Source organism: Diadema antillarum, unplaced genomic scaffold (genome assembly GCF_040938485.1).
Source record: "Diadema antillarum isolate AM-2024a unplaced genomic scaffold, OU_Dant_1.0 scf00000010, whole genome shotgun sequence".
Lineage (NCBI taxonomy): Eukaryota > Metazoa > Echinodermata > Echinoidea > Diadematoida > Diadematidae > Diadema > Diadema antillarum.
Genome location: NW_027270899.1, coordinates 2,759,460 through 2,827,402, shown reverse-complemented (window position 1 = coordinate 2,827,402; position 67,943 = coordinate 2,759,460). Strand labels below are relative to the sequence as shown.

The following is a 67,943-nucleotide window of genomic DNA, read 5'->3' as shown; positions in this document are numbered from 1 at the left end:
TGCCAAGAATTAACTTAATAAATGTAAGATCAGCTGACATTTCCACAAAAATGTTCACGCAGCTCGACCACCGAACTCTACGTGTGTACGGAGTTCTGTGAGCTCGCCGACAGCTGAGGCAAATTTAGTCTGATATTCAGACGTTGAATTTAACTTGACTGTAATTAGAAATGAGCTCGTCAAAAGTCGTCAATAAAAATATGCACAAGAGAATCCACTACATAGGCTATCATTAGTCAAGGGTAGTGTCAGTGGTAAGGTCAAGAGTCAATGAAATCCTACCCCTGGCCACCCAACTGGGCTCAGGGCACAGAACTCTACAGAGCTTACATAGTCTAGTTGAGTTCTGAGGGCTCAGGGCTACCGGTAAGGGGGTATCTCACTGAGCGGCGAACGTATGCGAACGTAGCGAATTTGGGAATTCGCCAGGGTTCGTAAACGGTTGCAAAAGGTTCGTTAACATTCGCAAGAAAGTTCGCAAACGGTTTTTATTGTCGCAAACAGTTTTTCTTGTCGCAAAGAAATTTTCTTGTCGCAAAGAAATTTTGAACATGTTCAAAATTTCTTTGCGAACCTTTGCGAATTTATATTTTCGCTAACAGTTGCAAACATTCGCAAACATTCGCAAAACACTCGTAAGAATTCGCAAACGGTCGTAATACGGTGTCGCTAACATTTTTATATGATTCGCCACTGCTAGCGAACAAGTAACCACATGGTTCCTATATAAAAGCTTCTGAAACAGACAAGGTTCCACTCTAAGAAAGTTCTTGAAGCTCTTGACATATCCATCATGATTGTAATTGCTTCAAAAGCTTTTCATATAGACTAAAGTCTGTCCTCTGCAACAAGCACTCTCTGACTCTCTTTCTTTTCTTCTTCCTTTCTTGTTTTTCTTTATTTTATTTATCTTATGCTGCACAACTCTCTAAAAAAGAAAGAGTGAAAATGTTCACTCTTGAAGGAGTGAATTACAGAAAAGAGTGAGTTTTGAGTGAAATTGGAGTGAATTTTGAGTGAAAATATCTATTTTCACTCATTTTGGAGTGACTTCAGGGATCACTCGAAAATCTTGGAGCGATCCCTGAGGTCACTCAAAAATGAGTGAAAATGAACATTTTCACTCCAAAATCACTCTAATTTCACTTGAAACTCACTCTTTTCTGTTATTCACTTCTTCAAGAGTGAACATTTTCACTCTTTCTTTTTTAGAGAGAATAGCTGTAGCAGCAGCCTGACAAAGCAGCTCTTCAAGGATAGCAACACCTTGAGCCTCTTCGTGGCAGAAATTTATTTCCATATCCTGGAAATCCATCTTGAACGGTTGTCACAAGAGATCTGAATTCAGTGGAAGGTTTTATGTCGTTTTATAGGTCTTACTATACAAAATCGCCTGGTACTTTTCTAGGTCCAAGAACATTCGCAAAATTGTCGCAAAGGATTTGCAAACAGTTGCTAATATTTGCAAAACTGTCGCTAACATTTGCAAAATTGTCGCTAACATTTTGCAAAATTGTCGCTAAGATTTGCTAACATTCGCTAATAGTCGCCACCTGTGTTCGCAAACACTTTCGCAAACATTCGCTAAAGTGTTGCTAATTGTCGCTAAACATCGCTAAAAGTCGCTAACTGTCGCTAATGGCAGAAGCGAACTTTGATTTTTCGCAAACATTCGTCAGAAAGTTGGCGAATCTCAAATTCGCTACGTTCGCAAATGTTCGCCGCTCAGTGAGATAGCTGTATCAAGGGCTCCTATTTTTTATATTGTGATCCGTCTCTTTTTTTTTTCTTCTATTTTGTATGTTGTTTGTTTGCTTGTGTGCACGTGTGTGTGTGTGTGTGTGTGTGTGCGTGCGTGTGTGTGTGTATGTGTGTGTGTGTGTGTGTGTGTGTGTGTATGTGTGTATGTGCGCGCGCGTGTGCGTGTGTTACAATTTGCAACTTGAGTGGAGCAAGTAAGGGTTGATTGGTATCGAACTAGTCTGGCTTCCAGACCCTCTGCCCATACTATTTCGCTATCCATGATATTGACGCCCTCAACGTCGAAAACTAGTATAGTTTAAGTTGATTTTTCGGCAAAGGCGGCGACTTCGTCGGGGGGCGGCGACTTCGTCACCGTGGAGTCCAGTTGGCAAAGGGTCTGGAAACCAGACTAGTATCGAACATCAGCAGTATCAACAGCAATGGAAAGCGATGCTGAAAAATCAATGAAAAGAGGATACTCAAAGAACTCACCGAAGGGGAGAGTGGGATGAACTGGGATGCGGGAGAAGTGGGACATCTCTAGTGGACACGTCTCATGTCTCTTACAGTTTTGAACCAATCAGCTTTCAAGTCTTATCCCCTATTAGGCATTTGGCATCAGAGTACAAGCATATGGTAACTGCTTTGCAACAACTCTGCTGGAAAATTTAATTTTGAATAATTGTTTTCGGACACTTTTTTTTTTAGGCATTCAGTGTGAAGGGCTTTCTGAATTTAGCACGCTGTATTATGTGACCCTGCATCACAAAACCAACAAAAAGTCGCCAGGCATGGCAGATTCTGAAAGAGCATACATATTATATACTCTAAGCTTTGAAATGATGTATAATTCGATTCAAATGGACTCCTAGGCTATCCAAATATTGGGAAAATGCACGCACTCTATAGAAAAGCGTGAACTGAGATAAGAGGCCCAGGGGGGTGTTTCATCAACGTTTGTCAGCGCTGACAACTTGAATCACCATAGTAACAGTCAGTGACCAGAGCATCTCAGCCAATCAAAACCAAGGATTTTGCTGAAATTGTCAGCGCTTACAAACGTTGATGAAACGGGTGCACGTCACGAGACCGACACCCACGAGTCATACAGCCCACAAGTTATACAGCTCACAAGTCATACAGCCCACGAGTCACACAGCTCACAAGTCATACAGCCCACCAGTTATACAGCCCAAGAGTTCAACAATGAGTAAATAAAGCCCACGAGTTCGACATCAAGTAAAAAAAAAGCCCAGGAGTTATACGGCTCACGAGACCGACACTACGCACAAAAGGCTCATGAGACCGACAGTAAGCAAACAAAGCCCACGAGACCGACACTACACTCAGAAGATCCACGAGACCGACGCTACGCATACTAGGCTCACGAGACCGACAGGATGAACAGCGCCACCTATCGACCAATAAATTGTATAGGGTGTCCTGATTTTATAGCATAGGAAGATATGAGAGATGGAAAAGAAGAGTTGCCATCTTCTACGGCAGGGTGTTACCCCATCAGTTGCCCCCCCCCCCCCCCCCCGAAATGATCAGAATATTTAATTGTGTTTGCTTGGGTGTGTGTAAAAAAATGAACAAAGTGCAGTAAAAGTGTGTAATCAAACATAACAATTTGATTATCGATGATGCTACATCCATTTCAAATATTTTTAATCAGTATTTTTCACAAATTGGCAATAATCATGCTCACAATGTTCCAGATAGTCAAAAGAATTTTTTGGATTTTTTACAAACTCGTAATCCTAACTCACTGTTTTTTGTTCCTTTAGAGAGAAATGAATTGTTAGATATTGTTCAGAATTTGAAAAACAAGAAAAGTGCCGGGCATGACAGTATTGATAATGTTCTTTTGAAAAATACTATCAATTTTATTGTTGATCCATTAGTACACGTCTTTAATTTGTCTTTGTGTAACGGAGTTGTCCCTGAGGATATGAAAATTTCTAAAGTAATTCCTATTTATAAAAAAGGGGGATAGGGAAGATGTTTGCAATTATCGACCTATATCTTTGTTGACTTCTATTTCGAAATTACTTGAAAAAGTTGTTCATTTTAGATTATTGAAGTTTTTGGATATTCATAAAATAATTTCTGATTATCAGTTTGGTTTCCGGCAAAACCACAACACCTCTCACGCAATACTTACCTTTTTAGATAAAGTTTCAAAAGCTATTGATCAATTTCATCATACAATCGGCGTTTTCCTGGACTACTCCAAGGCCTTTGATACCATTGACCACAATATACTTTTTTATAAATTATCATATTATGGTATCCGAGGAAAGGCCTTGGAGTGGTTTAGAAGTTACCTTTCTAACCGTAAGCAATTTGTTTATGTTAATGGGCATACATCTGTTATGCAAAATGTTAATTGTGGAGTGCCTCAAGGAAGTTTGCTTGGACCTCTTTTATTCATCCTTTACATTAACGATATGCCGAATTCATCAAGTATTCTTTCCTTTCTATTATTTGCTGATGATTCTAATGTTTTTTGTCACATTCTGATCCTGATATGTTAATTGATGTTTTAAATGTTGAATTGGATAAATTACTTCAATGGATAAGAGCAAATAAATTGTCCATAAATATTAAAAAAACTAAATGTATGATTTTTAGTAACTCTTTAGAAAATGTACCTAGAAAGAGTATATCTAAATGATACAGTTATTGAAGAAGTTTCTTCAATCAAATTCCTAGGTTTGATTATTGACCGTAAACTTACTTGGAATTTCACATATTGATTCCATAAGCCGTATCATCTCAAGAAATATAGGTGTTATAAACAAAGTTAAATTTTGTTTACCTAAAAATGTTCTTTTAATGTTATATTCATCTCTGATTTTACCTTATTTGAATTATGGTATACTCGCCTGGGGAAACACACATTCTTCTCATTTGGAAAGACTACTTTTGTTACAGAAAAAAGCTCTTCGCATTATTTGCAATGAATCGTGGAGAAGTTATACTGATGTGTTATTCCATGAAAGCAAAATCTTAAAAGTTAAGGACTTGTATTTGTTACACCTAGGACAATTCATGTACAAACTTACCAATGATTCTCTCCCATTTGTGTTTGAGTCCATGTTCACTAAAAATAGATCTGTTCATTTTTATCCTACCCGGCAATCCAACTCATTTCATTTTCCATTAACTAGGACTATGTTTGCTAAATCCATGTTTTCTTTTACTGGCCCCAAATTTTGGAACAGTCTCGATAATAGTATGAAGCAAGTTCTAAGTTTAAACACATTCACATTTAAACTGAAGAAGTTGTTCATAAATTCTTATATAGTTGAATGAGTTATATTTTAATTAGCCTTAATTCTGAGCTCTCTTTTATATTCGTTATATTCACTCTTTTCTTTTATCTATTCCTTTCCTACATTATGTACATATACCTCGGTGATCCACCGCATCATGTGCCTCGCGTGTGCTGGTATAGACCCTTCATCTCTTCTCCTTTCTCGCCTTTCCCTGTCCTCTTGTCTCTTTCTGTTTCTTCTTTCAAAATAATTTCCTCTTTTCCTCTTTTTCCTTTACTGTGTTTTGTTTTTTTCTCTCTATCTTTCTCTTTACAAGAGAGGTTGCTTGTGTTTGCTTGTCCGTCTGTTTGTTTGTTTGTTTGTTTATATGTATAGGTCTGTTGTGTTGTACACCGATATATTATGTCTAGCTAATTGCTTTTTGATGCTATTTAGTCTTTTTGTCCACGAGGAGACTGCAAAATACAAGCTTAGCTTTTTAGCATGTCTCCTCCATTTCCTGCAACTTTAGTTTCAATTCAATTTTCATTGTTTACTTTGCTTTTGTGATGCGTAGTATTGTCAACTTCACGTATTTTTCTTTGTTACTACTCTCTAAAAAAGAAAGAGTGAATTTTCACTCGATTTTCACTCCCCTTGGTAGTGACGTCAAGGATCACTAGAAGTGGAGTGAATTTCGAGTGAACAGAAATTTCACTCCAAAAGAGAGTGAAAAAAGACGGAAATGTTTTTGGTGGGATGTTCACTCTTTTCTCACTCTAAATTCACTCCTGACGTATTTCACTCTTTTGTCAGTCGTTTTTCACTCCTTTCTCACTCTCAATTCACTCCTATTTATTTCACTCTTCTTTAACTCCAGAGGTTTTTCACTCCTTTTTCAATCTTTTTTCAATCTTTTTTCAATCCTTTTTCAATCTTTTTTCAATCCCAAACGGAATTACACTCTACATGAGCACACATCTCTATCACAGCACTCAGTGCACTAGTTATTCAACCCTGGAAGAAAAAGTGACAATGGTGATGAATTTGGGAATAATCGAGGTGGTCTGGAGCCATTTCTGGAATAATGAATACCAATCAAACTACTAGTAATACAAACAAAAACAGCAAGCAACGTTCATAATATAGATATTTGTTAATATTAATGCATGTATTTTGAAGCCAACGATCCACCACTGGTAGCCCAGAGCATTGTCAACTTTGTGTTCCAGTTTTGAAAGTCATTCCTACCCGAGCTGGATCAATACATGAAACTGAATAAATATAAGCTAGTAATCCAATTGGCTGTTGTTTCATTCTTTCTTATTAATTTATTCTTTCTTTAAGTAGCATTGAGGGGGATATAAGAAGATAATGTACTAAATGCTATGCATGATATGTTTTTTTTTTTTTATGAGCTGATTCTCTATATTAAATAAATGTGTGATGTCGACTGGATCACCTGAAATAAAAAAAAGAATATACCTCTTTATATCATTTTATATCATTTAAGAACAACTGTCACCATAATGATCACAATGTCCTTGTAAATATGCTATTCTAGCTGTCATTCCCAAAGCTCTACAAATTAAGAGTTTGTTTGCAAAAACTGATAAGTCCATATGTGCCAAATGGAGATATTTGCAATTAAAGGTCAAGAAAAATACAGAGAATAATAAGAAAATGTTTGCTTCTTTTGATCATAACTTCAAAAATGTACCTTTATATGAAGTGACCAATATATAATTCAAAAGGTATTATTTTGTACTTTATGACAGAGACCGTACTTCAAAATCTTCAAAAATGGACATATCGGTTTTTGCGAACAAACTCTTCAAATATTAGCATCACACATTTCCCCGAAAATATGCCAAATGCATAAAATTTGTACAAAAGTGAAAAATTTTACAAGTACCCTTCCTGAACATGTTTAATTTTCGACTACAAGTGAATATAATTATTGCATGTTCAATGATAAGCTACAAAAGACTTGCAAAGTATAGTCATCATTATCTATATTATAATACAAAAACAATCACACATGTACCAGGAATTGTGATTGCTTTGAAAAATTGACAAAAATACAGAAATTTAAATACTGCATGGTTAATCAAGTTTGGATCCTCTGTCATGTAACACAGTGATGTTCTACAAGTACATTGCACAATTACCTAAACATACTCGATCAGAGAAGCATGGTCTTGACTTTAAGTAGGCTTTAGGTGGGGTATTTATGTAGATGATAGAGCCAGAGGGGGGCCTCCCTGAAACCCCCCAGACCTCGGCCATCAACCGTGCGATCATTACAAAATCCACACACAAATTGCCTGTGACATAATCTATAAACGGTAATGTTGATTTTCAACAACAAAAAAAGTCACTTGGCTAAATTATGCTAATTTGAGCATGAAATCAGACCATTTGCCATAACTAAAGTTCCAAAAAGGCACATTTTTTGTTTTTTGTGTAATTATTCTTTCTAGCATCCATAGCAAATGAAAGAGAAAAAAACTGTGCCATCAAACAATTCTGAAGTATCTATTTTTTTCTATTTACTCATGTATTTCTTTGTTTCTTACTTTTTGTTTTTCATTGCCTTTTCAATGAAATTTGTCAGCGACACGTCCAGCATGAGAATATTTATGTTATTGATTACAATCAATAACCCCCCAAAATAATCATGCCTTCATGAAATTTGGCATGGAATGTCAAAGGGGAGGAGGGCTCGTAGCCCCTCCCCCCCCCCCCCCCCCTCAACCGGGCCTACTATTTATGGAAAAAGAATTGCAATCAATACAGTTGACACAACATGTATCATATCATTGATCTTCTTCACCTAAATAAGGCATCATTGTACAATATTGAACACTTGTAATCCTTCCGAGTTTTGCCAGATGTAGCAACAACTAATGCATGCAAACTGAATTTCCTATGGAGTGATTTCATGTGACGTCATGTTGGCCACCATAATGGTGGCTTCCATAGCAAAGGCGATCAATATTCATTCATGCATGCCTCTCTAACAAAGGTGTTCTTTTGCCTTAGGTTTCCCTGAAGTAAACATTGCTGCAACTTTTGTATGCAGTCTTGATTTCTAGTCAGTTTAGGCAATTGACTTCATTAGGCTGTGTTCACATAGAAGTATACGGTATACGGTATTCTGTATTCGCTATTCGCTATTCGGGCACCCAGTACACCATCACCCTTACCGTCAACTTGCCATCCCATGCAGTGAGGATTTCTTCCTCCTACATCCCAGCAAATCTTATTAACAATTTCTAAACTGCATCAGAATGTCAGTCTACATGCTTATTTTTGCTAAAGGGCAAATCCAGACCAAAATTGTCATTATTTCATAAACGTGAGACGGTATACGCTGCAGGAAAATCGAACAAGCTCAATTCCCACTTTGCTACACTATTCTATGCTATTCGGTACATTCAAATAGTGCCCTCTTATGTGAACCGGTGTTAGGAAAGCCTATCGTTCGATTCAAGCTATTCGCGTGCCCTCGAAAACGAGCCCCGAATACCCAAATAGTATACTTCTATGTGAACGCGGCCTTATGGTGGGCAATTGTGACATCACTGCTAACACTCTATAACAACATATGATTGTCAGTTGCAGGTTATCTTAATAATTTGTTATGAGGTCAAGGGAAGAATTATCCGTAAGTTTGACTTGGCACATTCGTGAACTAATCTATTTGGCTCCATCTACTCTAATGCCGTGGATTTATCAATGATGGGCTGCAGATGTTTCGTGGAAAAAGAAGTTGAACCAATTCAGCTTCTACCCATAAGTTTTTCAAAGTACAGTACATCAATTACATAAAGGTGAAAATGTACAAAATAACTCTGGGTCCCGTAACCCTAGGGATCAATGATTCCCATCAATTTGTTTTATTTTTTTTTAAAGATTTTTCCCCCTACTCCAAAGAAGATGGATGCAATAAATTTGAGCACATGCATATTGTACTGCTTCACTGTTAATCAAAGGGGTGACAAATGTATGTGGTAACTTAATCACAACATAGAGACATGATCTTCATCCCAAGAGCATGGATGAACATTGGAAGATTCTACTATTTAGCTGCTATTTGTAGCATTCCCCCCCCCCCAAAAAAAAAATAAAATAAAAAATAAAAAAAATAAAAAAAAAATGAGGGAAAGAAAAAAAAATACATACGAGTGTCTGTCAACAGTTTTCTCTCTTGAATATTAGACCATAAAAAGGTTTTATTAAAGCAAGTCAGAATTGCCTGTAGAGAAGGGGGTGCTTAATCATGAGCGCAGCCAGATTCGTATCATGCGGAATGCCAAGCTGTGTGTGGCCAAACATTCTTTCATATGCTTGGAACACCTTACAGATGAATGTATTGATTAACATGTGGCCATGAAGAGGAGATTTTTTTCTTGACTATATAAGTCAAAACTATTTTCAGTTACTAGTATATACAACAATCAACAATTTAAAGCATTAACAATCACACATTCTATGCAACAAACTCTTTTCATCGGCGAGCCCTGTTCTACTTTTAATGTTGAAGTGCTGCAGTACATCCTGGTAACAGCTTCATGTTAAACTACCGCTGAACCTGATGAGGCTGACTCTTCAACAAGAATGTAAGTTCCAACGTCAGAGGAGCATAATAATATTTATACTGTATCTCAAAAGAGGAAAAAGCAAGGGTATTTAGACCTATACACCGATGGTAGCTGTCTCTTCTCATTGGGCTTCTAATCTAACGATGGAATGGTGCTCGGTCAGGGGCTTGGTGGGAGCTGCAACTACTCTCTCTCTCTCTGCCTGAGGTGATAAGTGGTGTCATAGCTCCTCAAGGTCTTCAAACGATACTCAATGAATCCATGATCCTTGCCATACAGGTATGCTCCTGAAATATAAGAATGCATTGTAAGTCAAAGCTTTTTCTTGAGTCTCAACAAATTTGACTTTGGCACAGAGTTGACTATAACTGATGAAGATCTGATAGCAGTAGAAGTACATGTAGTGGCATTCTTATGGAAGAAAACGAGAATAGGTTTATTATGAATGAACGGTGCAACTGGCATGTTGGAACTTAGTTACATTACGTTACGTTGAAGTAAACGTTTATCGAACCTAAGTCATGGAATCAGGCCAATCTGCACACAACTTTATTAGACATCTATGAAAAGGTACATCAAAGATTATAAAAAGTCCCCACATTGCCTGTATATTTGCACAATGAGTTAATTAAGAAATAAATGCAATTTCCCTGTAAAGGCCATTTTTTTTTTTTTTTTTTTTTTTGGGGGGGGGGGGGGGGGGGTCATGCCCATAACCTGAAAAACTTTGGGTCCTTGCCCCCTAACTAAACAAGGACGATCAACTCCTCGTTTGGTTGCTTAATTCTGTCCACTAGCTCTTGAGAAAAGTTGAAAATGTTGAAGTTTTTGCAAGCTAGATGAATAAGATACCATGTTTCAAGGTATGTCACTTAAGCTTTCTGCTAAAGAGGGCTAAAAAAAGTTGTAGATCACATAAACTTACGAGTATAAACTTACATATCCTTTTGCACCTTGTGTGGTGTCTCACAAAGTGGGGTACTGCATCGCAACAGCCTTGGCTACAACATCCTTTGCTCACTACTTGGTATCTGAATTTAAAAAGAAAGCAAGAAGAATGTTAATCATATTCTAGGACGCAAATATATAACATCAAAAATTTGGCCCTCATTTTAATCTTTTAAGGGGCTGAACTATTTTTATGGGTTCCCTTTTGCACCTTGTGTGGTGTCTCACAAAGTGGGGTACTGCATCGCAACAGCCTTGGCTACAACATCCTTTGCTCACTACTTGGTATCTGAATTTAAAAAGAAAGCAAGAAGAATGTTAATCATATTCTAGGACGCAAATATATAACATCAAAAATTTGGCCCTCATTTTAATCTTTTAAGGGGCTGAACTATTTTTATGGGTTTTTTTTTCTTGGCATTAATTTCTATTGCTATTCAGTACCACTGTTTCAAGTACATTTATTGCTACTTGAGCCAGATATCAGTTAATACATATGAAAATTTCATGCAGATAGGTTAAGTGTGAATGTGCACAGTTAGTAGAAAAATTTATACAAGATGTGATTATCCATTGAACTTCATGGCACATCAACTCCCACTTTTTTATTGATCATTGTGATGATTAAATCATAAGTATTGGGACTATTATCAAATCAATATACATGTGGCCCGATGGGGCTACCAAGAAAATAAGTCAGCGTGGAGTCTTGTGTGTACACTCTGTTTACATGTCTCATACAAGTATACCAGTCTTTATTTTTAAATCTATAACCATCACTTCATTAACAATGTTATACTTACCGGTCCCTTCTACTTTCTTTCTTTTCTTTTTTTTTCTTTTTTTTTTTGGGGGGGGGGGGGGGGGCAAATTTTAGTCTGCTTTTCTCTATACTTGAGAAGACCAAAAAAAAAAAATGAACAGGCAAATTACATGGTTATATATTGGATGGAAATGTAGTACAAGACATGACAATGGGAAACTGGTATTCCAGACCAATTTTCAATAATTATGATAATACAATATATGAATAATAATAATATTTTAAATAATCAAACTTACGCTGTACAGTTTTCTGCTTCCATTTTCAACAACCAATATGCTGCAATGATCTGGGTGTGCAGATGTCTCCTCGGAACAGTCAGAACTCCTTCCCTCAGCTTTTGAAGTATCTCTTCCCCCTTGAAGTGATGTGTGTGTTGAATTCCTGGGCAAATAAGTAAAATTTAATGGTTTTATGAATAATACAAATGGCATGAGGATAGTAGGTTCCTTCAGTTTACATTATGAACTTAACACATTACATATTTGACATAAATCAAAGCAACAGCTCTACTTACACAACTCAAGACTGACCATAACATGGTTTTCACTTCTGTCGGTACGGCAAGTACACGGTACACATTTTTCTTAAATACAAGTACTAACCTGTCAAGACATTCATTTTCAGAGGGAAGGACAGCTCCAAAACTGCATGCTCCATGAAATATCTTGAAAATCATTTCTTCAAACAAAATAAAACCACCCAAGCATTCAGTCTCTTAATGTAGCCTCTTATGTAATTACTAAGACTCCAGAATGTAAAATAAATATAAATCAATTTCAAACTAGTCTCCCTTCATTAATCATTATGGAAAACAACAGAATAGCTTACAGCAGGGTTAATGCAATGGAAGTCCATATCTCAGAGGCTCCTTCGCTGATGTTGGCCCGGTGTTTCCAGCATTCGTCAACCCTGAATTCAATGGCTAGTCGTTGACCACATCTGGTACTTTGCAATCTGGTGATCTGCACCCTCTTGTGTGACAGAGACTGTACAGCTATCAATATCTGTCTTTGTTCCCCAAATGATGACCCCTACACCGAGTTCCTTTAAATCACCATCACTCCCAAAGAGCTGTCATGTCTACGTCTTTATCTGGAGGAAAGTATGAAAACACAAGGTTCAGAAATGGATTTAGAACTCATTTCCACAAGACAATAATTATGCAGTTGTTTTGTCCACACAAATACTAAGTAAGCACCAATACAAAAGCTAGTAGGCCTAATTACTTTTTTAGCTACATCAGCATGTCTAATGTTAGAATTAAAGACCAAAAGATGATTTCTGCCAAATTTCAAAGGTCACCTGTAACTTTCATAAAAAAACAACGTTGAAAATAGTACCGGTACCAGTCATCGTCTGCAACAAGGGGGATCGATCTCCATGATGTGTGAGCACGCTGATCTTCAGCTAGAAGTGTGATGTCACAGTGGACCAACACTAGCACTTAACACGAACAGTACACGCATCATACTTCTTACGTACCTAGTACAGTAGTACATGTAGATGATCACGACACATGACGTGGGAGCTAGTGTACGTGGTATTCTCCCAGCTGTTTGGATGCTCGAATGTAGCGGCAAATAAAAGTCCTTTTTACTACATACAGTGTATATAATGAACAATAATCATGATAAATCACCAAATTTCACCATTCTTTATTACCGTACTGATCGAGATCACCATCTCATCTGGCAACACAGACCAGTGTCAGTGATTCGGCTGTCAACTCAACAATAGCAATGTAGAGTACGTGTCTGGCGCTAGGCGCTTCTAATCTATAATTAATTAGCACAGCTTAGCTATAACAGTTAAAGTTCGATCTCTACACTCGACCACAGTAATCTCTGTGTGATGATTAACTAGGCCTATACACAACCCAGTCGCTGTACATTAAGACGCAAATGTACCTACGTACAGCGACTGGGCTGTGTATAGTTATGTGATGATATTATGCTTACGAATGTCAATTCAATGGCTAACGACCAACGTTTCATTCATCATTCATTTTTTTTTTTGAATAGTTCAAGCCCTAGATCCCAACGTGTACAATTAAACAAAAGTCTAAAGACTCAACGTATTATTAGATCCCAACACCTAGTGTGTACCAGTTGAGTTTCGGCCTCGGATTCTAGCTGTTCGTAAGGTGTTCTTATGTTATGACCAGCCCCATGGTACACTGTAGCTAGGTGGTGCCACGGGCGGCCCGGGGTTATTCGTGTAGAACCCTAAAGGTAACTTACTTATGGTCGTTTACGGAGAGCTGACGTTAGACTAGCCCGTAATGCTGAAAAAAACTCAACAAGTTATAATTAGATCGATCTATGGTTTGCTTACCTTCAAAAATGTGAATAATATCTCCGCCCCACTCAATTTGAAGACAGACATTTTCTCACGTCCATGACGACATCCAGGCTCAGATTCTCACGATTGCACTTACACGCACGTAAATTTGTGATCCTATGCATAATACACGCACAGCTAGCACACAGCACGCAATTGCACACAGTCCACGCACAGGCGACGCGTCGCTGTTCCTGCTCGCGCCCAAGCCAGGAGAAATTGCGGCTGGTGATTGGCTTAGAGTAAACACATGACAGGGGAATTCTCAATTTCTATTGGCCTAGCCAAATGCGTTTAATTATGTATTCACTCAGAATTCACTCGGCTTAATTTTCACTCGGAATTCACTCGGCGAATGGGTTTCACACAAATTTCACTCGTTACAAGAGTGAAATTCACTCGACAACGAGTGAAAGTCACTCTTAATTGAGTGAAATTTTATTCACTCCTTCCTAGGAGTGAATTATTCACTCGAAATTTTTTAGAGAGTACATTGCATTGATGTTGTGTTATTTTGTGTATAAAAATGTTGTTGGAAATGAAATAAATGAAATGAATGATTGAATGAATGAATACCGTGATGTCCTTTTTGTGTCAGGCATCCCTTTTCATCGTGTTTTCAATGTACTTTATGATTATTATATTTGTTCATACATGTATGTATATATGTTAACATCATGTTGGTTGTATTTTACTGTTACAAAGACACTGTAAATTTCTCATACTCCGAAAGGGGTCGCTGGAAATTGTTCAAATAAACTTCAAACTTCAAACTTCAATCTGAAATATATGCAAAGTCATAATTCACACAGATTATACAATACAGACGGTTAAAACAAGTATAGGCCTATCTGGTTTTAATTTCGCGTTACAAAGGAGGGAAACTCAAATCTTACATTAATTTTCCGTTTTGAGTGAAGAGATATTGATATTTTGTGAGTTTTCATAGAATAAAGAATATTTGTATACATTATCAATCAAAATGTGACTTGAAAAATCCCCTTGAATCCACCAAGATATCAACGTAGTAACTTTCTCCAAGACACTATTCAATCTTGAGTATGTAAAGGTTCATATACGAAAAAATTGGCCTTCTCGAGTAATTAACCTGATTTATGGATTTTTTCAAACTTTTAAAAGCGATTATCTCAAAATGAACATTGTGTGGGTTAGCACTATATTGCACCGATCCCTTCATATATGTAAGACTCGTAATTCCAAGGTCACTACGCTGTACATTATGAGATAAAAGTTGTCTGCCCGGAACCAAGACTACATTGGTCTTAGTCTGATTTTTTTTAAAACGCCATTAAAATAAAACAACAACAACAACAATAACTTCCCAGACCCACTGCTCGTACTACAGTATTTCGCTATTAAGAATATTGACGCCCTCAACGTCGAAAACTGGTATACTTTAAAGACCTAATAAAATGGTTTAGGCATTTTTTTCTCAATGATGTAATAATATCAAATGTTAAATTCTAAGTAATTCTATGGTTGTGCGGGTTTTTTTACTGTTCTGAAATTTGTTCTATATTTGTTAACATAATGGATGCAATTTCCTCGGTTTTGGAAAACTTGCTATACTTTCGCCGCATGCGGCGCACTATCACTTCTAAATTGTGATGACGTCTAAGAACGGAGTCGAGTCGTTCACGACCAGTCTAGCCGTAGCCAGCGAGCTGGCAAGGCTATGCTAGCGCAGCGCAGCGACAGCCGGCCGGCGGCTGCACTGGCTAGCGCTGGCGGGGGAGCGAGCTAGCGAGCGCATAGCAGGTGCTGCGCTGCACTATTGCCATTGGCTAAGCCTTTAGACAAAAGAATATTTAATGAACTGTATCGGATTTAATACTGCCAATAATACAGATTACAACTGTGGTACGCTTGGATATCCATTATTTTCGGCAAACTCGTGAAATAGGCCCTACCACTGCGTGTCTGTACCAATAGTAATGCTACGGCGACTCGCTTGTTTCAGCCCCACCGTGTGGCGTTCATCTCGGTAGGTAAGCACGGCGGTGGGGCTGCCTTCCACAGTGAATACTCGTGAATGCGGCGAAAATGACTTCATAATATGGCCCTCGACTAATTTAACGGCCAATTTAACCATAAATACAACCCTACCTAACCCTAAACCCTAGGAGGACCTACCCTTGCTTGCTATAAACGCACGGGTACGGTGCACGCGCACTGCGGTGGGGCCTATTTCACGATAGCCCCACCACCACTGCGTGTCTGTACTAATATACTACGGCGACTCGCCTGCTTTATAGGCCTAGACCAAAGAGATTATAACACAAGAGGGCGTAGTCCAGTGGGGAGGCAGCCGCGCGAGGTAGCTGCCATTTCCCGTTGTGGGAGCCGCCATTGCACGGATCCTGGCAGCGCACTGTTTAATGCGCTCGACTTGAATATTCGGCGCAGTGACCTTGCGTTGTTTTATTGTGACGTCACAATGGTCATGTTTAAGTGTCATAATCCCTGCGTTCAGACGATCCCCCGCTGCGAGGGGAATGTCCCGTTTGCCAGGACATCCCCCGGCAATCCCATCGTGTGGACGCTCGGTGGGACATTCCCCTGTCCCCCGGCAAGCTTGTCGAGCCCAAATTCTGGTGGGGGACAGTGCGCGCAGCTCATGCAGCTGTTTTTCTCCTAAGTGCGCATGCTCAAAATGCCATTTTGTACGCGCATACGGTGCCTAGCAGTGATTTGTCCCCCGTTCACCGGGGGATATCAAGACACGTGTGGACGGTCGATCGTAAAAACGATACAATCTCTCTACGCGCTCCCCGCGAAGAGGGGGATCGTCTGAACGCCGGGAATGGTGCTGAGGTAAATGGCTTGAGTGGGAATGTACGAGAAACAAACGTCATAATGCTCAAGTACTGTCTAGTCTACACCCAAGTTCCCACTCTTTATTTTGCGAACAACAAAAAGGTCTGGACTCTACCAAATGGTTCAAATGATATGATACCATCGTAGAAACTAATATTCAAACAATTAGCCACATTGTGATTCTGAAAATGAAAAGTGTAATGAAGAATAACATATTATTCCAGATATGATATGAGAAGATATGACTTGAACGTAGACTTAGATCCAGTGCCAGGAGCTGAGTGTGCGCTCCCTCTTCAATTTTGGACGCACTATTTGTACGCACGCGTATGGCGACTACTTACTCAAACCCTGCGTTCAGACGATCCCCCGCTGCGAGGGGAATGTCCCGTTTGCCAGGACATCCCCCGGCAATCCCATCGTGTGGACGCTCGGTGGGACATTCCCCTGTCCCCCGGCAAGCTTGTCGAGCCCGGCAACAAATTCTGGTGGGGGACAGAGCGCGCAGCTCATGCAGCTGTTTTTCTCCTAAGTGCGCATGCTCAAAATGCAATTTTGTGCGCGCATACGGTGCCTAGCAGTGATTTGTCCCCCGTTCACCGGGGGATATCAAGACACGTGTGGACGGTCGATCGTAAAAAAGATACAATCTCTCTACGCGCTCCCCGCGAAGAGGGGGATCGTCTGAACGCCGGGTATAGGTATAATCTCTTTGGCCTAGACCTACTCGTGAATCCAGCCCCACCGTGGCATTCATCGGTAGATAAGCACGGCGTTTGGGCTTCCTTCCACAGTATGATTTTTAGCATAAAACAAAAACTACTCGACCAAAATTGACGATAATTCTTGGTATCGTTTTTCTTAGAAAATGGCGCATTTAAATTACTGATAACAAATGTTGCAGAAACTGACTACGGGAAACTGGTTAGGCCTTTTTTTTTTCTTTTCTTTTTTTGAGCCACGACCCACCCTGTTGATATCCCCCTAACCGTTAGGCGTTAGAGTGTAGCCTCTGTACTACTACCAAAGATTCTGCTATTACTACTCACTAGTCTACTAGACCTAGTGCCGTAGTGGTAATAGCACTACTACTAGTAGTAGTACTAGTAGACTACTACTACTAGTAGACTACTATAACTACTAGTAGACTGTTACTAGATCTACTACTAGACTACTACTGGTAGTTTAACTTGTAAGCGCCGGCCGACGGGCCAGGCCACGGCCGGGACGCTCCCGCTTGCTTGCTGCGGCCGGAGTAGCCGCTCACTTTGTGAGCGAGCTGGGCCTGTTCTTCTAATCTACTTACGTACTAGACAAACAGTTACAACTTACAATGTCAATCATGTAGAATACAGGTTGTATATCCTTTCTAACGTTAAACTATATGGGGGCATACCAGACATACCACTCTGTATTTCCCAGGCGATCGTTTCCGTGAGGTCTATTCTCGGGCTTGGTGCCATGTTCATACGCTCTTGCACTGGCAGCGGGGGAGATGCAGCTGGTTCATATCGGTAAGGTGCAGCCCCACGATAACGTTCTGGTTCATCGGCTGCCTCTCCCTCCCCATCTTCCCCTTCAACTTCATGTGCCTCCTCTTCTTCTCCGCTATCGTCAGAGCTGCAGTCTTCATCATCATCATCAATGTCGAAGTTTACCCATATAGGGGAAGACATTATGCTCGAGGTACCAGGTATCTGTGCAAGCTAACTTAGTGATAATGTACGTGGTATAATGCGTACATGTCGACAGTCAGTGGGTGCTATAAACGCACGGGTACGGTGCACGCGCACTGCGGTGGGGCCTATTTCACGATAGCCCCACCACCACTGCGTGTCTGTACTAATATACTACGGCGACTCGCCTGCTTTATAGGCCTAGACCAAAGAGATTATAACACAAGAGGGCGTAGTCCAGTGGGGAGGCAGCCGCGCGAGGTAGCTGCCATTTCCCGTTGTGGGAGCCGCCATTGCACGGATCCTGGCAGCGCACTGTTTAATGCGCTCGACTTGAATATTCGGCGCAGTGACCTTGCGTTGTTTTATTGTGACGTCACAATGGTCATGTTTAAGTGTCATAATCCCTGCGTTCAGACGATCCCCCGCTGCGAGGGGAATGTCCCGTTTGCCAGGACATCCCCCGGCAATCCCATCGTGTGGACGCTCGGTGGGACATTCCCCTGTCCCCCGGCAAGCTTGTCGAGCCCAAATTCTGGTGGGGGACAGTGCGCGCAGCTCATGCAGCTGTTTTTCTCCTAAGTGCGCATGCTCAAAATGCCATTTTGTACGCGCATACGGTGCCTAGCAGTGATTTGTCCCCCGTTCACCGGGGGATATCAAGACACGTGTGGACGGTCGATCGTAAAAACGATACAATCTCTCTACGCGCTCCCCGCGAAGAGGGGGATCGTCTGAACGCCGGGAATGGTGCTGAGGTAAATGGCTTGAGTGGGAATGTACGCGAAACAAACGTCATAATGCTCAAGTACTGTCTAGTCTACACCCAAGTTCCCACTCTTTATTTTGCGAACAACAAAAAGGTCTGGACTCTACCAAATGGTTCAAATGATATGATACCATCGTAGAAACTAATATTCAAACAATTAGCCACATTGTGATTCTGAAAATGAAAAGTGTAATGAAGAATAACATATTATTCCAGATATGATATGAGAAGATATGACTTGAACGTAGACTTAGATCCAGTGCCAGGAGCTGAGTGTGCGCTCCCTCTTCAATTTTGGACGCACTAAAAACTACTCGACCAAAATTGACGATAATTCTTGGTATCGTTTTTCTTAGAAAATGGCGCATCTAAATTACTGATAACAAATGTTGCAGAAACTGACTACGGGAAACTGGTTAGGCCTTTTTTTTTTTCTTTTCTTTTTTTGAGCCACGACCCACCCTGTTGATATCCCCCTAACCGTTAGGCGTTAGAGTGTAGCCTCTGTACTACTACCAAAGATTCTGCTATTACTACTCACTAGTCTACTAGACCTAGTGCCGTAGTGGTAATAGCACTACTACTAGTAGTAGTACTAGTAGACTACTACTACTAGTAGACTACTATAACTACTAGTAGACTGTTACTAGATCTACTACTAGACTACTACTGGTAGTTTAACTTGTAAGCGCCGGCCGACGGGCCAGGCCACGGCCGGGACGCTCCCGCTTGCTTGCTGCGGCCGGAGTAGCCGCTCACTTTGTGAGCGAGCTGGGCCTGTTCTTCTAATCTACTTACGTACTAGACAAACAGTTACAACTTACAATGTCAATCATGTAGAATACAGGTTGTATATCCTTTCTAACGTTAAACTATATGGGGGCATACCAGACATACCACTCTGTATTTCCCAGGCGATCGTTTCCGTGAGGTCTATTCTCGGGCTTGGTGCCATGTTCATACGCTCTTGCACTGGCAGCGGGGGAGATGCAGCTGGTTCATATCGGTAAGGTGCAGCCCCACGATAACGTTCTGGTTCATCGGCTGCCTCTCCCTCCCCATCTTCCCCTTCAACTTCATGTGCCTCCTCTTCTTCTCCGCTATCGTCAGAGCTGCAGTCTTCATCATCATCATCAATGTCGAAGTTTACCCATATAGGGGAAGACATTATGCTCGAGGTACCAGGTATCTGTGCAAGCTAACTTAGTGATAATGTACGTGGTATAATGCGTACATGTCGACAGTCAGTGGGTCGACCGGGAGCGCACATCCCGCGGGGCCCGGGCCTGGCCGGGGGCGTTTTTTTTTTAAAGACGGCACAGATTGGGGCATGGCGCGTGTTAAACCTATAGGAAAAACGATGGGTTAGGGTTTTTGGTTATGGTTAGGGTTAGGGTTAGGGTTGGGGTTAGGGTTAGGGTTTGATGGTTAGGATTAGGATTAGGGTTAGGTTTAGGGATAGGGTCCCCGATAGATTTTTAGTTTCCCCAATCTGTGCCGTCTAAAAAAAACACGCGGCCGGGCTAGCGCTAGCTATCGTGTACGCGCGTGTACCAAGCTAGTAATCTGAGTGCTTGTGCTGAGCGGCGTCTGCTAACTGAGCACAACTCCGTGCTTATACGTCATCAATCGGTTCAGGGGTGTTGGTCACGTGACTATCTTTTTCGCAAAAGCTGCAACGGGGTCCTCCAAAAATGTGATATTTGGGGGAGTTTCTAGAAGCGATAAAAACCGGAACGACACTGACAACATATTTACATTGATAATCATGACATATATTTTACATTTCTTTTGCATATCAAAACATTTTGCAAGCATTTTATTAGGTCTTTAAGGTGGTTTAGTCCAAGAGTTCTGTGTTTAGTCCTTTGCCTTCGAGCGACTTCGTCGCCGGGGAGTCCAGTTGGCAAATGGTCTGGAAACCAGACTACAGTCAGGGTCTGGAGGGTGTCGTTGAGTCATCTTTTCCTGTATCGTGTGCACGCAGCCTAGCAGCTGTCTATCGGCAACAGAAGTCTTAGTACAAAATGGATTCGTCCATACCTGGTGGCCAACATAAAGACTAATTTTCCAAGGGAAAATTGAATGATTACAACTCAATATGGTGATCTGAACTATCTTTGTAAACTTCTTCATGCTAAAAAGTATCTCAAAGGGTTTATAATTCACGTGTGATTTTTATCTGTAGCATCTTACTGTCCCCCTTGCAAAAATCGAATAGACTATTTGTAATATGAGTCAAACAGGTGTATGTTTATTCCGATGCGCACTGCTTTATTTCAATTGTTTTCTTGAAAAGACCTGACCAGGTATGTGTGTAAATAGTGTGAGATAGTTTTAGGATCAAAACAGATGAATTTAGATGTTGTCGATGAATATGTGGACGAAAAGTGTTGAACCTTTATCGGGGTATTTTTAGATTCCTTTATGATAATAATCTCCCGTGAAACGCAGTAATGAAACCCGACACATGACCACCGTATGACCCTATTAAGTGATTGAGTGACGTTGCTTGCCATTGGTCGCTTACATATGCTAATTTTGTTTACCCCAGTTATTGTCCAATCAGCTTCTTTGTCATTGAAATTACCCTATTATACATCGGAGCCTCGGAACCTGACGGTGAGTGAAATCCCGAATATTATTTTCTGATAAATTTTAGGGGTTAAACGCACGACGACAGGTCTCTCCGGCCTATCGTCCCCAATTTAAAGCATAATTCCTTGAAAAGTACATGAATCGGTGCAGTTTTTAATACATGATTTCCGTAGGGCGGATTTTAATCTTTCCGTTGCACTTAGGCTCTAGGCTGTACGAGGTCTGTACAGCAAGATATGGAGCTCTAAAATCATGTAGTATCTAACGCAAGAGTCGTTCCTGTAGCAGAAAACGAGTCAGAACATTGTTAGACGAGAAAGAAAAGCGAGATTCAGCACTCATAATGTCCTAATAAATATGGTTCGGTAACGGAGCAAATTTTCACACATCCCCGTGTGGTGACTCTATATTTTCGGTACTCGTTTGAACCAGTTTTACTGCCATAAAATTGAGAAGACTGGCATTTTCTATATTCTCGGTGTTTCCTTGTCGGCGCCACTGGCACTGTTCGTACCGTACACGTACAATGTACTCTACATGGCCACAGCATAGCCGCCCCTGCTGCACAGAGTGCACGGCCACGGTGCGGTATTCTTTCACACACGTACAAATTGCGTCTCCATACCCTAACGTTATACTCAGTAGTGGTACAGCAGCAGCCGTGAAACAGCGGCTAGCAGCCTGCTGTGAGCCCATGCTGCTGCATCGCTGCTCGCTGCATGCTCGTACGGTGTACGGCGGATCGCCAGCCCCGCTGGGCCAAACGAAGGGAGCTTGGATGCCAAGCAATTATCTGAAGCTTATTAATTGGAAGTAGCTCATTTAGCACTTCTAATTTTACACAATGCAGAGTGACAATTCAGATATTTATCAGTAATAATATCACATGGGGGATCTAAGCTGTAATTTCCAGTAGATGATGATTGTGTTTTTAATATTTGTGGTTCAACTCCATTCGTCTGCACCAGGTAGAGTCTAACAAAATTCATAATCATAGACTGATCCTATTCTTTGCATGCGCAAATTGCAGAGCCTCTTCTTCTTCCGTTAGTGCAGCTTCATGATTGAAGATTACACACTGTAGTATGTGAGAGTGTGCAGCCGTATGTGTGCTCCACCAGTCAAATTCCACAAGTAGTGTATTTACAAAATATACAGACCAACTCTAGCGAAGTGTTACATGGAGTGCAAGTAAAAATCCATAATTTTTATGAGCTGCAGTTACCGTCTCCTTCAAGAAGGACTTGAATGCCTCGAGGGAGGGTGAGTCAGCTGGGTCTGCTGGTAGGTGGTTCCAGTCTCTGGCAGTGACTGCTGGGGAAGAAGGATGAGAACCAAGAAAGTAATCTTTTTCTGTGTTGGTGTTCTCAAAATAGGCTATCATTTGCTGCCGGAACTGGTAAATTGGGGGTTCAGGCAAGGCCTAAACACAATGTAGTTATTGTAAGCTTGTCATTGGGTTTTCATGGTTTTGTGAAGTAAAGGCATTTTGCCTGCAAATAACTTGTTAGATGTTCAGTCACTATTCTACAGGAGTTCCTAAAAAAAAAAGAGTAAAACATGTTCTTACTTCTGGACGTGGAACATTTGAATACACATACAATATGTAGAAAGTGGAAAGAATCCTTTTGGCACAGACTTATTGAGACACTACATGGTTTCTATAGGACCTATTGCACTGCAGTTACTAATTGCAAAGCAGCCATTTATTTATGTATTTATTTTTTATGTTAACTGGCAAATTTACTAACTGGCACTCCAGTCACAAATTTATTTTGATCTTGTCCTTGATCATCACATATGTTTTTTATGATTATAGACTCTACCATTTATAGGGTTCGAAGAGGAAAAAAAAAAATGATAGTTAAAATGCATCATGACAGACAGGCTACATTGTACCAAGTCACCCTGTATTCCGCTAGAGGCTAAAAAAAGGAAAACAAACAGGAAATGAAAAAAAGAAAACAACAATGAATTCACTGTACATACTGGTATCTCGTCATTATGTTCTGACAGAGAATAAGCTTTTTTTATTTGGGATTTTGCCAGTTACTCTGAATACACAGTGTATTTTAATCTTGATCACCCCAAAATTACAAGTGTAGGCCTACAAATGTACCATGTATTTGCTTTGAAAACCTTAATTTTGATGTTGAAATTTTTGCAGTCATGCATGCATTATGCATGCAATAAGATACAATTACATGTAATTTCCCAGTAGCGGAACTCAAGATCTATAAGATTTTTTTTTTTCCTGTAGTAATTTAAGTTCTACCCCTAAATATATGTGGCCCAAATCACAAAGGGAATGTTGACAGGATATTTTTTATCCCCTTTTTCTTTTCGTTTTTGTAAAAGCAATTTCAGAATTGATTGGGCTGGTACCCTCATAGATTGATCACTTCTTGTGATTTACCACATGTGACCACTGTAATATTTGTTCTTTTTTATGTCATGTCGTTATATCATTGTTTGTACAGAGCACCGGAATAATCTGTCTGTTTTTATAACTATGATTGTAAAACATGTGCAATTCAGCCTTTGGCTGCCAGACATGATTTTTAATAAAACCTGTTCAATTCAATAATGCAAAGTGTTTAAGAAGAATGTATTGCTTCCTTATTGTTTTACTATGTTTTTCACAATCTTTGGAATAAGAGATCCTCAAGACTATGATACGGAGTAGAACTTTTGTGCAGTGTTTGTGATTCAGTCTGGTAGATATCATTCAGACATATTATAGATTGTACCTTTGCAGTCTTGTGATCAACTTCCCAATCTATGATTTAAAGCGTGCCATACAATCATCTTACACATGTATAGTGCTTGTGTTGAAGGGATCATAGTTTTGGTTGAGGCCTAACTTCAGGTTTCTAACATTTTTTGTTGAGATAATGAGAGACCTCATATAAAATATGAAAGGGCATGTAATTCCTTGAAGATGTTTGATGGAAATTGGTTCTGAAATGGCTGAGATATCCAAAACAGGGGAATTCTAAAAAGGCGGGACCTACCTTTTATTACAATTGCTTTGTTTTACTTTGTTTTTGGGTGTTTCATCCATTCCAAAACTGATTTTCATCAAATAAACTTTGAATTCTTCTTAGAATGGTATGCTTTGTACTATTTTATAAAGTGTTTTCTTGGTATCTCGCAAAAAGTTAAAAGCCCAATTCTCATCTCCACCAACACTGTACCATCCCTTTAAAGGGGAAAAAAAATGATACACCCCATGTTATGTTCTTTATTGTTTATTGAGCACTGTTTTCAAACAACAGCTTGCATCCATTTGCAGAATTTAGAAAATGTTGCCTATAAATAAGAGAAAATAATCAGTTCAGTACTGCAGTCATCCTCACACACAGTTCAGTTTGTGAAAGATCAGTATAAACTGTCCAATTAATTGACAGGACTTTTTTGTTTTTTTCAGTGGTATGTATGTTAGATTTACTACTACTACTACTAGCAGAAATAGTAAAATTGAGTATCTGGAATCCAAACAAAATCAAACAAGAGCACTAACGAAATCACTTTCATTTTGCATTTTAAAAGTTGTGTTGTTATTTAGTATCACAAACATTTCTGGTTCTCCACTTTTGTGGACATACACTGTACTATGAAGAAGTGAAAAAGGATTTTAATTTTGGTAATTTTCAATACTGCTGTCATAGAGGACCTACTGTAAAAGTGGATATTTTCACGCGACTAATTTTTCGCGCTTCACCGGGTAAGAAGAGTTTCGCGTGTTTTTAATTCCGCGGAATCAAGACATCACGCACAGGAGCATTAATATTATGGCAAGCAAAAATATTCGCGTGCTTTTATTTTCGCGCTAGTTTCTGGTTGCGCGAAATGCGCGAAAATTTCAACACCGTGAAAATTTCCTCTTTTACAGTATTGTCCTTTTGGGCAATTCCGTGGGAATGTGTACATGGCACTAAAATTTCAACTTTATCATATTGCAAAAGAATTACTCATTATGTATTACCCATATATTGAAGTTAAAGAAACTCAAAGAATTATATCAATCGGTCAAATATTTCCCGAGAAACAGCTACAAATGTTGAAGACAATTTTTCAGTCATCCAAATTGCTAAAATGCATGCTTAACTTGATATAATTTTTTTTAATATAAAAATTCTGCTAGCACTTCAATTAATTTATTTTAAAGAAGCAAATTGGTTCTACTTCAGTCTCCCATGAGGAAATTTTTATGCCACCTTCAAAAAATTGTAATCACCACGTGAAAGTTCAGCCCTTGAGCCACGTAACGCGAGTTACCGAAACAAGAAATATTTTTCATTCTGAAGGAAGCAGTGGAGGTAATTTGTTGGGAATCATAATTTTCTAAATTCATCACACCCTGATACTGTACACAGGATGTTGACTTGAATAAACACTGTTATCACATTAAAAAATGTCAATGAAAAGTGTAACGCGAGTTACCATGTAACGCGAGTTACCGGCATGTAACGCGAGTTACCAACTATAAACACAAGTTTCCCCCAACATAAGCAAATTTTAGCACTTAATTGAGCTAGATTGTGGTGAAAACAATCAAATGCACTGCCTATACACACTATGCTGGACTGAAACAAAGGAGGGCAGCCTAATAAACTGTGATTAGCATCAAGGCCACTGATCACATGCCACATTGAAGAGTCTAGCCTGGCTTTCACTGCATACTGTACATGTATCCAGCAGTGAATGAGACCATTAGATTTATCTTTTGAATTTCCTGCATCAGTATTACAGAATTCTTATTACAGAATGCTATAAAGCACAGCAAGTGTTGGTTCTAATCCTTGTTCGGTGGTCTAGTGAAGATGACACCTGTCCGGAGATCAGGAGGTTGTGGGTTTGAATCCTGCTCAAGTATGTATGCCCATGATTTTGTATCATGGCTACTAATAAAACACTGATCAATTCAGTGAGCTTGTATGAACGTTGATGTAGGGCAATTTGTCAATCAGTTGCAATGAAAACATCTCAACGGAAGAATTTCATGAATTTGAATAATTACGCAGTACCCACTGCATGTTATAAGGATTAGAACCAGCACTTGCTGTCAGGCGAAAGCACGGTGGTCTAGTGGAGATGACACCTGTCCGGTGATCAGGAGGTCATAAGTTTGAATACTGCTTGAGTATGTACGCCCATGACTTTTTTATTATGGCTACTACTAAAACACTGATCAATTCAGTGCTTATTTACGTCGATGTAGGGTAATAAGCCAGTTCGTATACACTGTAGCTCATGTACACATTGGTACAAATGACCTTTCTTTTTTCTCAGTTGGTTCGGCACTTCACTTGTTTTCAAAGCAGCATAATGCATAAGCTTGCATGACATAACAATTTATGGAACTTCTGTTCAAAAAAAGAATGAACATGCATTTTGTTAGGGGATCAGAATACTCCCATCAGTTTATAATTTAGCAGGCATCCATTCCATTGTTTTGTATTGAATGCAGTAACAGCTTATTTCCGTTTATATTGCAGAATACCATTCTTGCTGTCAGGTGGATGTGCTGGCAAGCATCATTTAGATAAGGATCGCATGAATAATCATCACATCACAGATGCTTATGTCAGTGAATTTACAAACCAAAATGCCTGTTCGTACAAATGACCTTTTTTTGTTCATGCACAAAGTGGAATTACGAACTGGTCTTTTTGTCAATCAGTTGCAAAGAAATGTACTAGTTTTCACTCCTCACAAAGATAGGATTTGAATTTTTGAAAGATTGTAAGCTGTTTTGTAAACTTGTATATAGGGTTTGATACTTTTATGTTTTGTTTTAAAAAGACTTTCAACATTTTTCATCTTTACACTCTGAAACTTACAATGTAATAATACACCTATATCATCTAGTATATATTCAAACATATTCAAGGTCTCTATGAGGAGTGAAGCTCTTATTAGTCTTAAACACACTCTTCTATTGGGTTTATAAGTAAAATATTTGTTTAACATTTATTCGTTTTACTATCTACACAAATCAGCATCTCTCAGATTATTCAACACAAGATTCAGTGCCATCAGAACAATTGTATGTCATCAATTTGTGTCACCCTGTGTTTAGTGGACATAATGTAACGCGAGTTACCGTAACGCGAGTTACCGACATAAAGGCTCCCTACATTTTTCCAGGTCATTGTTACTCAACTTTGATATTGTTAATTTATGAGTCCTAACCCACTATCAATTCAAGGTAGGAAAACTTTTATCAAGATTGTCTAGTATGAGGAGACTTTCCAAAAAGAGGTCTTCGTAGAATTGACCATGTCCTTTTTGTGTAACGCGAGTTACCAAAATTAAATGATTCAAGAATCCCAACATGTTTGTCCTTTATTTTTCTTTTTGGATTCATTTAGTTGGTGTATGTCTACTTAACCCATGATGAAAAAAGTAACTTGTAGATCCTACCAATTACAAAGATATTGGCACATTATCCCCAAAATGTACCCATTATTTGTAACGCGAGTTACCGTGGAATTGCCCTTTTCAATAGTAATTTTAGACCTCAACTATATATTGGCAATATGATACAGATTAAAAGAGTAAATGAGAAAATGTAAGGTGTAGAAAATTGCATAAATACGCTGCTGCAAGAGTTCACAAATGATTCACTTTGCAACAGCCTCTGTGTCACGTTGATATTTTGTTGAATCTTGAAAGGTGGCAGTTGGGTTTTTTTATGTTATGTACTGTATTGTGTTATGTACTGTATTGATGGATGCAGAGTAATACCCAGGCACATGTGAATTTGTGTTTCTTTGTTGTTGTCTTTTCTCCTTTTTTGAATCACTTTGTATCCAGAAGTTGTCATTGATGATTAATCATAAATTATGTTTTTCTCATGATGCAGTACAACGCGACGAAAAAGTGCAGACAAATTCAATGTATGATTCATGGTATCAAGCAGGCGTCAGAGTCAAGGAGCCACAATGCAGCAGAGAGCAGTCGGTTGAAACCCGTCGCGGGGCGTAATGGCGTACAAGGTGAGACTTTCAGAGGGTGTGATCTTTTGATCTAACAGTGGATTTGATGTAAATTGATATTATTTAATCAGTTTGAAGACAAGTCCTTATCCTGATTAAAAAAATAATGATAATGGAAAAATAATTAAAAATAATCTCAAGCAGTACATCGTAAATGTCTCAATATTGTCATTTGTTGCGTTTTGCTTTCATAGTGAATCTCATGACTTTAAAAATACTAAACAGAACATGTTATTGATGTGGGTATGAAGATGTATGAAAGCAAAATGATTCCCCCCCCCCCCCCCTTGCTTGGCTGTAGTGCATTGGCCAAGTGCCAAGCAGTCGTATAGATTCAGCAGATTTGTTATGCTGCTATTAAAACCCTCTTCAATTTTTACGAGGTTGCCATCCCTGGATCCACACTTTCACACAGAAAAAGAAACCCTTTTGATTCATTTCACTTCTGGAACAGAGAATTTTTTAGGAAAGTTGACTCAGCCAAGTCTGTTCTAAGTGCTTTAGTAGTGCACACCAGGATGACAATTAACCCTTTGCATCTTATGCCCGACAGATTGCTGCTCTATGGCATGTAGATAGTTTGTTTGTATTGATGGTGAAAATTATGACTTTTGCAAGAATTGTAGAGTAATTAGTAACATTTCAGTTCAATCAAATAAATTCCTCTCTAGGCTTGCAAGACAGTCATCAGTGCTGTTTTCAGCGTCTAGAGATGGAAATCAGAAAGGAAATTCAATGTTATCATAGTGTAATCTACACTAGCATGCAGAGCAGCCTGGCTGAGAGACTCCAACCCCAAGCACCTTCTGATCTGGAGATTCTCCCGCCTGAAACCCCTAGCAAACGGGAGACTCCAACTTGATGTGCGCGAAGCGCGAAATTTCTTGTGGAGGGGTCCAGCTCAAGGGTTCTAGATGCTACATGTATTTCATGTTATCTAAGGCTTATTTTTCAACATACGATGACACTAAGTAAGAAATCATTTCAAGCGGGAGAAATTAAATCTCAAGCGGGAGAACAGGAGATTTTGCAAAAATGGGCTTTCGGCGGGAGATCTCCCGTCGAAAGCGGGAGAGTTGGAGTCTCTGTGGCTAGTATATTGCATAAAGAGTGGCGTGAGAGTACTGTTGTAGGAAGTATTATTTCAGTGACTGAAGTAAAGCCAAGGGTTCATTTTGATAGTAAATGTTTCACTAACTGCATGGTAACATAATACAACATATTTGCACTGTACTTTATTATCGCTGTTCTAAAGGGTAGGGGACAATTTATAGACAAGTCAGATGAAACTGAAGTGAGTGGTTCAATTAACCCTATTCTAATGGGGGGGGGGGGTCAAATTGACCCCCCCTCTCGACATTTCGCGCCACGATTCCGCAACGCGCAAAGATTTTGCTGCGTCGTTTCATGGCTCTTTTCATTGAAGTCTCCCGCATATTTTGTGACCAAATTTGCGACGTCCGGGTACACCGTTCTGAAGTTACATATTGTTTTGTATTTATACATGTCAACCCGAAAACAGCTCAAATTCATGATATTGTGTGCAAATCCAATGCAAATTGTGTTTTTTTGTTAAATTGATATAAATTAGATTATTTCAACTTTTAACCATTGAAATTAATCAATTCTAATGTAGAGTAAGCTTTTGAAAAAGTGCCTGCAACAAATTTTGCCAAAAAGCAATAGAAAACAAAAGGTTGAAAAACAATAAAATAAATGAGAAATTAACAAAACAATAAAAACAAAAGAAACTGATTTTTGTTTGTGCTATTTTCTTACAAGAAAATTGTTCGATGTGTCTTGACGAACTCTGGCACAAAAATTTAGCAATCCTTCAGTCTTTTTAATGGAGTTTTAGGTTAAAATATGATTTCATGCATAAATTTGCATGATTAATTTACTAAAAATAGAAAGCCAATGGGGGGGGGGGGGGGTCGGGGTCCCCCAGTAAAAACTTGGTATCAAATAGCACAGTTAAAATAGGGTTGAAGGAGGCTACAATGTACATGTAGGATTGAAAGACAAAGGGGAACTAGAGCACAGATGCAGTTTTCAAAGAGAACCTGTACCGGTACCCTTTTTTTCTCTGGTGTTTAAATGTTTTAAAGTGTGGTTAATGTTTACATTCTCTTTCACAATGATTTTTTTTTCTTCAGAAATGGAGCAAGTTGCTTAACATAATTTGCAAGATCAGTCATGTTCCAACATTTTTTTTCCAATACGTAACACCAATGGTATCGGCTCATATCTGAGTAATTATTTTTCTTTTGCAAATGAGGTGTTTACTTTTTTCATTCTGAATGTTTGTATCTATTTATCGATTGTGAATTTTGATAACTATACTTGCAAAATCATCTTATACAAGGCCCAGTTTGTGGTATAATATTAAAGGCATTATTTACCATTTGCAGATGAAATAAAAACCCAGCCTTAGTGCTTCGAAATGATTCTAAAATGTGAGTTAGGGATAGAAACAAGGAGTATAAAAAGTTATTCAGTTTAAAGGGTGTGTACAATTCTGGTCGAGGTGAGGATTTTCAGAAACCACTCTATGAGATGTCAAAGAGCATGCAATTCTAAGGGGTATCAAAAGTTTATTTGATGAAAATCGGTTTTGAAATGGCTGAGATATCTAAAAACAAGGTGAATCAAAGAGATCCTAATAAAAGGCGTGGCCTGTCGCCTTTTATTATTATCACTTTTTTGGATATCTCAGCCATTTGAAAATCAATTTTCACTTTTTTGGATATCTCAGCCATTTGAAAACCAATTTTCATCAAATAAACGTTGAGTCCTTCTTAAAATAACATGCTCTTTCATATTTCGTAAGAGGTTTCTCATTATCTCACTTAGGAATGTTCAAAACATGACAATGTCAATTATTGTTCAATTAACAAAATACAAACAATGTAATAAAATTCTCTCTAGACTAAACCGTCTACAGTTATGGTTTAGTGAGAAAAATAGTGATGTACGATTTCCTTACATTTTAGGCTTTATTGCAAAGCTTTTGTATGGAAGGATGTTTTGTGATACAACTAACCTACACATATTCATCAAATGTGATAACTCGAACATTTCCTAAATCACTGTTCCCTGTGGTAAAGAGTACCTTTTGTACAAAAATGTAATGTTACATGAGATGTTAACTATATGATGCCTCTTGTTCTTTTTAGCCCTTCCCAGACCTGGACGATGGGCGATGTCTTGTGGATGTCATAGAGTAAGTAGTGCACACTAGTTACATTGTACGTACATATGTACAGTGGACTCCTGTCTTTATATAACAGAGTCCTCAGGGACTGGTATTTTTCTTTCGTTATACCGAGGAGGTTTAAGAGATGGAGTTCCAACTGGCTGTAATTATTCAAACAGCTGCCATTTTTCTATTGATGCCCAAAAGAATTCCACAGGTGCACTTGTGCCTTTGATGATCAGGGTTCCATGATGCCGTCTTTTTGAGCAATCTGAAGATTCATTTTAAACTCTTAACATTATATCGTCTATATTCTGCTTGTTTATTTGTCAAATAGAATGAATGTTCTCTTAATGATAAAGCATATGAAACAAAAGTAAATCCCGTCCAAGATTATGTGCAAAAATGTAAACCTGAGCTGTATGTCGTGAAAATATTTGAAACTGTACTCTCACTACAAAGCCAATTTTATTATCTTTCCGATCGCTTCCGACAAATGAAACTGATATGGTATAATTTTTGAATATAGTTCTTTATTCATTTATATGTTAGATTAGTGTAAAGTCATGTAAAAATGAGTAATTTTGATTTTCATTTCATCAATTTTTGTACAATTCTTATTCACACATCCCCGTGCTTGTACTACAGTATTAATGTTCCACTTGTTTTCATAGAAGGGACGGCGTAAAGCAATTACCATCATAAAGACATAAGATATCTTCCTTTGAGAGTGAGGAGTCATGATGCAATGCCACATGAATCAATTGTCTTCCTATCTGTGAGGCAGCTCCAGTTTAGCACATACTTCAAATATTTCTGAGTGGCGGCATGAAACATGGGATCAAAGGGAATGAGACTGTTGTTACTCCATTTCTCAAACCTCCTTGGTTTACAGTGCACTCCTGTTGAAACGAACACGGTTATAACAAATTTCAGGTTACCACAAAGTAAAAATTCAGGCTGCAACATTATCTCCTCTTTGTTTTTTATTGTTTATTTTTTCATTTACTGGGTATAACAAAATTTTGATGTAATGACAGAAGACTGCCTGTCGCGAGGACTTCGTTTTAATAGGAGTCCACTGTATCAAAACTTTGTTCAACCAAACAAGAAGAGCAGAAAACAACATGGAGCTGATAATGTTGCAGCCTGAATCTCGATTTCATTGTAACCGGAATTCTGTAATAACCGTATAATGGGAGTGCACTGTACACACGCCTGACTGTACATCAAGTTTAAGCATTAACCCCTTGAGGACGAGACTCGAGTATACTCGGGCAGGGGTCTATGGGAAATGCGTGCTGTAGCAGAATTAGTCTGTCCTTCAGGGAGAGTCGAGTCCAAATACAAGTTAGTCTGATAAGAAAGAGTAAAATGTTACGAGTTCGACGGTATAAATTTGACTGAAATCGGATAAAGAAATAAGGAAGTTATGACATTTTGAAGTTTTGCGATTCTAGGGGGGAAACAGTTCTTGAACAGTCAATATGAATGCAAATGGAGAAGTGAGCATGTCATTCCCTCACAACTTGCCTTATAGTTTGTACATAAAATTGTGAAATTTCCAGTTTTTCGTTCAAACGCAATTATGCCCGAGGCTCAAATCCTCGTATATCTATTAAACTTATCACTGTTGTGAAGTTATTCAACCAAGATTAATGTCATGTTTCAGACTTCAATGACAGAACCAATGGATTTTTAGCTCACCTGAGCCGAAGGCTCAAGTGAGCTATTGCGATCGTTCTTCGTCCGGCGTCTGTCGTGCGTCGTCAATCTTGCGTAAACTTTTTACATTTTCATCTTGAAAACCCCAAGACCGATTATCACCAAACTTGGCAGGTAGCATCCCTAGGGGGTGAGGATCTCAACTTGTTAAAATGGGCACCATGCCCCAACCAGGGGGGCCCCCAGGGGGGCCCAAACCCCCCCCCTCCCCAAATTAAGTAATCTTTAAGAATCTTCTCTAGAGCCAGAAGTGATAGAGCTAAGTTAATACTACATGTATGAGTTAGTACATTGATGACTGTAGTTTCAAGTTTGTTCATGGCGGAATGAGGGCTGCCCCCCTTGGGACCCAGGGGAGGGGGTGGGGAGGGGTCCTAATTGTGCCTAAACTGTACATTTTCATCTTCTTCTTGAGAACCCCATGACCGATTTTCACCAAACTTGGCAGGTAGTATCCCTAAGGGGTTAGGATCTCAATTTTTTAAATTGGCACCATGTTCCACCCAGGGGGCCCCCATCGGCCCAAACCCCCCAAAATTAAGGAATCTTTAAAAATCTTCTCTGGAATCAGAAGTGATAGAGCTATTAAGATAATACTATGAGTGAGTACATTAATGACTTTAGTTTCAAGTTTGTTCATAGCAGATCAGGGGTGCCCCTCTTTGGAGCAGGGGAAGGGATGGGAAGGGGCCCTAATTGGGCCAAAATTGTACATTTTCATCTTCTTAAAAACCTTATGATGGATTTTCATCAAATTTGTCAGGTAGCATCCCTAGGGGGTTAGGATCTCAATTTATTAAAATGGGCACCATATCCCACACAGATGGCCCCAATCCCTCAATATTAAGAAATCTTTAAAAAAAAATTGGCCCTTATTGTACATTTTCATCTTCTACTTGAGCATGCCTGGTCAAATTTTGGTAGAGCTGTGAATAATTTAGATCAGTGACTGCGTGAAAGGTGAACTTGCGATACTCAGGTGAGAGCAAGACTCCCAGGTCTCTTGTCATTTTTTTTTTTTTTTTTGTACGTGATCAAGGGAAAATTGTGAGGGTGTGACATGGTTACTCACTCATTTGTTTATATATCCACTGTACAAGAACTGTTTTGCAGAAATTAGCAAAGCTTCAAAATGTCATAACTTGATTATTTTTCACCCGATTTCAGTCAAATTTATACCGTTGAACTCGTAAGATTCTACTCTTTTTTATCAGACTAACTTATGTTGGACCGGATTTCCTCTTTAACGGGTTAAAGGACAAGTTCACCTTCATAAACATAAGGATTGAGAGAATGTAGCAATATTAATAGAACACATCATTGAAAGTTTGAGGAAAATCAGACAATCCGTTCAAAAGTTATGAATTTTTGAAGTTTTTGTGCAGTACCCACTGGATGAGAAGACTACTGCAGTGTATGAATACTGTAAACGTCAATATTTTCGTGCGATTAATTTTTCACGCTGAGCGGCTCGACAACGTATTCGCGGGTTCTTAAATTCGCGCTCTGCAGCAGGTTACTTTACTGTAGTACACATTCACTGCTTTCATCCAAAGCCTCTGCTACAGATGTAGCTTGCTATGCCAGCGTACGACAAGCGACGTAGCGAGCGGCTCGACTGCGAGTACAAGCACTCAAATACGTAGTACAGCTGTGACTCTAATACCGTAGTCACGGGGGACTGTAGCATCGATGCGTGCGGTGCACACATGCATGCTACAGTACACAGCAATCTAGGGTATCGTCTCTTCGCACAGTACTAGTAGCGTAAACATGCCTGTACATTGTACTACGTAGCAGTATCATCGATGAAGCGCACACAATTCATCCCGTTCAAAATGTGCGTAGAAAATTGTGAAGATATATTCGCGCGTTTTTGAATTCGCGCTAGCCGAGCGTCGCGCGAAATCCGTGAAAATTAATGTACTGCGAAAATTTCCATGTTTACAGTAACTTAGATGTCGCATGCGTACAACAATATAAGGAAAATATAAAGAGAATTTCACAAAATTCCATCTTTTGAAAAAAGTACACATTCCCCTGACTCGTTACCGATAAATGTTATGGGTAATATTATTCCCCCTGCCTTTAGAAAGAGGCAAGTCAATTGCTCTTTTATTATGCGAAAAAAGTGAAAATATGTTGAATTTTCTTTTATATTTTCTTTATACTGTTGTACGCATATGACTCACAAGCTGTAGTAGTCTCCTCATCCAGCGGTTCCAACACAAAAATTAAAAAAAATCATAACTTTTGCATCGATTGTCCAATTTTCCTCAAACTTTCACTGATGTGTTCTACTAATATTGTTGCATTTTCTCAATCCTTATGTTTATGAAGGTGAACTAGTCCTTTAAACACACAACGGCATGGGGAGACCATGTAGTGGGAAGTTTCGCCTGACTCTTATTGTTCAGATAGTCCCAGTAACAAATTTTCATGTCAGCTTCAATCTGTACACACACAAGTCGCATAAATCAAGGGGAGTCAAATATTTAACCCATTCAGGATGGACTGATTTTGCTACAAACACACATTTCCTATGGACACCTGCCTGCCCGAGTATACTCGGGACTCTTCAATAGGTAAAAAACAAGTAGCATTGCTTCGATGCACATGTACAGTGTGTATTTTGCTGATGGCAGTTCTATTCAAGCAGGCCTAGAAGTGCACAAACCTGCCTAAACCAATTGAAAAATCACCAAATGCCACAATACAATGAAAGCTTCACTTATGTGATTCCATTCCTCTCGCATGAAGCTTGCATTGTGTGATGACTGTGTACATAAAGCGATGCTCCCTATGGCATTTGTGCATAAGTTTCTGTCACTTTAGCTATTGTAGCTAATATCATTCGAAAGGAAAATAATCATAAATTTGTCCTGAAATTTACATTACAATAGCAAAGATTAGAATTTTCCTTACAACTGTGCTTATTGCTTGTCCAGCATTTTAACAAAAAAAAAAAAGAATCACAATTTTACATGGATTTGAAAAAACAATGTTTTCTCCAAGCATACCTACGTACATGGTACGTTGCAGTCTCTGAATAGTGTAGAACACAGGTAGTTTACACCGTGGTGGATAAAGAGTTTGAGAAAACTTGAGGTACACTCTCCCATCATAAACTTGGATGGTAGATGTCCCTTGGGGAGTTGAAGGTCATCACAATGCCAGTGGTCACAGACAGCATGGGTCAACAAACTTTAAGGGCCCAATGTTAAGTTTTTACGGCGTGTTTCAATTATGGCTCATAACTTTTGATCCCTTGGTCTGTTTGTGACCAAACTTGGATGGTAAATGTCCCTTGGGGAGTTGAAGGTCACCCCAAGGTCAAAGGTCATAGGCAGGTCAATGAACTTCTGGGAGTTAGAAAAACATTAAAGGACAAGTTCACCTTCATAAACATAAGGATTGAGAAAATGCAACAATATTAGTAGAACACATCAGTGAAAGTTTGAGGAAAATTGGACAATCGATGCAAAAGATATGAATTTTTTAAATTTTTGTGTTGGAACCGCTGGATGAGGAGACTACTACAGCTTGTGAGTCATATGCGTACAACAGTATAAAGAAAATATAAAAGAAAATTCAACATATTTTCACTTTTTTCGCATAATAAAAGAGCAACTGACTTGCCTCTTTCTAAAGGCAGGGGGAATAATATTACCCATAACATTTATCGGTAACGAGTCAGGGGAATGTGTACTTTTTTCAAAAGATGGAATTTTGTGAAATTCTCTTTATATTTTCCTTATATTGTTGTACGCATGTGACATCTAAGTTATTCATACACTGCAGTAGTCTTCTCATCCAGCGGGTACTGCACAAAAACTTCAAAAATTCATAACTTTTGAACGGATTGTCTGATTTTCCTCAAACTTTCAATGATGTGTTCTATTAATATTGCTACATTCTCTCAATCCTTATGTTTATGAAGGTGAACTTGTTCTTTAATTTCTTCTACGTAAATGGGTGAGACATAATTTGGCACTTGCCTTGTTAGTAACTCTTGCTTGCATACTGATTTTAATGTAATGATTATTGTCCCCGCCGAACGAGTTCGAGCAGGGGACTATGAAACGGGCTCCGTACGTGTGTGTGTCCGTCTGTCCGTCCGTGCGTCCGTGTGTGATCAAAATGTTCAAAATGCTACTCCTTCGCCATTTCTAACCTGATTTTGATTCTGTTTGCTTTATATGATAGCACTACATGGGAGCTTTGAAACTTCTATACAGAATTTCAGTTGTGACCTTTGACCTTGACCTTTGACCTATATTGTACATTTTGCTTCAAAATGCTACTCCTTCGCCATTTCTAACCCGATTTTGATTCCGTTTGCTTTATATGATGGCACTAGGTGAGGGCTTCAAAATTTTTACACAGAATTTTGACCTTTGACTTCTTTGACCTTTGACCTTGATTTTTGACCTATATTGTACATTGCCTACAAAATGCTACTCCTTCGCCATTTCTAACCCGATTTTGATTCTGTTTGCTTTATGTGATGGCACTAGGTGAGGGCTTCAAAACTGCTACACAGAATTTTGACCTTTGACTTCTTTGACCTTTGACCTTGATTTTTGACATTGTACATTTTGCTACAAAATGCTACTCCTTCGCCATTTCTAACCCGATTTCAATTCCGTTTGCTTTAAGTGATGGCACTAGGTGAGGGCTTCAAAACTTCGACACAGAATTTTGACCTTTGACTTCTTTGACCTTTGACCTCGATTTTTGACCTGTATTGTACATTTTGCTACCAAATGCTACTCCTTCGCCATTTCTAACCCAATTTCGATTCCGTTTCCTTTATGTGATGGCACTAGGTGAGGGCTTCAAAACTTCTACACAGAATTTTGACCTTTGACTTCTTTGACCTTTGACCTTGATTTTTTTACCTATATTGTACATTGGCTACAAAATGCTACTCCTTCGCCATTTCTAACCCGATTTCGATTCCGTTTGCTTTATGTGATGGCACTAGGTGAGGGCTTCAAAACTTCTACATAGAATTTTGACCTTTGACTTCTTTGACCTTTGACCTTGATCTTTTTACCTATATTGTACATTTTGCTACTAAATGCTACTTCCGGCGGGGACATATATTACGCACCGCGTGATTTCTACTTTTCCTTGTTACTACTGGTATTTATCTCTATGAAATTGTATGATCTGAAAAGTCTTATTATGAATGTACGATTTGTTTTGTTCTTGCTTTTCAGCGACCCAGATGCCTTGACCTCATTTCTAACCAACAATCAAGAGCTCGGGCTCGATAGTACTGATCTAGATGTGAGTTGATGCTCTACTCCATTATTCCAACAAAGATTTCAAGAGAACTCTATATAGCCCTCAAGAATCTTTGATAGAAAGACTTCTGTGACAAAGCAAACAAGTACATCATGGTTTCATCGCAGTCAGACAAGGGACTGCAGAAAGTTCTTGACCTTCATTTCTTTAATTCATATTAAAAATGACATGTAGGAAGATTTGTTTGTGCCAGTAACCAGGAGTAATGCACGTTATGTAGGTGTCTGAACTATACATGACAATGCAGTATGTTTGCACACTTAACCACATGAAATGTGTTCTATCTCATTGCAGTGCATGCTAGCTATAACAAAGTCCTTGGGATTGATGGTTTTCTTGATCAAATATCAAAATTTTGTTAAATTTTGTTAATATAGTGTATGAAGATGATATACTGTATATACGCTTAGATGATAATTCAGGGACCTGAATTTTTATAATTTTAAAGATGATTATGGTAACCATGTTCATTAACGGGAGTGCACTGTATAGGGTTCCCTTTTCTTACACACAAAATGTCTCGGTTTTCCTTTAGTAAAGTGAGAAGTCTGTTCCCATTTCGTTTAATTTCAGTTTTGATCATGAAGTCAAAATATTTTCTTATTCATCATTTATGTTATAGTGACTTACCTGCTTTTGTCTTTTTTGTGTGTGGTTTCATATGTAGGAGTTCTCTAGGTACCAGCTACAGCCATCACATCATGGGAGTAGCCAGTATGCCCCTGGGCCCAACATCGGTGGGTCCGCCATGCACCAGGAAACACCGTCTTCAGTCCTCATGCGACTGGAAAACATCTCGCCACCACCGATGCAAAATTCCACGGTACTTGGTCTTCTGGGAGATCGTCCCTTCACACCAACTAGCCACACAACAAGGAGTAATCAGCCAGCTGCAGCCAACCGGCCAATCATTGACCTTGGCTTCGGGGAGCAGGAAGGTGGGGAGATTAAGGAGATCTTCCCAGACTTTCTTAGCTCATCGGCACGTTCAAACCAAGAGGCGTTTCTGGATGGTGAAGACCTAATTGAAAAGCTAAGTTCAAAAGGAAATGTGGCAGGAGCAGCAGGAAATGCCCCAGCCGCTGGTGGGAAGGATGACTTTTCAAGTATCTTTTCATTTGAGGATGATGAGAAGTCCATTCAGGCCATTCCACCCAGCTCCCTAAGTACCGGAAATGTGCAGGATGTCATTCAGCAGAGTCTGTTATTGTCGGGTGTCGGGGATCTGTCCAGTGATATGCCTGAAGAAGAAGCAGACGCAGATGTGAAGGTGGTTGAACAGAGCAGGGCCTCAGAAAAACCTCCCCAGAGTGCAGTTGCTTCTCAACACAGTCTTGCCATATCTCATAGTATGCCAATAAGCTCCAATAGTGTAGTCCAGGCCCCTGTCGTCCAAGGTACTGTACAAGATGGGCAGAGAATGCCCAGTAGAAGCATTCCACAAGTTGCAGTTGTTCGACCACAAACTCAGCCACAAGCACCGTCACAAACTCAACTCCCCGGTAATCAGGCTGTCATGGGGTCTCAGGGACAAGTTGTTTCTTCTCAGTTTATGCAAGCGCCAAGCAAGGTCATGGCCAGTGGACAGCAGGGCTTGGCCCCAATGCAGCAAGCGTTTGTGTATGCCAACAAGGCCCCACTGAGTATCCACCAAAAGCCTGGAATGGCGGGACCGACTGGTACAAAGCAACCGTCTGCCCCCGCACAGGGAATTCGTATCATGTTGGCTCCACAGACGGGAGGGAACATCGCCACAATTGGTGGCAGTGCTGCTGGAGGTACCATTCAGCTGAATCAAGGGCAACCGAGTGCAGCAGGTCAGCAGACTGTTGTATTACAGAACATCCAAGGAGCAGTTCAGCCAGGGCCGGCCTCCTCAGTGCCTGTCCTCCAGCCTGTCATTACCATCGGTGCCACCCAGGGGAGCTTGATATTCATGACAAGACCCACCACAGTCCTGGCACCCCAACAAATCCAGCAGCTTCAGACAACGGGCTCGGGCCTTGCCACCATTCAAATGCCCAACCAGGCAATTGGGTCTGTTGTGCCACCGGGAACAATTGCTGTCAACCAGCAGGCTGGGGGAAAGCAAACCCTCCCAGTTGTGCAGTTGCTTCAGTCTGGTGTAACTGGCGGGAAGGCTATACAGACGATCACTTTGCCACAGGGATATGTCACAGGAGGACAGACTATAGTCATTCAGAATCCACAGCAGGCACCTAGTGTTCTGCCCATTGCCCAGAGCCAAGCAAGAATAGTCCAAGCAGGAACTGGGCAGGTCAACTTTGTTCAAACTCAAGCTCAGGGTGCAGTTGGGAAAGTGCAAGCTACTCCGCAACTGATCCAGCCAAAAGTGGTGAGTGCAGCTCAGTCATATACGAAGGGATTACCTGCCCAACCTCAAAGCATTGCTCCTATGGGAACTCGAGCCAAGGAAATTGCTGCAAGTCTAAACACAAAAATTGATAACACAGCAGTTTCATCACCAGCTCAATTATCAGCAGCCCAGCAAGGAACAATGGCACAACAAACTAGTGGTACTGCTTTGCAAATTCAGTCGAAACCTGTTCATGTTTATATACAGGATGGGGGACATGAGAGCACTCAAGCAGCAGCTAAGTCGGTTGCAGCTACTACAACAAAAACCAAGCCTGTCCAAACATTCCATCATAAGCTCTATGGCAAGATATCCACAGTTCATCCCGAAACCAAAACGTCAACTCAGTCTGGAACACCAGTCAGCCAAGTGCCAAATGTGACAAGTTCTCTGATCTTGACTCAGACACCATCAGTGTCACAGACGATACTCCACAAGATAAAACCACAGGCAGGCGAGGCTACCCAGCTCAGTCTTCCTCAAACAGGTCACATCCAGAGCAGTGTGCATATGACATCATCACAAGCTCAACCCATATATGTTGAACAGAAGTCACCACCAGCAACTACCACTGTGACACCAAGTAACTTCAATGCCAAAGGCTTGCCAAAGCAGACCCAGCCCTTGCCAGGAGATAATGGAAGTGTTCCTGCCTCAGTTCAACAAGTCAACCTGGCGCAAAGTCAACAAGACAACACCACTTCCCCTGTATTTCTTTCTGAATCAACAACTTCTGTTACTCAAAATGCAAACTCTGTACCTGCCAAGCTGAGGATCGGAGGTACGCAACTAAAAAAGCAGAACCTGTATGGATCCCAAGGAGTCCGTCCCAATACTACAGCTACTGTTAGTGCTAATACCTATCAAGCTCAATTCCTGCGGTCGCTGCAGCCAAAGGTCGCCCCACAAAGTCAAACATCTTCAGCCCTCAGCAGTTTACTGACTACAACATGCACAAGCAGTGTTGCAACCAGTGATGTGGCAGTGACTGTTACTTCTCAGGCCAGACAAGAGGCAAATCCAGTAGGAAGTGGCTCAAATGTTAACCAGACCCAAACTACTACTTCATTCACACAAAATCAAAGAAGTGACCACTCGAAGCCAGCCGCAACCGTGGCCCAGAATACTCAACTGATAAGTGCATTAGAGATCAAAGCTAAGCAAATGCAAGAACAGGGACTACAATCTCTAACCAGTTCTCAGCCGATGGTGAGTGCCCTTGAACTGAAGGCTCAGATGTTGCCCAAACAGGGAACCAATCTCAACCAGTCACAACTTGTTCAACAGACTCGCCCGATGTTGAGTGCCCTCCAGATCAAGAATGCTGTGGAGTTGCAAGGCCAGGGCATGGCCATGTCCAATTCTGCCTCTGGTCAGCCAATGATCAGTGCACTACAGCTTCAGCCACAGCTACAGCAGCATGCTGTCACAGGGTCAAATGCACAAACAAGGCCAATGCTTAGTGCCCTGGAGCTGCAACAGTTACAGAGGCAAGGTACTCCTGTGAATGCAGCTACTGATGTGGCAAGATTGACTCAGCTTCTACAGATTCAACAGAAACAGAAAGGGGCTAAACCAGTGGCAAATCTGCTTCAGGAACCAGCCTTTGCCAATGCACCCCAGTCCCAACCTGCAGCCAATCATGTTCAGATGGCTAGTCATCTGAGTGGTGGACAACCTATGACAAGTCCCCAGGCTGCTCAGATTCCAAGACCCCCAAGTGCTGGTCAGCCTTTACCTAGTCCCCAGGGCAGTCAAAATCGCCGGCCTGGGAGTGTTGGGCAACCAATACCAAGCCCCCAATCTAACCAAGTGTCACGTCCTCCAAGTGTCAGCCAGTCCTTGCCAAGTCCACAAGGAGTTCCATATCAACCCTTGCCTAGCCCCCAAAGTGTTTCTTCACAGCCTGTACAGAGCCCCCAGAGTGTATCCTCTCAAATGACACCAAGTCCACAATCAAGGCAAGGTCCTATGATGAGTCCACCAAGTGCACATCTGCAGATGATGCAGCCTGTTCAAGGAAAGTCATTTCCACCAACACAGCAGGCTGGGGTTGTTGGACAGTCTTTGCAGCAGAGTCAAGTTCTCCAGTCATCTTCCGAGATGATGCCACAACTACTGCAGGCGTTTGATCTGCTGAAACGGGCTCAAGGTGCCCAAGCTAAGGGGGAGGCTGGGGCTCCTGAACAGGCTCACTACATGCAGAAGTTCAATATTCTATTGCAGAAGCATCCAGAACTGAAAAGACAGTTGCAGCATCTGAAGCAAAAGCAGCAGATGGCAAAGCAGCAAAACCTTTTACATCAGCAACAGATGGGATTGTCCATGCCAGCAACATCATTTAAGCAGGCAGCACAAGCTGTAATATATAATCAGCAGCAACTCCAGCAGCAACAGAAAGCCCTTTCTGCAAGTGCCGGCCAGGCCCAGCTTGTTGCATCTTCTATCTTGCAAGCAACTCAAATGATATCAGCAAGTGCATCCCATCTGGGTGGTCAAGCCTCTGGTACTGTCCCATCCACTATGCCATCATTTATCAGGCCTGGAGGAAATGGCCAATCTGCCACTGTTTCACAAGATGTCACAAATCCAGCTCTTGCCCAGAGTCAATTCACAGCTCATCAGAATTTAGTGCAAGCTAAAAATCCAAACTACACACCAAATGTGAACATGCAGACAGCAAACCTTAGCCAGAAAGATGGACTCCCTCCCAATATTTCGTCTCAAGGATTGCTTACCTCAAATCAGCGGCCATCATTTCATATGCCTTTGAAGAGGAAAACCCCACCTCCAAGTACAGCAATGCCACCTCCGCCCCCACCCTCTGGTCCCCCGCCCAATGTCTCCATCTTGCCTTCTTCAAAGCAGTCGGCTCTCGGGACCCCACCTGCAATAACTAAAGAGAAAGATGTCTTTGAATTTGAGGATGATGAACCAGAGCCCCCCAAACTGGAAAGTAAATTTAGCTTGAAGCATGCAGGGAGCCGAGCAGTCTCCGGCACAGTTCACCACCAACCTGCCCCCATGCAGCAGGGACACCAACAGTCACTTCAGCCACCTCAGCTGTCTCAGAACCAGTCGTCCTTCCAGGTCTCACAATCTGGACCACAACCATTTCAAGGGGTGCCAAACACCAGCGTCCCTTTCCAAGGGTCACAAGTGGGACAGACCCCGTCAAAGCTGGGCCAGACATCCATGCAGACTCAGTCCTCGTCATCACAGGGGAGTCAAATCACACAGGGATCTCCAGTGGTATCTTCACCTTCACCAGTCCCAAGCCAGGGTGCTCCGTCGTCTCACATTCAGGCTGGCTCCTCGAACCCGGCAGAGCTTCATCAGATGATTGCTGCTAAGGTCAGTGCAGCTCAAGCAGCCGCTCCAACTCAAGGGGGGAAATCCAGCCAGCCAGGGTCGCAACGGACACAGTCTGGGGCAGGAACTCGCACTGGTCGCGCACCTGCTGCTGGCACACAGTATGCGCATACGTCGGTGTCGGTGGGCCGAGCGACGGCAGCGGGGCAGAGTCAAGAAAGCAACTTGGCAAGCAGGAGACTGCAGCAGCTGCAGCTGAGTAGCAGCATGAGTGGCAGACAGCAGGTAAGGGTCAAAAGTCAAACATGATACAAGACATGCATGCCATTTATCATTCACCCTTGTGCATACATCCAAAGAGATCGGATGCAATTATTCTTACCTGGAGATTACTCTGTGTGTGATGGGAGAAGGCATTGTTATCTATTCTGGTTCTAAAATTGCTGTATTTATCGTAGGTTTGAAAATTTCTCGAATTTACCCGTTTTATGTGAAGATTGCAGATCTTCAGATCATGATTTTCTAGATTACCTCAGAGTTTTTCTACACACACACACACACACGAAATCATTGATTTATTAATTACAATTAACTTTCATTAGGTAGCTGTTTTCACAATATGTGTTCAACTTTCAATATAATTTTCTCGTTAAATATATAAGATAATGATTCAATCCCTAGAGACTGCTGCCTACTATGATGATTGCTGGTATTTGACAAAAAGTGCAACTCATTTACATCATCTCAATATTGTATGCCTAATTCTGAATAGCTCATTGCTGTTTACCCCGTTGACAATAGTCCCGAGTATACTCGAGCAGGGGTCTATGGGAAATGCGTGTTGTAGCAAAATCAGCCTGTCCCCAATGGGTTAAAGGTACTGTTTACCATTTGGAGGAGTGGTTTAAAAGAATTTCTGAGATATCACATATGATACACATGTGTAGGTTAGTTGTGTCACAAAACTTCCTGCCATATAACAATTTTGAAATAAAACCTAAAATAAAAGGAGATCTCACTACTTTTCTCAATGAACCATAGATGGTTTAGTCTGGAAACATGTTTATTAGAACTATGTTTCACATTTTGTATTATATTTAACAGTAATTAACATAGATTATACTGATGCAACTTATTACATTGGTTTCTATCCCTAACTCACATATTTCAACTATTTTGAAGCACTGAAGTTGGGTTTTTGTTTCATCTGCAAGTGGTAAATAAAGCCTTTAGAACATTGCTTGAAGCTACAATTCATGAGAACAAGACTGCACAGTTAAGTATGAATGCCTGGTTATCTATACTCTACAGTTACCATTCTATGAGAGGTTAATTAGTGATAATCTATTCCTCTTGTACAGAAATCCCCAACGGCACACCAGATCAGTCGTAAGTCTCAGGAGAGTCTTCACAGTGTCAAGGGCTTCATCAGGCAGCTAGAGGCCATCCACAACCGCACCCCTAAGCAGGAGGCCATGAGGCTGCAGCTGCTAGACCTCCAGGACAAGCTTAATGCCGCCGCCCACGCCAGCCTCAACAGCCATGCTGCCCGGTCCAGTGCTGCTGCTGCTGCTGCTGCTTCAACTGCTGGCAGCGGGGCTGTGTCAAGCGTTGCTGGCGGTAACGTGGGCGTGTCTGCAACTCCCCAAGCAGCAGCAGTGGCCCAGGCTACCCCGAGTGCCGAGGCTGTTCCTGTGCCAACAGCTGCCAGTGCAAGTCTGGTAAGTGTGCCCCCCTGAATCCTAATTACTGTCAGTCATGTATCCCACATGACATAAAGTCTACTGTGCAAGTGGATGTTGAAAGGTCAAGGTGAAATTTTTGAAGGTGTTTCTCCAACTATGGAGTAAATATGCCTAATATAAAGTTAGGTATGTGGTTGAGAATCATTTGTGTAAAAAAAGGTAAAATTAGATGTGGAAGATGACTGCAAAATTATGAAATTTTATGGTTCCATATGTTGTATTACATTAGAATAGTCCTTTTGCAGATGGATTCACAGATGTTTTGAATAAGAAATTGTGAAAGATTATAGACCCTATCGGAGCATATTAAATGATTGTGTTGTGTCTTTGGGTCATACCTGCCAAGTGTTCAGTTTTAATCTGATTATTCAGATTTTTCACTGAAAGAAAACACATTATTTTCAGTGTGTTCCGATTTTTTTTGGAGATATCTGTAGTAGTAAAGTATATGAAATTTATGAAAGTTCAGATTTTTGAATAATGTTTTTTGTTTGTTCAGATTTATTAAGTCTCAGGGTTGGCAGGTATGTATAGGTGTGCTTAGTGAAGAGTAATCGTTGGGCACCAGCCCAAGAAGCTGCAATGATTGCTAAACAAGCGTTGAAGGCAGACTCTACAGGAGATGTATGGTGAAGGGTCAAAGTTGAAGGGTCAGAATTGAAGTTTAGAGTTTGATTTTTTTCATGTAGAAGCTTTAGTGCAGTAGACAGATATTTTGTCCAACATTCATCCTAACTGGAGTGTGGATAAGTGAATGTGATGGAGTGAAAGTATCAGATTTGAGGAAATATATCTCATTAGTTTGATTAGCAAGGAATGTAGAGCTGATTATAAATATAGGTTGTGATATTGACTTTAATTCTCAGTATCAGTTGTAGCCAGATCTTCTCTTAGTAGATGCTAAATTGCAGTCATTCTTCATTTCACAGCCATCAAGAGAATTTGTTTTTTATTATGTTATCTGTGCCATTTTTTAGCTCACCTGAGCCAAAGGCTCAAGTGAGCTATTGCGATCGCCCTTCGTCCGGCGTCCGTCGTGCGTCGTGCGTCGTCCGTCGTCCGTCGTGCGTCGTGCGTCGTGCGTCGTGCGTAAACTTTTTACATTTTCATCTTCTTCTTGAAAACCCCAGGACCGATTTTCATCAAACTTGGCAGGTAGCATCCCTAGGGGGTTAGGAACTCAATTTGTTAAAATGGGCACCATGCCCCACCCAGGGGGCCCCCAGGGGGGCCCAAACCCCCCAAAATTAAGGAATCTGTAAAAATCTTCTTCTCTAGAACCAGAAGTGATAGAGCTAAGTTAATACTATGAGTTAGTACATTGATGACTGTAGTTTCAAGTTTGTTCATGGCAGAATCAGGGGTGCCCCCCTTTGGGACCCAGGGGAGGGGGGTGGGGAAGGGTTCTAATGGGGCCTAAATTGTACATTTTCATCTTCTTCTTGAGAACCCCATGACCCATTTTCACCAAACTTGGCAGGTAGCATCCCTAGGGGGTTAAGAACTCAATTTGTTAAAATGGGCACCATGCCCCACCCAGGGGGCCCCAGGGGGGCCCAAACCCCCCAAAATGAAGGAATCCGCAAAAATCTTCTTCTCTAGAACCAGAAGTGATAGAGCTAAGTTAATACTATGAGTTAGTACATTGATGACTGTAGTTTCAAGTTTGTTCATGGCAGAATCAGGGGTGCCCCCTTGGGACCCAGGGGAGGGGGTGAGGAGGGGTCCTAATGGGGCCTAAATTGTACATTTTTATCTTCTTCTTGAGAACCCCATGACCCATTTTCACCAAACTTGGCAGGTAGCATCCCTAGGGGGTTAGGATCTCAATTTGTTAAAATGGGCACCATGCCACACCCAGGGGGCCCCCAGGGGTCCCAAACCCCCCAAATGAAGGAATCTTTATAAATCTTCTCTAGAATCAAAAGTTATAGAGCTGAGATAATACTACAAGTTTGTTCATAGGAGATCCAGGGGTGCCCCTCTTGGGTAGGGGGGGGGGGGGGGGGAGGGGGGGGGGGGGTGGTTGGAAGGGTCCAAATGGGGGCCTGAATTGTACATTTTCATCTTCTTCCTGAAAACCTCATGATGGATTTTTGTCAAACTTGGCAGGTAGCATCCCTAGGGGTCAATATCTCAATTTATCAAAATGGGCACCATGCCCCACCCAGAGGGCCCCAGGGGGCCCCAATCCCCCCAAATTAAGGAATCTTAAAAAAATGGGCCCTTGATATTGTACATTTTCATCTTCTACTTGAGAATTCCTGGTCAAATTTTGGTAGAGCTGTGAATGATTTAGATGAGTGACTGCGTGAAAGGTGAACTTGCGATACTCAGGTGAGCGCTAGACCCGCGGGTCTCTTGTTTGTTTTTAAATCTGTGAATTAAAGGGACTGTACAGTACTGGCTGAGGTGGGGATTCATGTTTTGAACATTCCTAAGTGAGGCAATGAGAAACCTCTTATGAAATATGAAAGAGCATGGCATTTTAAGAAGGATTCAACATTTATTTGATGAAAATTGGTTTTCAAATGGCTGAGATATCCACAAATGTGATAATAATAAAAGGCGACAGGCCACGCCTTTTATTAGGATCTCTTTGTTTCAACTTGTTTTTGGATATCTCAGCCATTTCAAAACCGATTTTCATCAAATAAACTTTTGATACCCCTTTGAATTGCTTTGACATCTCATAGAGTGGTTTCTGAATATCTCACAAAACGTTAAAAGCTAAATCCTCACCTCAACCAGAACTGTACACACCCTTTAAGGTATTGTTTTCTTCTTATATTGTTGCCAGCCAGCAAAGAGAGATTAAGAAAATGTGTGATTGTAAGCAGCATAAATTTCTCTCTGTTTGCAGGCTGACCCTCCCGTGTCTGAGGCCTCATCATCTTCTTTCCCACCCACCATGGGCATAAAGCAAGAAGCTGGTGGATCCCAGCAACAGCCGGCACAGATGTCTCTGGCGGGCGGAGTGTCGTCGGGCGGAGTGTTGTCGGGCGGGGTGTCTTCGGGTGTGGCACCGGGCATACCAAGCCAAGCCCAGCAGATCTTCACTACCAAGATTGTGCAACTGGTCGGCAAGGTAACATACGTGGGGCAGGAGGGGCGCGTGAAATGATAGTACAAATGATTTCATCCCCTTTATACCCAGTTCAGTCTATGTAAACTTTTATACCACAGCTATTGGAAAGGGCCACGCCAGTATTTTGACATTTTCTAAGTCACAGTAGCTGTATAGGAAAGGATTCTAATATTGCAGTGATGTATAAGGCTTGCACTTCATACATATTGAGAGATAAAAAAATGCTGACGTATTGTCAGTACAGGAAAAATCAAGAAGTAATTGTAGTTCAGTGTATTCTCTTAGTTGTGAGGTCTCCAGTGGGTTGTCCTTCACAGCAGTGGTTGTGCCCCCTTGGCAAGGTGCTTCTTCCTTGAAGCCTTGTCTGCTGGAGGGCATTGAGAGATAAGTCATGGAGTGGGAAGGCTAGCCCGGCTCAAATATATTCAACTATACAACACCTATTTAGAATGTAGCTATCCGATTGGTCGATTGCCCATCACGTGACATTTAGTGAAAAGTTCCATTGCACGCTCTGGCTGTCTCAGCAGTGCAATTTTGTTTGGCCAAAATGTTCCATTGTACGCGCTCTGATGTCACAATAAACAAACATGTGCCATGCGCACTCAATAATTACAAGCGCGCACTTTTGTCACTCATTTTTGTAAACAACTTCGTCTCGCATACGTACGTGCATGGTGACTTGCGACTGTGAGGCTACTCATTCGTCTTTCATTGAAAATGGTTGCCATTTCTGTGCTAAATTCAAGAATCTGTGAGTACGAAATCTGTTGACGTTCGAGGTGTTGTATAAAACAAATAGTGTCTGGTCTTTACTCGTGCAATGGAACCAGATTTCGCACTCAGTGAAAGATGAGGCGCACTATTCAACTCGGCTTCGCCTCGTTGAATAGAGCGCCTCTATCTTTCACCTCGTGCGAAATCTTGTACCATTGCACTCTTAACCATTCACTATTTGTATAATATCTGTGTGACAAATAGTGTAATAGTAATTACCCTGATACGCAGATGATGTATTCCCATTGGATGTTGCCAGACGATGTTGGGTGAATTATCTCTTTGTCCTCTTCTTGTCCATAGAACCTAACACCACAGCAGCAGGACGTCTTGAAGCGACTCCAGGAGCAGCTAAGGAACATGACCCCACAGCAGCAACAAGAGTTCTACCGCCAGCACCACGCCAAGCTCCAGCAAATGCAGGTGACCAAAAAGGTGGGGTGACCTCATCTCCCTTCCTCACAGCCCTCTTACAAAAACATAAAAGACAACCACACCATCAACAACTATAACAACAGCTACAACAACTCTGGCTTTTCATCCATTGCTAAGTCTTTGAAATGATGCACTCTGTGATCATAGTTTGGGTGACAGCACTGGCCTATCTGCGGAACCTGTAGCTGAGAAGATTGATTTCATTTGACCAATCCAGTTTTTTAGCTCACCTGAGCCAAAGGCTCAAGTGAGCTATTGCGATCGCCCTTCGTCCGGCGTCCGTCGTGTATCGTGCGTCGTGCGTCGTGCGTAAACTTTTTACATTTTCATCTTCTTCTTGAAAACCCCAAGACCGATTTTCATCAAACTTGGTAGGTAGCATCCCTAGGGGGTTAGGAACTGAATTTCTTAAAATGGGCACCATGCCCCACCCAGGGGGCCCCCAGGGGGACCCCAACCCCCCAAAATTAAGGAATCTGTAAAAATCTTCTTCTCTAGAACCAAAAGTGATAGAGCTAAGTTAATACTATGAGTTTGTACATTGATGACTGTAGTTTCAAGTTTGTTCATGGCAGAATCAGGGGTGCCCCCCTGGGACCCAGGGGAGGGGGGTAGGGAGGGGTTCTAATGGGGCCTAAATTGTACATTTTTATCTTCTTCTTGAGAACCCCATGACCCATTTTCACCAAACTTGGCAGGTAGCATCCCTAGGGGGTTTGGAACTCAATTTGTTAAAATGGGCACCATGCCCCATCCAGGGGGCCCCCAGGGGGCCCAAACCCCCCAAAATTAAGGAATCTGTAAAAATCTTCTCTAGAACCAGAAGTGATAGAGCTAAGTTAATACTATGAGTTCGTACATCGATGACTGTAGTTTCAAGTTTGTTCATGGCAGAATCAGGGGTGCCCCCCTTGGGACCCAGGGGAGGGGGATGGGGAGGGGTCCTAATGGGGCCTAAATTGTACATTTTCTTCTTCTTGAGAACCCCATGACCCATTTTAACCAAACTTGGCAGGTAGCATCCCTAGGGGGTCAGGATCTCAATTTATCAAAATGAGCACCATGCCCCACCCAGAGGGCCCCAGGGGACCCCAATCCCCCCAAATTAAGGAATCTTAAAAAATTTGGGCCCTTATTGTACATTTTCATCTTCTACTTGAGAATGCCTGATCAAATTGTGGTAGAGCTCTGAATAATTTAGATTAGTGACTGCGTGAAAGGTGAACTTGCGATACTCAGGTGAGCGTTAGACCCGCGGGTCTCTTGTTTTCTTTTCTCTTCTCCCATCTGAAGTATTGATATCCTCTTTATTTTGTCTTGTCTTAACATAATTTGTCACATTTGTTGACTGAGTAACTGGGTCAAGTTCTCAATTTTGGTGCTCACTCAGTTCTCAACGCTCACTTTCTTGGTGATTTTAAATTGACACAACATGCAATTAATTAAAAGTGATCAAAGTATTGCTTGCAGTGATATTACCCTAGCCTTTTATTTCTCTCCCTCAAACAGCCGTCGGACCAAAATGGTGCAATTCAGCCTCCTCAGCAACCTTCTTCTAGTACTATCACTCCAAAGGTGAGAGAAACAAACCATAGACTCATGGGCCTGAATTCATGAAGGTGGTTTAAAAGGACAAGTCCACCTTCATATACATAGAGGGTTGAGAGAATGTAGTAATATTAGTAGAACACATCAGTGAAAGTTTGAGGAAAATTGGACAATCCGTTCAAAAGTTACGAATATTTTAAGTATCTGCGCAGTCACTGCTGGAAGAGAAGACTACTACAGTGTATGATGTCACATGCGTACAACTATATAAGGAAAATAACAAGAGAATTTCACAAAACTTTACTTTTTGAATAAAGTGCACATTTCTTCGACTTGCTACTGACAAATGGTAAGGGTAATATTATTCCCCCTGCCTTCTGAAAGAGAGAAGTTGAATGTTCTTTTGTTATGCGAGAAAAATGGAGATATGTTGAATTTTCTTTATTCTTTCTTTATATCGTACTCATGTGACATCACAAGCTATAGTAGTCTTTTCATCCAGCCATGACGGAGCAGAAACTTCAAAAATTCATAACTTTTGAACGGATTGTCCGATTTTGCTCAAACTCTTACTGATGTGTTCTGCTAATATTGCTGCATTCACTCAACCCACATGTCTATGAAGGTGAACTTGTCCTTTAAGCTTCACCCATTGTTATTATGCAAATTCTTTTGCATAAGTTGCATGTGACAGATTGCTGTGCAGTAGCAGAAGGGCGTTCACTCTTTATGTGCCATGGTGGAAACATAAAGAGTTAACACCCTTCTGCTACTGCCACATTATTCAAAGACATGCTTTGAGGAAACATTCTCTTTTTCAAATCTTTGTGACTTCTATAGATTTATGTTAAGATGGACATGTAGTGAGCAAAGTTGTAAAGAAAAATGCCAAGCTTTGCTTCAATGTAAATTGTATGACAAATCTATGATTGTTTATCTTTCAAATGACCAGTAGCGCATTATACTGTAATGGCATGACTTTTGCACACAAAACAGTGACAGAAACTGCAAAGTCACACTCAAATCCAGTAGGGAACATGGCTTAATGATCAATCACCACATGAAAAGCAAGCTATATGTGAGAGGAACAAAACCGCGAGAAACGCTTTCATTGTTATGCGGCATTTGGTGATTTATTGATCGATTTATTGATCGGTTTGGGCGGGTTTGTGCGTTTGAGCAGAATATGCGAAATTGGCATGCCGTCGACTGAGTCGGATGTGCGAACGTGGCACATATGGAGTTAATATGCCATGTCAGAGGCACACCTATTTCATGCCTATTTTAGATCATGGTCTAAATTTAAACCACCTTCGTGAATTCAGGCCATGAAGTTCTACCAAACATGTGTAGAAGCTTACAGCATGCTGCTAGAATGCCCTGACATTAGTCCTGTTTTCTACTGGCAGAAGAATCTCTGCACATACTTTGTTGTCTTTTATTCGAGTGTTTGGAAGTAGAACTATGTGAAGTTAAAATATGGTAGTGAAATGTGACCAAGTCATGTTGAAACAGAATTTTTTACTGCGTTCCCTTGACGTACGAGCCGATTAGAGGGAGGAGTTTTCTTAGGAATACACTCTACCCACGCATACAAAAGGTGTACCTCCATCTCGTGTGAATGGGCTCTATACTTTGAATAGACAAGTGCCCATGCATTTAACTTGCCCTGCAATGCAACTTAGTTGCCCAGGGTAGTCTGGCAAGTGGGATTGTGGCACTGTCTTGTCTGTTGACGCAGGAGCAGTTGAGCTTCACAGAGCTTGAAAATCAAAAGTCAAATGGAATAAAACCATCAATGGCATCATCTTGGGCTCTCACTCTCTCCCACAGCCTCAGCTCTCCCCAGTGAGGGCAGCCAAGCCGGCCCGCAGCAAGGCCAAGAAGAAGACGTCCAAGTCTCCCAAGGGAACTGACCGGATGGACAAAGGGGACGCCGAAAAGGGGGTCAAGGATGTGGAGGTTGTCACGGCGACGCCCCAGGCCCCTCCCCCACCCCCACCACCTCCCCCTCGAGTGCCCACACCCCCTCCTGATGCTGCTGACTTGTGAGTTTTACCTGCTCTTAATTCGGCTTTTACGTCCTTTTACAGGGTCATGGGACATTGCCTCCCTTGTTATATCAGAGATAGAATGTAAAGAATAAAAAAGTAATGGGACCTGCAAAATAACCATTTTTGTCCCCGCCGAACGAGTTCGAGCAGGGGACTATGAAACGGGCTCCGTACGTGTGTGTGTCCGTCCGTGTGTCCGTCCGTGTGTGCGTCCGTGTGTGATCAAAATGTTCAAAATGCTACTCCTTCGCCATTTCTAACCCGATTTTGATTCTGTTTGCTTTATATGATAGCACTACATGGGAGCTTTGAAACTTCTATACAGAATTTCAATTGTGACCTTTGACCTTGACCTTTGACCTATATTGTACATTTTGCTTCAAAATGCTACTCCTTCGCCATTTCCAACCCGATTTTGATTCTGTTTGCTTTATATGATGGCACTAGGTGAGGGCTTCAAAACTTCTACACAGAATTTTGACCTTTGACTTCTTTGACCTTTGACCTTGATTTTTGACCTATATTGTACATTTTGCTACAAAATGCTACTCCTTCGCCATTTGTAACCCGATTTCAATTCCGTTTGCTTTAAGTGATGGCACTAGGTGAGGGCTTCAAAACTTCTACATAGAATTTTGACCGTTGACTTCTTTGACCTTTGACCTTGATTTTTGACCTATATTGTACATTGGCTACAAAATGCTACTCCTTCGCCATTTCTAACCCGATTTCGATTCCGTTTGCTTTATGTGATGGCACTAGGTGAGGGCTTCAAAACTTCTACACAGAATTTTGACCTTTGACTTCTTTGACCTTTGACCTTGATTTTTGACCTATATTGTACATTGGCTACAAAATGCTACTCCTTCGCCATTTCTAACCCGATTTTGATTCCGTTTGCTTTATGTGATGGCACTAGGTGAGGGCTTCAAAACTTCTACACAGAATTTTGACCTTTGACTTCTTTGACCTTTGACCTTGATTTTTGACCTATATTGTACATTTTGCTACAAAATGCTACTCCTTTGCCATTTGTAACCCGATTTCAATTCCGTTTGCTTTAAGTGATGGCACTAGGTGAGGGCTTCAAAACTTCTACACAGAATTTTGACCTTTGACTTCTTTGACCTTTGACCTTGATTTTTTTACCTATATTGTACATTGGCTACAAAATGCTACTCCTTCGCCATTTCTAACCCGATTTCGATTCCGTTTGCTTTATGTGATGGCACTAGGTGAGGGCTTCAAAACTTCTACATAGAATTTTGACCTTTGACTTCTTTGACCTTTGACCTTCATCTTTTTACCTATATTGTACATTTTGCTACTAAATGCTACTTCCGGCGGGGACATATATTACGCACCGCGTAATTTCTACTTTTCCTTGTTATTTTTGTGGGCATTAGCTATCTCTGATTTCCTCATGCTGGGGAACGTCTTTATAAACAGCTACTTGGGACCACGGATTATCTTGGATATCTGAGGGATAAAGACTTAAGAGTATAAAATGATGAGACCTACAAAATTAGCTTGTTATTTAGCATATCTCGTTGTGACAAGGTTCCAGTGTACCCCAGTAATGCATGTTTCTTAGTCAAGGAACCCCTGTCTTTGATACACCTTGATGGTGTATGCAGGTTGATCACATAAAAGTTGGAAGCACAATTGCCAATAGTTTTCTCATTACATTTTCGACATCCGAAACATAACTTTGTTTCAACAAGTTTTTGACTATTGTTATGTTGTCATACTGCCCGAGAATAGACAATAAATAAACAAACAGAAGAAGTCGATATATAATTACCCCCCCCCAAAAAAAAAAATAAATAAATAAATAAATGAATAGATAAAATACAATAAAAATACAGGTATAGGAAACTCACATGAAAAAAAAAATGGAAGATGGAGAACAAAATGGAGATGGAGTTGGCAAGTCAGAAACAAGAAGGGAATGATGATGATGTTGTGTTATGGTCTCCCTGTGCAGTATTCGTGAGAGGCGTAGCATGGATGTACAGCTGGTGGAATCTCAATTCAAGACATCGTTTGCCTCCTACCAAGAAGCTGTCATGAGACTTCTGCCTTACCACATCGTCCATGAGAAGATCCCTAGCAAGGAGAAATTTGCCGAAAGTAAGTTATAACAATAATAATGATAATGATAATAATGATAATGATAATAACGATGATAATAAGGTCATCTTTATCCAGGGTAGCCTCTTCATTGTTGCTACTGCTTGGCCAGCGGGTCCTGCCTATATAATCAAACCTGTCTATAGCAGCCACCCAAGGGAGACGAAAAAAGTGGCTGTTATAGACAGGTGGCAGCTATAGACAGCAGAGCTGCCAAGTCCCCCTGATTTGGATGTGGGAATGTTGGCAGACCTCTAGACAGGGTTGTTAACATGGCATTTCTCTTTGGGGGAATTGTGTTGCGTGGTTGCACACGGCAGGGGGCGCTATAGACGGTGGTCGCTACAGACAAGAGTGACCGTATTATTACCCTAGCGTTGCCAGGTACCTATTTATACACCTGGGTGGAGAGGGATGTTGTGGGTGGAAACATCTTGTCCAAGGACGTAAGCACTGGCGGGAATCACTGCGGTGAACAAAGACAGTCTTTATGTGAATGTCATAATGTTACAGAAGCCTAACAGGACGTAAGCTACGGTATGTACACATTTCATAATGTCACTTCTGCTCATTATCAAACAAAGCTTGTTATTTTCTGTAATATTGGTCTCCTTTTTCTCCTCATTTTTTCCATCTCTTTTTTTTTTCTCATACAGCGGAGAGCTCCTTCCATGAAATCAGTGATAATCTCATGGAGAAGAAGCAAAAGATGCTGAACAAGTTTCAGCTCCTCCTCCACAAAGAGAGTATGGTACGTTCTCATGGTAATCGCATCACTTTCATCTATGAAGAAAGCATGCTTGCCTTTGTCTTTGTCCATTAGTATTTTATCTAGATGCAGCACGGTTCACTAAGCTATGATTTTGTTTCCACCAAGAGTAACAATGGTATGAGTCTCTAAAGTACCAATTCTCAATTACAAAGTGTCTTTAGAATGTCACGTCCAGTTCAATGTGCTCAAGCAGCATATATTTATTTAGGTGAAATGGTTGCTTTTCCACCATTAATGACAGCAAAATATATCTAATGAGTCGGAACTTTAATGGAATCTAAGCATATGTGCAGAACATCTAGTAATAACTGCTAATCCCATTAAAAAAATTTCAGTCTAGGCAAATGTGCAGTAACATCTGCTGAATGACTGCAAGTTTATTCTTTCTAGATATGTGCAAATAACACTATTATTGAAAGAAAGATATTATTCAGAGGGGTGAAGGCTCAGGTTTGAGTTTCTTCAGTTTGTCTCCCTCTACAAAATGAAAATTTGTTAAAAGTTTTAGAGGGAGACAAACTGAAGAAACTCAAACCTGAGCCTTCACCCCTCTGAATAACATCTTTCTTTCATTTATCCTATGCCTTGTCTGCCTTGGACTACTTAACATAACAATGTCGGAATTTCGGAGCTTGGGTATTTGTTCCATGTTCATCGTGTCACTGCCGGCAACCAGGGACAGCCTGGTGGTAGTGTCGCTGCACGGAGAGCAGTAGATGACAGGTTCTAGTCCCACTGGTTCCTTTTTTCCGACATGTTTGTAAATTTACAGATCAGCAGTTGCGATCTTAACAAATTTTCGTTTGTAGAGGGAGACAAACTGAAGAAACTCAAACCTGAACACTATTATTATCATTATTTTTTATTTATTTATTTATTTATTTAATTAATTTTATTTATTCATTTTTTTTTTTTAAAGTATCAATGTCGCAGTGCCTTTGGCGTAGTGGGCTATGAAATGACTGAAATGATCACTCCACATTTCTGTTGTCATGGTTTTCAGAGTTCCATGATTTCTCTTTGCTTTCCCCCGTCCAGAAAAAAGAGCCATCATCTGAGATAGTGATGTTGGAGAGAATGTTCCTTGCCGATGAGAGAGCGGCCTTACAGTACGAACGAGAACTAGCCGAGGCTAACAGAGGTGAGTGGACATCAAGGGACTCCACCCTTAACCCGATGAGTCCCGAGTATGCTCGGGCAGGGGTCTATGGGAGATGCGTGTTGTAGCAAAATCAGCCTGTCATCAATGGGTTAAGGACCCAGAAGCATGGTGATACCAAGGAGTGGCAAGGCTGGCTCGGCTCAGATACTGTATACGCCAAATATTTTACGAGGTTTTTATTTTCGCGAATTTCACGAGTCAGCTGCTATTCGCGAAATTAAACACGCGCGAAAATATTGACTCTGATCCTGATATGAATGTGACGTATGTGTTTCTCCGTTCAGTACAGGTCTCCACGATCGCGAATTTAACCACTCGCGATATCGTCGGGAAGTCATGATTCGCCCAAATTTAGACTCGCGAAATATATGGCATGTATGCAGTATTCAGTTCAAGAATCCCCGTAACAAATGGCATACGGCTTTATCACTAATCCCTATATCGTTAGTATGTTAATACACAAGACTTTACAGTAATTGTAACAACTTGGAATCGATTCAAAGTGTGCTACCGTTACCATGGCTATGTTATTCCTGCTACACAGCTCTTTGGTAGTATGTTTTCTACTAAATAGTTTTTTTTTCTCTTCTATAATATGACAAATATGCTTTTGAAATGAAATATGTTGTTTGCAAGAGGCTTTTATGCAGATTTCAAATCAATGGAAGTCCATTGATTAGATAAAGCATGTTTGTTTATGTTGCAGTAACTATCAGTTTTAGAATTGAGCAATCCTTTGGGGCTTTACCGAAGTCTGGGGCACTGTTCCTGAAAGTTGTCAGCCCTGACAATTTCAGTAAAGTCTTTAGTTTTGATCAACTGAGAAGCTCTAGTCACTGACTGTTCGTATGGGAATTGTCAGAAACTTGCAATCTGCCAGGGCCGACAACTCTCATGAAAAAGGGCCCAGATGCTCATTTAAATGTAGACCACACTGGAACGTCTATATTGACGTATATGAAGTCAGCATATGACATAATACTGACATGAAGGGTTTGTACCTGCCCTGTTTGACTTATCAGTAAGTTTTCATTCTCTTTATCATACTCCCTCCATTTCTTTTTCACCCTCCTTTGTTTCATTCTGTCTGTTTGTGTGTGTCTCTGTCTGTCTGTCTGTCTGTCTGTCCTTTTCCTCCCTTCTCCCAATCTGTAAACCATTCCAGGTTTGGTGGAGTCACTAATGCCAAAGATTGAAGCAACTCAGGATCAAGAGACCAACCACCCACAGGTTAGCAACTCTCCATTCCCCCCTTTTTTTTTTCCCTGAGTAGTACAGGAGACTCATCACAGAGTCTTTGGAACCTGCAAATACCTTTTGTTTCATCAAAATTTGGCTACATCTACACAGATACAGTTTATAAAATGTAATATAGTAGATAATAATTTTAGAAACCGATTTTTTGCTTTGTAGTAACGACATTCCATTAAAATGGGAGTGCACTGTTCGTTATTGAAAATTCACCTCCTCTATGTCATGTAAATGTCTTCAGCTGCTATACTATTTACCTCAAGGTGTATCTGTTGGCATATTTTCCTTATATTGGATTGACAAGCTGGTGAGCATTGCACAAAGTCTACAGAAGCAAGTGCCTGAAATACATCATGAAAGTTTCAGTCAATCTGGAGAAAGAAGAATAGAATGATTTGAAATGAATGAAGAAGTGTTTTTCCAGTTCTGTGTTCATAACATTGGGTTTGACAAGACTCGAAAGAATACCTACTTGGCCAGGCGCGTGCAAAGTGGCACAAATGATTTCATATGTGACCATGCAGCACAAAACGAACAAAAGGTCGCACACTGATTTTGCGTGACGACTGAAAATAGGAGAAGTGGGTCAACCTAGCCGATCTTGACTTTTTCATATTTTCCGAAAGAGCAAGTCTTCTTTTACACTATGCTAAAATTTGGGGTCATAAAACGGGCGGGAAAGTGTGTTTTTTAGCAGTTTATCTCGAAAATTTTTTGGTAGAATAGCATGATTAAAGGGTGTGTACAGTTCTGGTCGAGTTGAGGATTTAGCTTTTAACGTTTTGCGAGATATACAGAAATTACTCCATGGGATGTCAAAGAGCATGTGGTTCTGAGGGGTATCAAAAGTTTATTCGATGAAAATCGGTTTTGAAATGGCTGAGATATCCCAAAACAAGGTGAAACAAAGAGATCCTAATAAAGTTGTGGCATGTCACCTTTCATTATTAGCACTTTTTTGGATATCTCAGCCATTTGGCAGCCGATTTTCATCAAATAAATGTTGAATTCTTCTTAAAATTGCATGCTCTTTCATATTTCATAGGAGGTTTCTCATTATCTCACTTAGGAATGTTCAAAGCATGAATCCGCACCTTGACCAGTACTGTACAGCCCCTTTAAGTGTGTCTTTAGAGTCCCTTTTTCATTTCTGAAAAACCTTATACACACTCTTTACTTTCAAGTCTAATAACATTTGAAAAGATTGTGCTACTGCTTTGAAAGTTGATGTTAATTATGGACAAAATGTGTTAATGAGGCATGCTTAATTTCAGATCAATCTGATAATCCCTTCAATGTGTTAATGAGGCATGCTTAATTTCAGATCAATCTGATAATCCCTTCATTGTTGTTACTTGGGTGGTTTACTTCCTGTTTTTTTTATGCCTCCGCAACGAAGTGGCCGGAGGCATTATGTTTTCAGGTCGTCCGTCCGTCCGTCCGTCCGTCCGTACCGTTTTGTTTTTGTCGATATCTCAAGAACCGTGTGGTGGTTTTACATCACACTTGGTATGAGGGTATATTCTTGGGGGATGATACTTTGTGTGGATTTTAGGGTCACAGGGTCAAAGGTCAAAGGTCAAAGACTATTTTGTGGAAAAAAAAAATGAAATTTCATGTTTTTCTCCATATCTCGCAAATGGTTCAAGGTATCTTCATGGAACTTAGTATATATGCTTGTACTGATGGGCAGTGATTATCTAGGGAAGTTGGGGGTCATGGGTCAAAGGTCATGGGTCAAAGGTCAAGGTCAACTCCTCAAAATATCACTACTTTCCTTATATTTATGCAATGAATGAAGGTTTTTTTTTTTTAAACTTGATGTATGCATGTATTACCCAATATATATTCTGTGGGAAGTTTCTTGCCAAAAGGTCAAAGGTCAAAGGTCAAGTGAAAGTGCTGAATTGCACTTTTTCCTCCATATCTCAAAAGTAACTCAAGGTATCATCATGAAACTTACATATTTATGCATGTTCAACCTAACAGTGATTCTCTTTGGAACTGTGAGGTCAAAGGTCAAAGGCCAGGTTTAGATAATGCTAATTTCTTATTTGATACTGAAATTATACTTTTTCTCAATAACTTGAAAAATTACTCAATGCATAAACTTATAAAAGGGTCAAAAGTCAAGTAAAAATCATCAGTTCCCCAAATACCTGCACTCTGACATTTTAATCATTCATCCAATTGAACCTAGTTCTAGAAAAGTGAACATTCAGCACATTTGTGTCAAACCTGTCATTTTAATATTTTGCCAATTGTTTGAAAATGTCATTACACATTGTCAAGACATTGTACTATAGACGTATTAGGAGAACCATGCATTATGGCGGAGGCATATCAGTCGCCGTAGCGATATATCTAGTTTTGTCCCATTCGTCGTACAGCCAGCACAGTTTGGTAAAGATTAAGCTCTTGAATAGACACTGTACTTCAGAGCCTTTTTTCTCAGTTCACACTTTTCCTGAGTTTGTGCTTTATTTCCAATATTGAGATAGGGTAGGAGAGTCCATTAGTTACACATCATTTTAAAGCTTAAAGTCTGCTCTTTCAGAATATGGTCTTAACTAAAGATTCATGTCTGTCGACTTTTTGTTTGTTTTGTGGTGCAGGGTCACATTTAGTCTCCCTTTCTCTTTCTGTCTCTCCCTCTATGCAGTCATCTTCTGTTGAAAAGCCAGCAGAGCACAAGTTTGTGGAGCCCTCGGACCGCAGTGCAGTGAAAGTAGAGTCACGTCACAAGACAAACCATGATAGATTACGGCGGTCTGCAGACACTGAGGAATTGTCGGAATCCTCGACGTCTCCCCCTCCAAGGAAGTCGGCGATGGTCCAGAAGAGGTCCAGTCTGAGGCAGCGTCTGAGGAGCAGCGAGTCTGATTCCACGTCCGCGCCGAGTGTGGAGAGTCGCTACGAGTCATCCATCGTATCGAAATATGGAAGCAGTGATGAGGAGGATGGGTCGTCCGTTGCCAAGGGAACGGCATCTCACTCTGGAGGTGGTATCCGCCTGCGTCTGACGAAGAGCTTGCTTGTAGAGTCCAACGTGATGTCTCGTGACAAGACTGGGACCAGCGAGAGTGATGACTCCATCCTCTCCTCCCCGTCACAGCCAAAACGGCGTAAGAGCCAGCTGGAGGCGCTCCTCAGCTCCGACTCACTGGACAGCGAGAGAACCTCGCCCTCTCTTGACCACAGGACTAAAGCCACGGGTGTCTGGTCAATCAAACGACCGGAATCGTCGCCCTGCCAAGATTCCCTGGATGCCAGCACAAGGGATACTGATGGTTCCCAGGGTGCCCCGCCCAGTGGGTCACACCCAACAATCATCAACATCGACTCTCCTGAGGAGGAGAAAGATGCCTTGCAGGAACAGATGGACTCTGCCATCAACAGCATCCTCTTTCTCCAGAACCCCAGAAACGGGTCGGATGCCTCCCGACACGCCAGCTTCGCCGACATCAGCTTTGGTCAGAGCCTGGACGATGTGTTTGACAGCGGGGACGACTCTGCGGTCTTCAATGTCGACGACTACGCCAATGCCAGTTTTCTGGAAGAGAGCAGCGCAGTAGCCGGGCTGGAGAGTGAGTTCAGTGCCATGGGGAACGACCTATAGCCCTCTTGTTGGGGCAGGTGAAAGACAAGTTCTCTGCAATACTGTGTGTGAGGTACATCTTTGTCATGTGGGGATTTTTGTCTGTTACTCTCCTTGCATTTCTGTCCATGCTTCTTAACTCTGAAGTATGTTTGTAGGAGAACTTTCTGCAGGATTTGGTGGATTTTTACTCTGCAGACCACAGGAAACCACTCATTGATGATTACTCAATCCTCGGGAGGTGCCATCACGTTGAGATGCTCTGATTACTTAGCAAGGTGGAAGGCATCTCTCTATTCTAACCAAGATTGAAGCTTGCCACTCGAGGAAAGATGCGGCTTTAGGGCATTGTTGAGCTGTAGACAGACTTCATGCTAGTCTGTGGAGCTGGTTGAACGGGTGTTCTGTGAGGTGACAAATACTCAACAGTTGTCTGAGTGTTATTCCTCAATTTATTTCCAAAGTACCTTCAAGGCCACAACCTGGTGTTACCAGATATTTTTGTAGAGAAGATTATTTATTACTGTGTTTGCGGCACATCAAATTTAAGATTGTTTGCGTAAGATGATCGTAAACCTATGTCATGACCGAGTCTTGTCATCGTGACATACTGTAAAACCTGAAACTTTTGTGAATTTCGCAAGGAGCCAAGATTCGCAAACGTATAATGCACATAAATGAAAGTTTTTATCTTCACAATGCATCGAATGCCAGTACAATGCTGTAGACCACTAAAGCCTCAATTTGCGTAAGTTTCATACTGCGAAAAAAGCTGTCGGCTCCGATGTGCAAGTGTTTCTGCTTTCACAGTAGATTGGTAGATTACATAATCCTACAGTCGCAATTTAAAATGATATTAATGTACTTTACATTCATGAGGGATCACTCTAATTTATTCCTCTTCACATGTTGCACCAGAGACAAAGTTTTTTAGTTGCCACATTACTCAATATTACCCTCCTCCCCTTTAACTACAGACAAAATGTGGACGGAGTGTTTCTGAAATGCTGTCTAACTCTCATTATCAGTAGCTAATTTGATTCATCAGACACAATTGTTTAGACAAGCAAGCTATAAACCTAGTAACAGTGAATATGTCCACACATGTGTTGATGTTTATGGTCATCAATTGAGACATTTTTTTTTTTTTATTTCATTATGATGAAAATTCACGTCTGTTTAGTTATAGAGATTCGGCATCAATGTGATGTTTTGTCTGAAGCTTACTTGTTATAAAACAACATGCAAGTCTTGTAACATGATCATGAGGTGCAAGTGAAAATTTTGTCACATATTTCCTTTCATGGTGGTTCCAATTCAGTGCTGCTCTCAAGTGGATTTTGTTTTTTTTTTTTTTTTTCTCACAAGTCATGGTGAGGCAGAGAGAACCCAAAGTAGATATTGCAGTCTGTTCACACTATTGACTCTAAAAGGGGATGGCTAGTATAACCGATCAGTGGGAATCAGTTGGAATGCTGAGGGATGATTGTTCCAATCCTTGTGGGATCCATTTCAGAGTACATTATATATCTACTGTTGTGTGAAAATTATTTGCTTCAGAACGGTCTCATATTCAAGTAATGTGCTGATTAATGCCCCCTCACTGACCAGGCACGCTAACCTGGAAACATTAAACTCCAGTATTCCCACTGATTCCCAATGATCAGTTACTAGCCATCCCCTTTAACTATCACTGTTTATCAACAGAGATGCACTGTACTTTGCTTTTTTATTTTTTTGGCTCGTTTTCTTCTGCCAATATTGTGTGTTTTGATCGGTGTCTTCGTGTGTGCAAGTAGTCTCAGTCAATGGAAATGCTGCAAATGGGTCCATTCGTTGTTGTTTGTCTGTTCATTTGTTTTGTCTGAATGGTATTCCTGGATGAATTCACTCAGAAACCATCGCTGGGAAGTAAGGGTTATCCCTACTCCTGCCAGGAGAATGCTATTAAACAAGTAAGAAATGTGGATGTCTTTCTTTACCCAGCTTATATCAGCCTTGTATACTGTATGTGTATGCCATATAAGATTATTTTGTGGGGATTTATTTTCGTGAATTTCTTGAGTCAGGTGTGGTGTGCTCAATTTGACAGTGCGCAAAAAACATTAACTTTGATCCTGACATGAACGCGACATGAGCACATACATTTCTCCGTTCGTTAATGTACTTCATGATCGTAGAATTGACCACTCGCGAAATGTTGGAAGTCCCAATTCGCTAAATGTTAGACTCGCTGTATATGCAGCATACATCAATGCTCCTTGACAGGCTATTGATACATGTCTTTAGGTGCTTTCTTCAAAGAACAGAGATTGACATTTCATGTAACCCTGTAGGTCCCAAAGATGTTAACCCGTTGAAGGCTAGTCCCTAGTATGCTTTGGCTAGTCTGTGAGAAACATGTGTTATAGCAAATCAACGGGACCTCGAAGGGTGAAACTCCTTGTCCATCATTTAATCAGAGCTGCAGCAGGTTGTTTGTGTTCAACCTTTCCTACCCTTGGAGAAGTTTCTTTGAGAAATAATCATCTTATCGTCATCAACTCAGTAGCTCTGAATTTTGTTGCATATCATAATAGAGAAAGATAAGATGGAATTGGTTAAAATTCATTCATTCTGCATGAAATATGAAAAAATTTGAAACATCTATCAACTTTCAGAAAAATTTGAACTGTCATCATCTTCATTGTGTTGTTAATTTGAAATTCAGGTCTTTGAAACTTTGTTAACCAAAGCAAGCGATTGTGATAAGAATAACACTTGGCTGAAATAACAAAGATTTTTTTTTACTGTACGCTACGAAGCAGTAACAAAAAGTAGTAAGAATTATTTCTGTGAAAAAGACATTGCACTAATCCACAAAAATGTGGTTTGCTGAATTTGGTGAGTCTAGATGCTTTAGTCATGTCAGGTGCTAATTAGTCTGACTTGACAACGGTAATTTGTGATGAGTAGTGGGGTTCCCTAAGAGTACTTTGGATTTGCAGGTAGGTGGTGGTGTTGGGCATAAATAGAATGATTGGATTGATGATAGTGAAATCAGGATGGCTGAGTAGAGGTGCTGGAAAGTCAATGAGTGATGTCACAGGCTTCCTGAAAAGTTGGAATATCTTTTCATAACCAGACCAAAGAAAACATTAAAGTCTGCCTGATTTGGAAAATTATTTTGACTGCTGAGATGAATGTGAAGGGACAAGATTCTCCCTGATTTCCCGGCAGAATCTCCTGGATTTGTATGTGTTAATATTGGCAGGACTGTGATATATGCAGTGGCAATGAAAGTGCTGGTCTCTTACAGAAGACGATATATTGAAGAGGAACAAAAATAAACTTAAAGACTCGGTCACAAATTGTGGTGGTATCAAGTAATAATTACTGTATACGCTGTTATTTTCGTGTACAGATAGTTTCGCGAATGACGAGGCCGTAGACATTTTCGCGAGATGTTGTTTTCGCGAATTGACGCCGACGCTTACATGTACGTTAATGCACTATAAACAGGGCACACGGAGACATTTTTGCGTGTTGTTAAATTCGTGATCCAACTGTGATACGCGAAATTCGCGAAAATTAAAGCCTCCCAAAAATAAGAGCTTATGCAGTATCCTAATGCAGCATAGTAGTTTCTACTTTGTGAGTTGATTTCAAATGATTTGGTTGTGCAGGCAAAGAGTGTTAAAACTGTCATACAGTCAAATCTGCACTTAGCCTCCTCTCCAGGGAAATGAAGAGGTGGTGGCCTTTCTAAATAGGTGGCCACTGTAGACAAGGTGTCAATTTATTTGTTTGCATGACATGATTACAATGGACATCATGTGTATTCTCCCTGTGTACCTGTACAGGCAAACCCCATTATGGTACGATAGTCACGACGGCGAGAATTTTCTTGTTTGTAATAAAAACTTGTTAAAGGCATTGTGTAAGTAGCGGAAATACTGACAAATTTTGCTTTGACAAAAAACATTCTGGACAACATTCACAAAGTGCTACATAATGCCATCTTTCAGAAGCAAAAGAGTGCAAAATATGTGTTTCAATTTAACTTCTGATACTCTCACTCAACAATTCAAAATTCAATACAGAAATTGGCAGAGATGGTTGGGGTTCTTTCAGCGTAGGTGGCCACAAGTGTATAGCACAAGGTATATTTAAAGAAGATGTAATGACATTGTGACAAAGGGCCTTGTATTACACTTAAGATGTGCATGGCTGATCAGTATACACTGCTATCGATATATTGATGATTTGCAGAAGATTATTTCCTCATGTTTCCAGATTTTTATTTGTGCCCTTGCTTTTCACATAGGATTCAACAGTATTAATAACAAGGGAAGCCAATGAAGGAGTAACAGATGGTTTTATGTGACGCAAATATGAAATACACAATTTAGAGGTTGATGCTTTTTTTGCCTGCCCTAATGACGTTTGGGGATTCCCCAGATATATTATGTTCTTCATAAGAGTAAACTCAGCCATGGTTGATACAAAGTATTGAAGACAAGATGTGCCTGTGTTTGATCCTATTTTTTAGGGACCAAGGCTGGGGTTTGGTTGAGGAGTCTTGTTTTAGTTTTGGGGGTTGTCTGGACTCAAAAGTAGTCCAAACAAAAAAAAAAAAAGAAAGAAAAAGAAAGCACCAGAATGCAAGGCTGTTAGGACTCTTGCGAATTTGAATAATCATTGTGTGTGGTTGTATGTTTTGACTGTTAATCTGCAATTAAATGTTCAAACGGAATGACAGCTCGCGGAAGTAAACCCGAATTGTGAGTCCAAACTTCTTGATGGATTCTTGTAAGGGATAGAAAGATGAGGGGATGGAGAATGACATTTGACCAGTTTAGTAGC

At 40.7% G+C, this 67,943-nt stretch overlaps 1 protein-coding gene and 1 long non-coding RNA gene across 2 annotated transcripts; both read left to right on the top strand.

Moving 5' to 3' along the window:
* Positions 1 to 21,601: 21,601 nt before the first annotated feature.
* On the top strand, positions 21,602 to 31,834 carry LOC139720392 (uncharacterized). The gene is made up of 3 exons (XR_011710164.1): positions 21,602 to 21,632; positions 28,480 to 28,612; positions 31,789 to 31,834. It is a non-coding gene; the product is annotated as an uncharacterized lncRNA (long non-coding RNA).
* A 1,471-nt stretch (positions 31,835 to 33,305) lies between these two features.
* On the top strand, positions 33,306 to 64,450 carry LOC139720241 (uncharacterized). The gene is made up of 13 exons (XM_071631609.1): positions 33,306 to 33,313; positions 38,759 to 38,828; positions 39,514 to 44,820; positions 45,897 to 46,256; positions 49,144 to 49,368; positions 50,449 to 50,580; positions 52,090 to 52,155; positions 53,962 to 54,176; positions 56,170 to 56,315; positions 56,972 to 57,066; positions 58,126 to 58,228; positions 59,415 to 59,479; positions 62,163 to 64,450. Exons 1-13 carry the CDS (start codon positions 33,306 to 33,308, stop codon positions 63,117 to 63,119), a joined length of 7,749 nt encoding a protein of 2,582 aa, XP_071487710.1. The 3' UTR covers positions 63,120 to 64,450.
* The last annotated feature ends 3,493 nt before the right edge of the window (positions 64,451 to 67,943 follow it).

Excerpts from the sequence above, each read along its gene's own strand:
- LOC139720241 (XM_071631609.1), top strand. Across the intron at positions 49,369-50,448 it reads TTGTGCAACTGGTCGGCAAG|AACCTAACACCACAGCAGCA; the intron begins GTAACATACGTG and ends TCTTGTCCATAG. Across the intron at positions 54,177-56,169 it reads CCTCCTGATGCTGCTGACTT|TATTCGTGAGAGGCGTAGCA; the intron begins GTGAGTTTTACC and ends CTCCCTGTGCAG.